At 33.9% G+C, this 72,089-nt stretch overlaps 3 protein-coding genes and 1 long non-coding RNA gene across 12 annotated transcripts; all 4 read right to left on the bottom strand.

Moving 5' to 3' along the window:
- Positions 1–7,023: 7,023 nt before the first annotated feature.
- LOC116139523 (ATPase 4, plasma membrane-type-like) lies at positions 7,024–14,119 on the bottom strand. Its single transcript, XM_031425187.1, has 21 exons — positions 13,821–14,119; positions 13,580–13,699; positions 13,300–13,398; positions 12,894–13,031; positions 12,622–12,756; positions 12,346–12,525; positions 11,760–11,966; positions 11,543–11,662; positions 11,328–11,447; positions 11,028–11,150; positions 10,840–10,944; positions 10,578–10,722; positions 10,164–10,328; positions 9,637–9,875; positions 9,192–9,224; positions 8,982–9,063; positions 8,715–8,875; positions 7,958–8,143; positions 7,693–7,875; positions 7,429–7,607; positions 7,024–7,262 (listed from the first exon to the last, which is right to left on the bottom strand). The coding sequence occupies exons 1-21, from the start codon at positions 13,872–13,874 to the stop codon at positions 7,166–7,168; spliced, it is 2,871 nt and encodes a 956-aa protein (XP_031281047.1). The 5' UTR covers positions 13,875–14,119; the 3' UTR covers positions 7,024–7,165.
- Positions 14,120–19,402: 5,283 nt separating this feature from the next.
- LOC116139519 (inositol hexakisphosphate and diphosphoinositol-pentakisphosphate kinase VIP2-like) lies at positions 19,403–26,931 on the bottom strand. Of its 3 annotated transcripts, none has more exons than XM_031425182.1 (17): positions 26,822–26,925; positions 26,311–26,392; positions 25,951–26,109; positions 25,716–25,758; positions 25,436–25,518; positions 25,241–25,303; positions 25,083–25,157; positions 24,462–24,587; positions 23,362–23,603; positions 23,094–23,138; positions 22,833–22,899; positions 22,383–22,454; positions 21,298–21,551; positions 21,159–21,216; positions 20,862–21,029; positions 20,395–20,469; positions 19,403–20,142 (listed from the first exon to the last, which is right to left on the bottom strand). In XM_031425182.1, exons 1-17 carry the CDS (start codon positions 26,887–26,889, stop codon positions 19,879–19,881), a joined length of 1,944 nt encoding a protein of 647 aa, XP_031281042.1. In that variant the 5' UTR covers positions 26,890–26,925; the 3' UTR covers positions 19,403–19,878. The 3 variants fall into 3 exon arrangements, with proteins under 3 accessions (XP_031281042.1, XP_031281043.1, XP_031281044.1); XM_031425183.1 differs by having other exon boundaries at positions 19,404–20,142; positions 26,311–26,387; positions 26,859–26,931; XM_031425184.1 differs by having other exon boundaries at positions 19,404–20,142; positions 26,311–26,387; positions 26,822–26,881.
- A 992-nt stretch (positions 26,932–27,923) lies between these two features.
- LOC116139477 (inositol hexakisphosphate and diphosphoinositol-pentakisphosphate kinase VIP2-like) lies at positions 27,924–43,378 on the bottom strand. The gene is made up of 30 exons (XM_031425142.1): positions 43,047–43,378; positions 42,858–42,917; positions 42,722–42,768; positions 41,663–41,746; positions 41,166–41,229; positions 40,609–40,762; positions 39,788–39,858; positions 39,192–39,296; positions 38,082–38,174; positions 37,235–37,309; positions 36,458–36,543; positions 35,499–35,702; positions 35,319–35,418; positions 35,123–35,193; positions 34,575–34,656; positions 34,215–34,373; positions 33,980–34,022; positions 33,700–33,782; positions 33,505–33,567; positions 33,347–33,421; positions 32,737–32,862; positions 31,637–31,878; positions 31,369–31,413; positions 31,108–31,174; positions 30,658–30,729; positions 29,573–29,826; positions 29,434–29,491; positions 29,137–29,304; positions 28,670–28,744; positions 27,924–27,986 (listed from the first exon to the last, which is right to left on the bottom strand). Exons 1-30 carry the CDS (start codon positions 43,110–43,112, stop codon positions 27,924–27,926), a joined length of 2,955 nt encoding a protein of 984 aa, XP_031281002.1. The 5' UTR covers positions 43,113–43,378.
- Positions 43,379–46,951: 3,573 nt separating this feature from the next.
- On the bottom strand, positions 46,952–51,516 carry LOC116139528. 7 transcript variants are annotated; one of them, XR_004129480.1, is made up of 8 exons: positions 49,917–51,514; positions 49,498–49,718; positions 48,881–49,046; positions 47,794–48,798; positions 47,658–47,716; positions 47,476–47,566; positions 47,226–47,303; positions 46,952–47,132 (listed from the first exon to the last, which is right to left on the bottom strand). It is a non-coding gene; the product is annotated as an uncharacterized LOC116139528 (long non-coding RNA). The 7 variants fall into 7 exon arrangements; XR_004129477.1 differs by having other exon boundaries at positions 47,226–47,566; positions 49,917–51,515; XR_004129479.1 differs by having other exon boundaries at positions 47,226–47,566; positions 47,635–48,798; positions 49,917–51,516.
- Positions 51,517–72,089: the final 20,573 nt, after the last annotated feature.

Here is a 72,089-nt window from a genome sequence, read left to right as displayed (position 1 = left end):
CAGGCCAAACCAGAGCTCCATCACTAGAAGAAGAGATCGAGCGTGCAATGCTTGAATGTCAAAAAGGAAGGATTAACACAACCATCGCAATCACCGGTCATTCTTCCTGATTTCAAGAACCGATTCACGTCTGAAATATGGGAACAAGAAAGAGAAAGGATGTCGTTTGAAGCCAAGGTAACATCAGCAAGAGATTTGCAAAAGATACTATCTTCTCTGCCTGATAGGTATTATAAAGTTGAGAATACAATGGATGATTTGATTGAGGTGAGAATTGAAGATGTTAAAAGACATGTTGTGTTATTAAGGGATGATTATTTTCTGTATCTTTTGGTGGAAGCTATTGATTTTGCAAAAGAGAAAAAAACATGGAACTTTTGGGAGTGCTGTGATAAAAAGTTTGCTGATTCAATGTCATACACCAGCCATTTAGTCGAAAAGCATGATTTTAACATTAAAAGGGATGATGACTTGAAACAATATCTGCCCGAAATTGTTGATGACGAGTCGGTCGAGATGATAATGAATGGCATTTGGAAGCCAGTTGATATAGCCATAGCAACTGAGATTGTTCAAAACAACATTAACGTGGAACCGCCACTTTGCAATGATCGTCAACGCACAGAATTGCTTGTGGCAATCCGTGACAGGTTTCAGGTTCTTCTCAAACATGGGTTTCTTACAAAATCACATATTTGGTGGGCGATTAGCATTACAGTTGAGGAGTTTCGTATGAATATTTCAGTGAAACAGTTTAGAAAACATGGCTTGTTAGCCCTTAAAGTCCTAGGCTATTCTAGAGCTCCACAGCTTGAAAAAATCCTGAATTTTTTAAAGTCGCTGGCAGGTACTTTCGGGTTGAGTGAAACCGGAAAACCTTCAGAGATTAACTACATTGATAATAGAGGTGATGAGGTGTATAGTGTCAATCAGAAGGTGATGTTTAGCGAAGACTTGTCATGTCTCCTTATGGAGAAGCAAGTATTGCTAAGAAAGCTCGACGTAAAGTCCTCATTAGAATCATGGAGAAGAATAAGACAGTCTCAGAAACGAAAAGCAAAGGAGGTTTTTGATATCTATGAAAAAGAAAGTTTACATGTGAGAAAATTGTTGATGAGTAAGAGTAAACTTATGTACAAAATTGCAGCCGTTCCAGAATTTAGGAAATTTTCATATTTGTCCGACCTTATGAAACGAAATAGAGAGTAAGAATATGTGAGTGCATACCGCAGGGAACAAAAAAGAGATTACGAAGATGTGAGTGCATGCATCACTCTTTTCATCAATCTATTTTATCTTATTTATTCTTAGAACATTCGAATTCTCTTTGGCAGATTCTTTATCATGATGCAATGATTATGCGGAGTGTTTCTGTCCTGAATAAATATAAACAGCAGCTCCGGAATGCAACCCCTTATGACTATCAGTCAATTACATTTCTCTTGTTGAAATCATTTATGGAGGTTTGTTTTTCATGTTTTCTTGTTGGTTGGCTTTTGTTTAGGCCTATAATCTTTTTCATACTGAGAAATTTTTTCTTTAATTATAGTCACGCCTGGAAGATCTGGAGAAGAAACAAGTTTTGGATCAGTAACAAGAATTGAGAAAAGGCTCAAGTTTTCAAGGTTACACTTCACAAATTAATTCAATGCTACAGTCCCAGTGGCACAGTCAAGATAGACTTCGAAGAAGTTGATGAATAGAGAACTTAGACATTGGTCTATGACAGTCAGTTTTGTTCCTTATTTCCAGGTTTTTAGATGAACTTTGGTCTATTTTCACTTGCCTTATGAATGGTACAATTTATGTTATGTTTGAAACGACTTTGAATTAGAATAAACGATGCACTAATATTGCATTAGTGATTTTGATGTCGCGAGAGATGACTGAATGTAGGAAAACAAGGATACGATAAACTACCATTAAATTGTATCAAAGATTCGGATATTGGATTGGATAAAATAACCACAAAATGTTGGATTATTTAAAACAACCACAAAAGGTTATCACTAATTCATTCAAATAATATATTCAACTCCACAAAGACTCTTATTATTTAAGGAGAACTCCATTTTATTTTTGTGATTTAATATGGTGGATCAGAGAGGGAGAAAATATAGCATCCACAACAATTACAATATAATACTGGTCATCTGTATCCCAATCACAGTCTTAACAATTATGGGATCCATAACCATTAGCGTAATTTGATTATTAACAGTCTCAAATTTCAGCTGATTAAGTTTGTATATAAAATTTATATATTTAATATTTTTGTAATTGATTAATTTTTTAGTAATATAGTATGTGATTTATTATATGGTCCAATATTGTTCCTATACACCCTTGATGAGTTGACATATTGAGTACTTAAATCTTTTTTCTTAAAAAAATACAAAATTAAAGAATATTTGTTTATTAACATGGGTTATTAATTAATTTTAATTACAAAATTAGTAGATTGAGGACAGTTGAGGAGAGTTATAATGTTAATAGGTAAAGAATTATGTATATAATATTCATAATTATTTTTTTATTGAGTAAATTTTTTTATATATTTTTCATAAAACAAAAGTATTTTTTTTTAAATATATTGTATTGTATAATCAACTTTTTATATTTCCATGTCTTGATATATTTTATTACTATATACATGAAGATCATCTATATATATCAATCTTATTTAATAATTAATAGAAATATAATTTTGTTACAGATATTGTATATATGTTCAATAATACTATAATATTACTAGTACAATGATTTATATACAAAGTGATATGGTAGAAAATGAATGGAAGATTGAATACAAAAAATCAAACTCATTATATTCACTCTTTTATCCATTTTCTGTCACATCACTTTCTATAAAAATTTATGCAAGGTTTCTTTGTACATGTAGTATTACTCATATATATGCATATTTTATTCAATTTTACAAACTCATATTTGGTTAAAATTACGTAAAATAAAAATATAACAATGAGAAAAAAATTGATACAAATGAATATTTTTCTTGAAAATTCTTGGACAAAAAGGGAATCATTTCTCTGCTTTAAGGAAAAAAAAAAAAATCTTTTCTGACAAGTCATTGCACATTTCAATTTGAATTTGGGATTCCGCATACAAATAGAAACAGAATACAACATGAAATACAACCCGAAAAAAAAAAAAAAAATTGTAAGATCTAAAAACATATCCTTTCGTGGCCTTGATACCATATATTCTATGGTTGGGGTGTTTATTGATAGAAATCAATTGTTTAATCCTCGATGGGTTAACATTTATTTTTTCTTTTCTCATGCAACAATTTTTTCTTATTAATCATAACAAATCATTTTTTTTTCTTATTTATTGATGCGACTAAATCAACTTTAATAAGTACACTACTCGTATTCAAGTAATAAAGAGATGAATTTGAGTATCGTTCCACAGAGATCAAAGTAATTATTCATAATTACCTAAAACTATCTATACATTAATTGAGAAAACAAAATTTTAAAGTGTAAAACTAACTGATTAAAAATAACTAAATTAAATAAATAAATAAAGTGAAGAACTTTACATTATTAATGAAGTTAGGGTACAGATTTCCCCTTAATTATGTTTGACAACTACTTTTAATACTCGTTTATGCTATGAATTAGTAGGATTCTTCTAAGATCAATTATCCTTATTCAGGCATAATATTCAACTTAATACAGATCCCTATTTGATTACTCTAAAATTAAGAAGTATAAAATCATCAACCCGTTACGACTAATTCACCTTATTTGGTTATGAATTAGGTGGACCACAAATTAATCCTAGAATTTCTATTTGATTACTTCTAGTTTTAATATATTGTGCAATGTTATTCCAATAAAACAATTATGAATATGAATTAAGCAATAAACCCTAACTTCTCTATTCGAAACATCATCAAGGTAATTGAATTAATCCAATATTCATAAAGCATTAAACCTAAACTCTTGTACAAACTCATCAACATAAATCTGGCATTAAGAATAAAAATTGTTCAAAACATAATTAGGATTTCATGCTCCCCTAACGAAAAAAATTTACTTCATCCTAAGAACAAAGAAATAAACAAAAAGAAAAAAAAAAAAAAAACATATTCAGACTTGAAAATAAACAAAAATAAAACTCTTAAATCTGATCTTCAGTATTCAAGCCCCAAGAAGGCGTCTTCTCCTCTCCAAAATATGCAAAATTCATATTTCTTTAGCTAATCTCAATCATACTTAAATATCCTAAAGAGTATTAAGTGAAAAATGAAATAAAAACGACCTAATAGTTTCCGCCACGGCCCTGGCTGTGGCCAAATTTAAGTTACACAGCCTAGGTCGTGGTACTTTTTGGTCTCTTTGTTTTATCTTAATTCCACCACCATGGTCATGGTGAACCATCAAGGCATGGTCGTGGCTTTTAAGAATGTTAAGTATTCTCAACTTCTTTAAGCTTTAAGTCTCAATTTCATCCCAATGCTAAAATCTACTCAATCAATGCCTAAAAAACACAAAGACTATCCAAATCAATAGTTAACCATTCATATCTCAAACTAAGAAAAACTAACATCGAAACAACCCTAAAAACATCAAATTATGGAACTTATCATTTATCATAACAAACCCATACCAATATTTTCTCTTATTCCTTTCCTAAACCATACAAACTATCTTGTACAAACTAATGTAACAACTATTTGTCATATAAATTCTTTTAATTATTTAATTTATAATCGCTCAATCATCTTTTATCACGTCGATTTGTATAAAATGTTTATAAATACAGTATTAATATAAATAAAGAAATCCTTTTTCACGTTCTTTGAGATTGGTGGATGTGGAAATATAAAATCTTTTCATTGACACATCAATTATCACCATATCAATTTTAAATTCACATTGATTTTTCATTTACATATTAAAGCCATTATTTATGGCATATACTCAATATCAGTTTTTCATTTACATATCAATATTATGGCATATACATCACTAGCTATAACAAGTCATATATAAGAGCATCTTCAATAGCTCTCTTTATTTTAAAGAGCATCTTTCATATAAATAAAAAGCATTTTATTAATTTCTAAATATAAATAACAAAATTTTTATTTAAATCCTATAGAATCTTTAAATTTAATGAAGATACTCTTTATTTTCAATAAAGTGACTTAATAAGAGAAAAATTTAATAAATAAAATGCATAGAAACTTGTAATTTATTTATTAAAATTATAATAGAGAGTGAAATTTGACTCTCTAGATGTGGAGAGTCAAACTCACTCTTTAATTTATATTTAAAGAATAAAGAGTTTATTGGACTCTTATTTTTATGGATAGACTCTTTATAATAAAGAGTTTAGGTCATATAAAGTAGGGGTGTCCGGTTCCGGGTACCTTGCACTTTTTGAAGGAACCGGAACTGGAACCGAAGGTTCCTTGAAATTTGGAACCAGAACCGGAATCGACGGTTCCGGTTCCTAGGTACCCAGAACCAGAACCTGTAACAACGGTTCCGGTTCCGGTTCTAGGTACCCTATAAAATTTATGACCCCCTAAAAGTTTTTAAAATAGCAAAAAAAACCCTTAAAAACTTACAAATACCCCCCCCCCGGCACTTGTTAACAAAGATAAAATTACAAATTATAAATTCAAAATTACAAACTCCATTACCTTGTAAAGTTAGATTCTCAAAAGTCAAACCAACTTACTTTAAATGTTATGAAATATAAATATAAATGTATTCACATTACTTTGTCTACAAAAGTTTTTATTAACCCCCCTAATATTTAATTTTATTTTATATTAGTCTCGGTTCCTGGTTCCTGGTTCCTGGTTCCTGGTTCCTGATTCCTGGTTCCTGGTTCCTATTCCTGGTTCCTGGTTTCGGTTCTGGTTCTTAACTATAGGAACCGGAATCGGAACTGCACAGTAACGGTTCCAAAAATTTGGAACCGGAACCTACCCATTAACGATTGGTTCTGGGTAAGAACCGTAACCAAACCTAAGGTACCCGCCGGTTTCGGTTTCAACCGGTTCTTTTGAACACCCCTAATATAAAGAGTCATTTGGAGATGCTCTAAGTGTAACTAGTAATAACGGGTCCGTTTGGTAGAATATTTTCTACCTTATTTCCGATCTTATTCTCAAAATAACTGTTTGTTTCATTATTTAGGAAATACTATTATATTTTATTCAATTCCTTTTAGACCCCTTAAGTTTATTAATTTAATTAAACATCTTTAGAAAAAAGTTTAAAAATTAACAAAAACACCCCCACTACCCACATTTGTCAGATTCTGATGGCCACCGCTGGAAGGTAGCCAGAATCTAGTATAGTGGCGCACTACAGACTGGATCTTGCCAGTAGTGTGTCGATCTATCATTTTCTGGCCAGATCCACAGCCAAAGAGCTTTGGCCGTAAATGGTTATCAACGACGGCCAAGATATGGCCGTCGTTGACGACCAAACATGATCAAATCAACGACGAGATCCACGATGAATCTGGTTGAAAAAAGTCGTCTCGACACACAACCAACCAGATCTAACCGATTATGCGCTGATACGACGACTCTGACCACCTTCTGATAGTGGTGGTCGGTTACCAGAATTTAATGGGTGAATGGAGGTATTTTTATAATTTTTAATGTTTTTATTACAAGGGTGTTTAGTTATTTAACAAACCTAAGGGGTGTTTTTGTTAATTTTCAAATTTCACCTCGTTGTTCCCACCCAACTCTAAAAATATCAAAAATCCTACTCAAAATACTAAAACAAATGCACCCAACAATTTTGTAATAGCAATTGAATGCATAACATTATTTACATAATAATTGAATCATTCTTGAAAGTAAGTTAATATTCAATGTATTATTTTTTGCCATGATTTTATATTCTGCTGCCTTTCAACACAACCTTTATACCCTTTTCCCTTTATTGTTTTCATTTTACCACTCTGATAATAGGGTCAAATGAAAAAAGAAAAAAAGAAAAAAAAAAGGATTTAGACGAAAAAGAAAGAAAGAAAATTACATCCCAAAGTAATAGATGCATCATAAATGAAAACATTTAAGTATAAATACAAGAAATCTAAGTTTTATACATAAGGATATATATATATAATTTGTTTGTAATTTCCTCATTTTCATGACCCTCTTTTAGACCGTGTAGGATTGCTGAATTGTGCCTATATCAAGCCCCTTTAGCCTAACTACTGACTCCACATGCCCTTTGAGTGTATTCAGTTCTCTCAGTCTGCAAGAATCAAGGATCAGAAAATACATTAGAGTGAACCTCCATTTGTATACTAGTCGATAGATCGCAACAATTGCGACAATCAGTTTGTTAGAAAACTTTGTTAGATGATCAAATGGTGCATTAAAAGTTGATAACTTTAATTTGTTTGCTGGTATTGTGTTACCTTGCAATCTCAGCTCGTCTTTTTGCCTCTTCAGCCATCTGGTTAAGTTCTGTGAAACTATTGCGGTCAGTGAACATCTTGGTGTCAGGTGCATGCAATCCGTGGAGGGTCCTCTGTGCATGCGCCCATTTAAGCTCACGTTCTTCTTTTCCGAAATCCTTCTTTTTTGTGAATGCAATCTGCGAGAGAGCAAATTCAAATTCAGAAAGAGAGCAAGGCGCATCACTACTCAAAATTATGCTGTTGAATTAAAGTCATACGTACCCTTTGCTCGATGACAAGATCCCAAGCCCTCCCACTCAGGGCGTATCTGACAAAGAACTTTATAAAATCTAGTGGGATATAGGTGATGATGCTATAAAGCCAGATCACACCAGCCCAACCCCATCCAATTCCTTCTATTGCAGCAAAGGTCCAGTTTGCATAGACAGCAATTATTGTAGCAATCTGCTCACAGTAAATACGATAAAACAGCAACACACAGAAAGAACATGCTCAGAAATGCAGGCAAAGATCAGCATTCACTTACCAGCTGAGCAACAATGAAAGCAAAAAGAAGTAACAGGCCAGGACGCTCAATGAAAGACCAACTCCTAGCTCGAGTCACAAAAATGAGGGCCTGACTGATTATGCTCACTTGCAGGTAGACAGCTGAGGCAAGCTTTCTCCAGTCATCAACATCCTTCTTCTCCAGGCTTGAAACTCCAAATGTACGCTGAAAATTGCATACTAAAGTTTCAATGCCAGCAATTGAACAGAAGATGTTGACAAGTATACATTCAGGAGCAAAGAAGTGCATCTGGAAATATAAAACTGAATTCTACCAAATTGACGCCAATTATTAATTTAAGAGCTCTAAAATGCAGTAGAGCAATATTACTCTCAGATATTATCAAAAATGATCACAAACATATCATTTATCAAGCATTCTGTCAATCATTAATCAATATCGTTCTCAAATATTATCGAATAGGATCATGAACATATCATGTAAGACTTCAAAAAGGCAATCCCTTGATAAGAGGATAATGGAAATAGAGAAAGATGTAAGAAAAATCAGAAAAGGGTTGAACTTTCACAATGTTATGGATGACAATGCTTGAGATAAAGTGGTATATATACAAGACATAATCCACAAGGACAATCTATCACTGGTGGAAAGAGAATGAGCAGACCCAAAAATCTTACAAGTATGGATGAAAAATGTAATGTCATATGATCAAAGCATGAACATCCAGTCCAGCACAACTTTAGTAAGATGATAGAATAAAGGTAAATTGCCTTACAGGAAAGAAATCTGTCCTGTATGCCGCCCAAAAGAAAATTACTGTCATCATTGCTAAGTAACCACCAAAAATGATGCCGGTAGTAAAAATCTCGGCCAACTTCCAGCTGTCTGGCTGAGGAGATGGTTTCACCCTATCCTTCGATATCGTCATAATGGTTCCTGGCTCACCAGAAACAATAGAAGTATCAATAGCAAAACTTACCAACCCTAGCCCCCTCCCCAAATAGGGTAGGAAAAAGAAAGAAAACGAAGAAGAAAGACAAACCATCATTAAGAATAGCAATTATCAGCACCATGAAGGGTGGAAAGTCAAACTGCCATATAAGAGCTAGTAGCATGAAACCAAGCTGTAACCAAAAAGAAAAGTTAGTATGCCAAATCCAAATGCACAAGCTATTTTGAGCAGCACTCCAGTATATTCACATAAATTGGGCTATAACTACTACTGCAAAGTTGCAATAACCAAACAACTTACCACAATACGAATAGTAATGGAGACTGCATATATCTGCAACACGAAAAAAATCAATAAAGGCACCAAAAAGAAGAAAAAGTAAATAAATAAATAAATAGAAAAGGAGAAGCAGAGGCAGAAAGAAATCAATTAAGTCAAGTAAATAATATTGTTGTCTTATAGTTTCTCAACGCCTTCACTCGAATGTGCCTTCACTTGTAATGAGCTACCACCAGTCCTATCAAACCCATCTTTGTTCTAGACTCAAATATAGCACCATGTGATCTGAAGAAGCCTAATTACCACAATCTAGACTCAACTAGTTGGGATTAAGCTTGATTAAAATGAACTACTTAATGTTTTTGTACGATAGGCATATGGATTAGTCAGGATGGCCACACACAAAAACAATCCTCTATTTGGAATGTAGAACAAACTCTTCTCAAGGATCAGAACCAACACTCACAGTGTAATTTTTCATCCTCTGGAAGATTGCCCGACTAGTTAAAACAGCACTAATAATAACACTAAGACCAGGTTCAGTCAGGACAATGTCAGAAGCGCTACGAGCAGCATCAGTTGCATCAGCAACAGCTATGCCAATGTCTGCTTTCTTAAGAGCAGGAGCATCATTGACTCCGTCACCAGTCATTCCACATATATGTTTCCTAGCTTGCAAACGTTTCACAATCTCATATTTGTGTTCTGCAAATAAAACAAGACCGATGTCAAAAGCAAGGAAAACAGAAGAAACATACTATGAGTTATATAAAAAATACAACTAATCTTGTTAACCAGGAATCAGTCACCACTAAAGCTACCAACCAATAGCATTGTGATCCAGCAATATGTAATTGACAATTGCAAATATACGGAACAAGTTTCTTGCCATTAGCAGATAAAGGGAGAGCTCTGGGCCTTGGGCTAAACTTAGGCTATCCACTACAATTTTAAATTGAAAAATGAAATAAATAAACAAAATTGATGAAATACCAGGGAAAACACCAGCAAAACCATCAGCTTTCTCTATGAGCTCATCAACAGGTAAAGCAATGATTGACTCATCTTTGTTCTGTCCTAATAAAGCTGATGAAGGATACATGTTGGTTCCCATGCCCAAACGACGTCCTGTTTCCTTTCCTATAGCAAGTTGGTCACCTGCAAAGAGGGAGAGGTCAAACAAGTGGAGCATTAATCAGTATGATAAAGAAAAAGTCAACCTAATACAACTTCCTCGATAGAGAAATTGCCACTGGAGTACTTAAATGTCATAAGGTACGATAAACAAAAGATGAATCTAAACATAGAATTTTGGAAATTAAGCAAAATGCTTTAGATACAAATGTACAAACATTGACCGAGAATTACAAAATAGTGAGAACATAATACGATGGAATGGAGAAACACCTGTGATCATTTTCACATTCACCCCAAGATTCAATGCTCTCCGAATTGTTTCTGCACTATCATGTCTAGGTGGATCAAACAGAGGCATGAGACCAATAAATTGCCAGGGGCCTCCTGGGCTCTCTTTCCTTCCGTCCGGAACTTCCTGAGAAGCAGTTGATAAATATAGGCTTTTAAAATATGAACCACTATAAATTCAATGCATAGCTGCAGTAACTTGAAAATATAACCTATAGATAATAACGTTAGGAGACACATATACCTGGTATGCCACTGCAAGAGATCGTAATCCACGTTCTGCAAACTTATCAATCACAGCATGAACTCTCCGTTCAATCTCTGATCTGTTGTGTGCAAGGTTCAAAATCTGAAAAATAAATAACAAGCATAAATTACTTCAAATGGAATTACAGAAACATTAAATAAACAATTAGTTGCTGACAGTCATACCTGTTCTGGCGCACCTTTGCTGACCCGATGCATTTTACCTTCACTGTCAATATATGTCAGAGCAGTTCGTTTATCGGTAGGGTTGAAGGGAAGGAAGTGAACTTCTTGAATATTAGCCCGTGCCTTTTTCATTGTCAAAATACAGAGAAACCAGTGTCAAAGAAAGATCAAAATATATAAAAGAATGATAAAAAGTGATATCAAACAGAACTCAAGTATCATTGTTGGCTTTGCCACTACTAGAGGGCAACCTCAACAATTGAGTGATATAAAACAGAACTCAACTATTAGTAAGTATACCTCTTTTGGATCAGCCAACATTCCCACAATAGCAGTGTCTATTGCATCCTGGTTTTCTAATCGGGAGGATCGAGCCGCCATCAGAACGACAGCATCTGCATCTACTCCTTTTACAAAGACCTATGAAAAGAATCCAGACTAAATGTTTGGGGAAAGAATTACAGTTGAGAAAGTCAAAAAGGGGACCAAAATTGCTGCTAAGACCTCTCACCAACCTCAATAAGATTCTTGTCAACTGTTAATTTGTTCAAAGTTAGAGTTCCAGTTTTGTCACTGCAAAGTACATCCATGCCTGCCATTTCTTCTATTGCTGTCATTCTTTTTGTGATAGCTCCCTGCAGCAATTAGGCAAAGAACATAAATAACAGTATTGGCAACCATCCACCCTTGAGCAGTTAAAATAACATTACTGCAATAGCAATTAAAACCAACCTGCTGAGACAACCGGTGGGAACCGATTGCCATTGTCACAGATAGAACTGTGGGCATCGCAATAGGGATTCCTCCAATAAGGAGTACAAGTAAATTGTCAATTCCAGGTCGGTATTTCCTGCGTTGAATTGGGTACATAACAATGATCTCTATTATCATCCCCACCGCAATGGAACAGATACAGAAATTTCCAATAGCAGTCAGGACCTGTTAAACAAGCACAAAAATCATTTTGTGAATACTAATATAAATTAACTAAAAAAGTTTGAAAGGCACGAGGAAAATCATGAAAAGAGGTATGCTTTTAACACAGTAATCAGTAAGTAATATCAGTAGAAGAAAATAAAAGAGAAAAAGATTGAAGCATAAATCACAAAATCAGAAATGCCATTAACTATTTAAGTCTGAAAGAACAATAAATATATATACAGGAAATAGCTGAGAGGAATAGCCACAAATGAAGATGGAAGACCCACAGCCATGGATGCTTCATCTTTCACCACAAATTCAGGTACCACACTGCTTTAATATTAAATTTCAAAAAATTTCTCTCTTTTGATTTCTGTGTCCCTTCTCTTTTTCTTACCTTTTGAAAGTGCCCCACTTGATTAGTGGAATCCACAAGGTGTGCAGCCTTTCCGAAGAAAGTATGAACACCAGTGGCAATAACCACAGCTTCAATCTCACCCTGTTTGCACGTAGAACCAGAATATACACTGTCACCAGGACCTTTTGTCACAGGAAGAGACTCACCCGTAAGAGCAGACTGCAATGTTCAAATAGACAAATGTAAATGGAATGCCTCAAGTTAACCAAATCAATCTGAATTCTGGGAACAAAATGGCAAAATTTGCAGAAGCACCTGATCAATTTTCAATGGATCACCTTCCAGGAGACGGGCATCTGCAGGAATAATGTCCCCAAGCTTAACACTGATTATATCACCAGGAACAAGAACGGCTGCATCCTCCTCAATCCACTTCCCATCTCGAAGAACCTGAAAATTCTCCAATCAAGACAAATATGAAATCACGGAACCATATACAACAATAAGTTCAACCTCTATATTAACTAACAACTCAGATTTACATCAAAACAACAGGACAACATGTTATGTTTCTCGAAACATTATACCTTTGCTTTAGGAGCAAGACGAGCCATGAGAGCTGCAGCAGCATTACCGGCATTGTTCTCCTCTATGAAACTTATGGTTGAATTGATAAAAAGCAGGGTTATAATTCCAACAAAATCTTGCCAGTCCGGGGGTTTACCCTGCAGGACCACGTTTCCAACAATGAGATTATTCAAGAATTCAAAAAATTTGTTGAAAAAAATATATCTTTTATTAGAAATACAAGAAAAAAAATTAAGAAAACTCTTTGCTTTCTATTTTTTTCATCAAAGTTAAGAAAACAGGGCCAAAGAAATATATAATAGTTTATTAAAGTTCCAATATTCCTCTATACCGGTTTTTTTTTTTTTTTCTTTCCCTATATCTCGGCAACCAAACAGAGAAAAAAATAAGGCAAAGAGCACTTACTCCTCCATTGGCAAGTGCGATAGCCATAATAGCAGCAGCTTCCATGACCCATGAGAGAGGGTTCCACATAAACCCCAAAAACTTGATAAACTTGCTCTCCTATAAAAACAAACTAACTCATTCACAAACTCAGTAAAATTCCAGAAAAATAGAAAAAAATAATAATTTCTTGTCAAGTTTCAATTGTTTTCAAATGTCAAAGAGCTCATCTAGGTGAACTCTTCAAACATGAAAAATTTTCCAATTTTCACAACAAAATCTCCAAAGAAAAAAGATGAACCTCTTTCTCTTCAAGCTTATTGTAACCACATATGGCAAGCCTTTGCTCAGCAGCCTCTGTTGAAAGACCCTGTCTGTTACAACTCAAGGTCTCAAAAACCTCTTCAATTGGCACGTTTTCCTGCAATCAAAATTCCATATTCATCTCAAAACAAAAACCCCCAGAAAGCAAAAACACACAATACAACCACCCAGAAAAAAAAAGAATGAGAAGGGTAGCTCTGTTTTCTTAGTTTCAGTACCAAATCCACAGCCTCCTTCAACACAGCCTCCATGGCTTCAGCCTTGCTATTCATCTCTCTCAGCAACCAAAAACCCTTCTCTTCTCTCCAAAATTCAACCTCTTTCAAACTCTAAAAAACCATACAAAAACAAAAAGAAACTGAAGACAACAAAAACAGAATACTCTGTTTTTGTTTCACCTCTTCACAGAATTATGAGAAAATTATAAAGACAGAAAGAGAGAGACAGAGGGAGACAGAGAGCTGAGAGTTGGTGGGTTGTTGTCTCTCTCTAGAATCTTAAAGTGGCAGCTTTTTAAGGGCACATTTGTCACTCAACTAGATCATGTACTTGGCAGTACATTCATTCTTTTCCTCTGCTTCTTCTTCTTATTATTCTATTATATTCCAGTTCTTCTTTTAATTCGTTTTAATATATAATGTGTTCTTAATTAAATCAAAATCTACTTCTAATTAATATAATTAATTTGGTTAATACGAGATTATTTCATACGAAATTCATGACGGTATTATTAGAAAGTATCAAGAACTCTATCAATAGGTTTTTGACAATTTAGGGACGTTTTATAATAAATCAATCTTACATGGGTATATGATATTTAATTTAATTTCATATTATCATATAATTTAATAATGTTTGTGAAAATTGAAAAAAGAAATACAATCATAGATGTTTTTGCTTTATATATTTCTTTTTTTTTTTTTTAATTATTGGGTTTAAAGTTGGATGACAAAGTCTTAACCATTTGAGCGATTATTCAAAAGTTTTGTATTTGAGTCTCTGTCGTGATCACTTATCACATTTATGATTTACCTAATGTATTGAGTTTATATAGTGTTTAGTGCGCCCCGAACCCTGTTATTCAAAAAAAAAAAAAAAAAAATCTGTTTTTGTTTGTCATTTTAGATGCATCCAAATTGAAGTGAATAGATTTCACACTAATGGCTAAATTTCCACCGACTTGATACTCTTTGCAATAATTTATTTAATGTCATTTCATGTTAATTTAAGGCCACCCCATTTTAGTTCTAAATTTAATTTAATTAATTTTTAATTTTGTCTAAGTCATAAGTATTTTTCCAAGACTTTGTGATTGCGTAAAAGCAACCTAGAGAAAAATCACTTTCATGTCTAAGCTATTATTAGTGATCATATTTATACTCACTCCAACAAATGTAGGTTGAATGTTACGTAATTAGCTATATTTTTTTACAAAAATATTAATTTATTGAATAATTTTTCTTTATTTTGTGTTGTTTAATCACATGGCTTTAAAATCAAGAAAGGTGTAAATTTCTCTTTTTAAAAACATGATATATTTCTTCAAAAATATTTTGTACACGTATATGAATATGAATGTGGGTTTTTTTTTTTTTTTTAATATGTTACAAGAGCTATTAAAAGCCATATATATTAAGGGTTTGTTTCATTTACCCGTATGAACTCGCTTAATACCAACGTATATATTGCTATTGAAAAGTATTATATTTCCTTAATAAGGCTACTTCATATATTTCAATGATGATAGATGTGATCATCAGTGGGTGGTTCAGATAGTTATGACGAATTGAAAATAATGTGGATATGTGTACGATCTCAATTCTCAAGTTTGGTTTGTTATCTGAATATCCCCAATTTTAAGTGGGGGCTTTGATAACCAGTTGTTGCACTATTCTCTTTCAAGAATTTAGTCAAGGTGTACATAAATTTGTCCAAACATATATTTTTAGGTTCAAATTAATCGAATGATGTAAGATTAAAATAATATTAAATAATTATGCGCGTAAGCTAACTGGACAATTTTCCTAGATTTAAATTAATTGAATGATGGAAGATTGAAATAACGTTAAAAATTATAATATAATGATATGAGAGGAGGTGGAAGAAAAGTCCCTATTAAAATGACACAAAAAAAGTCATAGAAGTCAGTTGGGTTGTTGTCATTTTATGTTTAATAGAATTGGTTTCTTTAACTTTCTTCTTATTGACCTTTGAAAATTGATTCTTCTCAGCTCATCATATCTTTAAATGTTGATTTTTTATTCATACACTTTTTGCATTTTCTTTGGATGTTGGGGACACGTATTGGGTTTGGGTCAAAGTGAAAACATTTTCATTGGAACAAAACAAGCAAATTTTTAGGGACAACAACCTCATCTTAGGGAATTTCTACACGGTTTTTCAAGGACAGTGAAAGTTCGATTTTGCCCCTCTTAATTTTTTTTTTTCCTTTTTTCCTTTTTATCAAATTACTTTGGACCATTTGTCTTTTCTTAGAACACTTACTACGAATCAATAATGTTATTAATTTTATAGTTATTGGATATTGTAGGTGATATTGGATATTTTTTGATGTTATTGATACATATTTTTGAGTCAATCTTTAAACCATGATTCAAAGGTCTAAGATATCACTTTGAATATTATATATTTACTCGTTGAATTGATGGGGTATTGTTATGTTAGTAATAATAACATTAATTCCCTCTTTCTAGATCTATAATCAGGTTGTTTAAACAATCTTTAGACCATAACCGAAAGAACGAAGATAATATTTTCGATACTTTGAATTTATATGAACATTTTTCCTTCATGGTACATAAAACCTACTGCATGCAATAATGATTTAGTGGGGTGGAATCAATTCCAAATTGTTGGAGGTAGAAAGTTATGGATTGAATTTTTATATAAGAAATGATTTACATTTCCATTCCAAAGAGCAAATGCTCCAAAGATACCTCACTGTTGTTGAGACATAGTGGGCATGTTTATAGTATTTTCAACGGAGAATATTTAGGAGATGTTCCACGCCTGTGGGAATGAAGCCATCTATTTGTAGGACCCAAGAATCCATTAACTCAATTATCGTATTCATATAAGTTCATTTTCACTCAATGAAAAAACCCTAATTTAGTAACATTCATTAAAATATCGAGAGTTATCTACCGTTTCGAGTCCTTTCTAACATAAAACATACAACTCCCGTTTGATTTGTTCCACTTGTATGGTAACGTTCTCGGGTAGATATGATAACATTAACTTTTATATAACTAAAAGGGTATTTAAGAAATTTCAACTTATTATATATTCTTTAAGATATGCCAGTCTCATCACATAGAATAAATAAAAGAGAAAAATCAAGAGTAGATTTCAATGTACCAAGTAAAGATTTGACTGTTGGCACCTAATACAAATAATAATATATCTTTGGATGCCATTTAGAGATCTAGAAAATGGCCAACAAAGACAAAGTTAAATGATTTTCAACGGAAGAGAAAGTTATTAAAGCATAATTTTATAAAAGAAGGGTAAAATAGTATTTATCTCCCCTGAAATTTAGGAAAAAAATCCATTACATCCCTTAAGTTTGAAAAATATCGACAAACTTCCATACTTTTAATTTACTTAAATAGTTAGAGGCCTAAATATATTTTTTCTCAAATTGAATGATTACTGTAATTAACCCTAAGCTAAATTTTCCAAGAAATCAATACACATGTACAACATGTTAATGAGAGCGTATAAAATCAACACGTGAATCCCAAGGGATTGACCTGCTGATCAAGGAAGTTTACTGCATTCCTTAAGTTCCTGGGTACAAACTTTGTGACTATCTACCACAATTATATTGTGGTTTACTTGGTTCTTTATGCTTGTAGAGTGTTTAATAGATCCTGAAAATTAGTTGAGGTGTGTGCAAGCTGTCCCATACACTCCGGTTATCAAAAAAAAAAAAAAAAATCAACACATACAACATTTACACGTCTTTATTTGTTGGTTATGTGTGCAATTCCTTGTATAGAGTCCTTTTTATTTTTATTTTTTTCCCTGTATTGTCAAACTCAAAATTAAATACCTAACGCTCTTCTATCGCTAAAAATCTTAATTTAGATAGATGAAAGGTAGGCAACCTACTAATAAAAACAAGAAAGAAGCAAATGGCTATGCCCCTTAACACAAAAATAGAGTAAACAACAAAATTCAAGTACCCATCATGTTACCCTCTTCACATATTAAAGATAAGCATGAAATGATGGTGATCATTGAAAGATTGCCACATGTCCCCAAATCGAAAATCCCTTAGTAGGAGGCCTCCCTTCAATTAATCAATTAAATTTGGGGCGGGAGGGGGTGGTTAATTAATTAAACATGTTCTCCACTCTACCTAGAGATGAATATCATGCCCACCACCTTTTGTTGATTTTGTAATAAAGGAATATATAGGTATATTAGAATAGTAGTATTATACTAACACAACAACTCAATCTTTGATAAAGCAAGATTATGAATTGATTTTGAGTTGTATAATTTAATTTTAATTCTTCTTCTACGACTTCTACAACACGTGTTGAGGGAATTAAGAATACACCCAATTCTTTAAAGAAAAAGGAAGAAACTACTTTAGGCTTAAAAGATTGGGACTTCCATTAATTAAAGTAGCTACTAGCTAGTGCATTTATTCTGTGACATATGCATGTAGGAATAGATTAGAATATTGCTACATTGTCACTATCAACAATCAAACAAATACAAGCATGCTCTAATTTCAAGATTGCCATTTTTTTTCTTATTTTAATTTCAAGATTTTTTTTTTTTTTTTTAATATGAAAGCTTTGAATTTTTTTTTTTTTTTTTCAGAGTTACATTAATATATTTAAATAAGATTAGAGTTGTATTGAAACCTTATATACATATATAAAAGGTATTGGCAATCATCTTTGCTTGCTAAAATTTCAATCACAATCGTAATGTTTTAAATCTTAGTTGTGAGTGTTCCAAATTATTGCATTTCCTTTACGAATGGAATTGACGTGTAAACAAATATAGGCCCATGAATATTTATCACTTTCGTTACTGCATAGATTTCTATATTCATGAACCTATCAATTTAATATTTTATACCCTCTCCACAAATTAAAATACTAAAGTATCTGTAAAATAAATATTGAATTTTTTTTTCTTTATCTATATTAAAAAGAACTGATTATATATATTATATAATACTTAAGCTGGATAGTTAGTCTCTAATAAGAACGTCTTGAAATTAATTCTATCGGAAACCATACTTAAATATCATTGAATTCAGACGTTAAATATAANAGTTGTGAGTGTTCCAAATTATTGCATTTCCTTTACGAATGGAATTGACGTGTAAACAAATATAGGCCCACGAATAATTATCGCTTTCGTTACTGCATAGACTTCTATATTCATAAATCATAAACCTATCAATTTAATATTTTATACCCTCTCCGCAAAGTGAAATACTAAAGTATCTGTAAAATAAATATTGATTTTTTTTTTTCTTTATCTATATTAAAAAGAACTGATTATATATATTATATAATACTTAAGCTGGATAGTTAGTCTCTAATAAGAACGTCTTGAAATTAATTCTATCAGAAACCATACTTAAATATCATTGAATTCAGACGTTAAATAGAATTAATATTTAAGAGGTATGATCTTGACAGAAATAATATCAGAAAATCCTAACAGAGAATTAGCATGGAATAAGAATAATGATTGCTGAAAAGCCCAGAAGCAGAAAGAGAGAAGGACAAAAAACAGAAAGATAAGCTTAGGCAAAAGACCACTATGCACAGATTACTTCATTCACTTTTGAACCAAAAAGCTACCCATTTTTTTTTATGAATGATTGCCACATAAATAAAAGCTTTTTGATGTACAATAATTATTTTACTTTATTAAAGTGGCCCTACGGCTATGGGACACTGAAATCAATTATTAACTGGATAGTGTCACTGGAACAGAAACTTCTTGACAAGTTCACCAGCTACCTTTCTTTTGTTAAAGTGCCCCTATATGTGCTATTGACATTGGCAAATGAAAAGATTAAAAGAATAATGCAAACAAAATTCAGTTTCAGGAATATGACTTCTCCCAACAACAAATTTTTCGTTGTTGGAAGTTAGTTTTGATCCAAAATTTTCCCAAGGAGAGCTAGACACACACCTTGGCTGATTTACAAATTCAATTGCTAAACATATTAGGCATATGAAACAAATTCAGAAGAGAATAAGATTGTGGGTTCAGTTACTTCCCGTTGGTATTAGCATGCTTATGGAAAGGCCAAAGATTTACCAGTCGCTCGAGAACCGCTGCACTTTTTGAGAAATAGCCTGAGAATCCTGCAGGGGTTGACGGTGGAGGGAAGTCCTCTGCTGGCATGGCAAATGGGCGAAACATTTTTTCCATTTTCTCTAAGGTAAGATACGCTCCCACTTCTTGCAGCCTCTCTGGACCCATAATTGGTAATGTGTGCTCCTGATGCAATGAAGCAGCTTCACTGTCATTCTTCTGCGAAGTGAAACAAAAAACGGAGGCAAGCTTGTTATACAAGTGAGATCCACTCGGTTAAGCAATTTCATGAGTAGTTTTAAAGTAGTAATCCATCTGATTGGGTTTTTTCACAATAAAAATTTTGATATAAATTGAAAATTCTAATAGGATTTAGATAAGTTTGTATAATGTTGTTCACATAGGTTTCCCAAAAAAAAAAAAAAAATTTAATTAATTGGATTTCTCTCTATTATAACTGAAATGCATTACCTCCAAAGGGGATAAATCAGCCCCACGGCTGAAGGTCAACTCGATGCGGAACCTTTTAGGGTCTTCTAATGGTACCTGCAATTCAAATTCAGAAACACAACAGCTTCAGAAAAATAATTTCATAAATTCTAGTTTTCCAAGACGGATCTGATGTATCATAATACCTTTACTATTTGTCCCTAAAAGTTGCTAAAAATCTAGATCGTCGTTAATTCACAGTATTTACTCAAAGACTGATTATAACAAAATGGCCAAGAGATTATATGGTGTCTTTGATTTTAAAAGCTGCAGTCCAACAAGACTCCAAATCAAACCAACCAAGGCCCAGTTCACCAGTCTGACTGAGCAGTCTAAACTGGCTCCATGAAGCCTGTTTTCACAATTGACCTTGCAGTATTTAAAAGGGCATGCTATTAATAAACTAGAAATACCTACCGAAGAAAGCTCTCTCAAAAGAGAATACTTACCGCTGTATTTTCAAACATCCTCAGCACAATATAGCTCATGTAGTCAAGCTCCTTAGTTTTACACAAACGCTCCAAAGCACTATGACATACAAGACTTTCCTCTCCCTGAAGAGATTCATCCAGATTACAGTAGCGAAGAACATTCATGAGAGAATGGATATGTGATTCCTGTCATTCAAATTTAGGCCAATTAAACATCATGAGAATGTTCGACATCAAATAATTGAAAAGACGAAACTGATCATCTCTAGAAATATAAAAGGTCAAATATGTAAATCTTCGGCATATTATACTCACTGATGTAAAGTAAAGACGTGTCCGAACATGGCGTTCAGGTGTTCTGACATTAGCATACCTGACAAACAGAAAGGAAAGCATAAGATGGCAAACTTTACAACAGGGAATGAAATATAATTTGAGAGGTTCAATTATTTACTTTGGATCCAAACGGTATTTGATCTCCTTATCATCATCGTCATCTTGATCCATTGACTTTTCACTAGTGGTACTAGTTCTTCTCGTGTCATCATTTTTGGTAAAATGCTTTGAAAGATAATCTGTATCTTCCTTTTCAGTCTTAGAAATCGTCACACCTTGCTCTTGATTACTCTTCAATTCAGCAACACCAATTGCTTCTTCACGAGTATTCCTCAGATCAATCAAAATTTTCCCCAACAAACGACGAGCAATCTGAATCACAGCAAAATAATAATTCATAATCTTCAGTTATTCAATAATATAATTTGGATCTACCGTCTACTGGCATATGAAGAGGCAAAAACAACATACTCAAAAAGATATGAAACAATAATAAGCAAAGTATGGAAGGGAAACAGAACCTATAAACACAAAAGTAGCTTCGAGTGCCAAGTCTTCCCTAAGTATCAAAGCATGACTTCTGTTATGCTTTTAGGTTTAAATTTGGTCTATGTTTTCTAAGAGCTTTATAGACTTCATAGAATTTTCGAGTCTATTTATGAAAAAACAATCACATGATCTTGACATGTTTCTAGAATAGTCCAGTACCAAATTGATTAACTTTTTGTTTGCCCAAGAATAAGATCGTATAAATCTTTGAAAGATCATCAATATATGTAATCTCCAGAGTATTAAACAAAATGGCATTATCAAAACTTTGAAAATCAGTTACATAATCTCCAATTTCACCTTGTCATATCCTTTATCCTACCACTGTAAAAGTATTACCGAATATACATCCAAATTGTTTGTAAATATTATTACCTACATGGATATAAACTAGCTAAAAGAAAACTAACACACAATTTCTTTTGTAGGAAAAACATCAATTGTGTTCAGCTCCTATAGTTTTTATTCTTAATATTCTTGGCTAATAAATTAAAGAACCCCATGCTAAGGAAAGATCAGTGATCAAATAATATGCCAGTTTCATCAAGAACCTTTTCAGTAAATAGGAATTTTGTAGGAAGCCAAATGAGGATATCAGATCAAACTAATTATTCTAAAAGTAGAGAGGGAGATATGCAACAGTTTAGAGTTCACCTTTGAACCAATCTTCAGTTTCTGCTTTGGATTAATTCCATACTCATTTGGGATGACCCCATCAGCAAGTAACTGCATTTACAATATCCAGATATTAAGACAAGTTCTGACAATGACCCCCTGTCCCAGTATGTGCAAAATACAAGAGGGGTTTAGCTTCTTAGAATTTGTACTTGAGAGAAATGGTTTCTCACTCCAGAGTAAAGAGACAATTTATTTTCTAGACTGTAAGGCACAGTCATGAAAAGTGATACAGGAAAGATTACACTTGCATAAAAGTACCCCCATAGAGTTATGGTTGTGGGTTCGACATACCTGCCTTACTATATCATAACAAATGGAAGTATCATGCAATACTATTTCGATAAAATTGATGATGCAAGAGAGATAAAGATGCAGATAATCTCCCCTTAAAGATCAATTTAAAAGAACAGTTAATTCTGTTTGTACCTGAGCAACTTTGAAGAGTTCATCCAATCCTTCTAGGTTAAGGTGAGCATTATGCAACAGATCATATCTGTCAAAGAAAAGTAAAAGAAAACACAAAGTCTAAGGGTTATGATAGAATTGGCGAAAGTTTTAAGGACCAAGGATCTTTTATACTATTGGCATGCAGTAAAAAAATTGTGGTCAGGTTAATCTTTTGTAGCAGACAAACTAAGTAGTATATTCTGCTAACTTACTGTCACAAAATGAGAAAGGATGACTTACTTGCAAGAGTCGTAAACATCTGGAATTTGTGTTATGTCAAACCGGCTGCATGTAAATCCAATGGTCAGTATTACTAAAAGAACACTGACCCTTAGAGCTAAGACTACACACTAACACAGCACAAGTGTCTAGAATGACAATTTTCAAACGGCTTTAAATCAAATAACACGATTCACACCATTGTGGGAAAGGAAATACAACATAAGCAACCAGCAGAAGACAAACAATCCTATCCAGGCATAATTGCAGTGAACAAATAAGAACTTACACTTTCCGTTCATTATACAAGTCCCTTTCAAGTTTTCTCCACCGAGCATACATCAAAAGGAATCCCTCACTACCACAAGGTAATCCGGCAGCAATACGATCAACATCAATATTTGTCTTACCAAGGGCCCTGGCTTGGTCATAAGGAGGAATGACATCATATGCACTTGTCTCAGCAAGATTCTCATCTTCATCCTTGGCAAGCAATCTTACTTGTTCCGTGACCTTCTTAGTCAATTTTACCTATTTATGACAAGAAAAGGGAGTATGATAAATTTGGACCGATCTTCCCCACTTGGAAAATGAAAAATACATTATGGAGATTTGATAACAAAAGTGAATTAGTTGCAGCAGAGTCAAGCAAACACAATGATAAAAAAAATTTCTTTCTTTTATATTTGCATATTTCTAACTGAATTATTCAACCCAAAAACAAATGCTAAAAGCACACTGCAGTGTCCATAAAAGACTCCAGTAGCAGCAACCCTTCAAAGCATCAAACTAAAAATCTAATTAGTCAACTGGCACACATAAGTTGGTCATCTCCTCCCAGCAAATCAATCTTGGGAATTCATATTTAATTGTGCAATTGCTCATTTAAGGCTATAGCAAACATAAAATGCTACATGAAAAAATGAGAATCAGATTACTCAATCTGCAATCACTGCATTGTGGATGTCTTCATCTTGATAGTTCAAGAATTATACATGCAAAAATCAGACACTCGATTTATCACATATAACTTAATTTTTAATGGAACCACTTTTTGCTTTTGGCATAGATTACATCAACCAACAAAAAAATCTGGTACAAATGTAAAATAAAAAAAAATCTGGTGAAACATTGAGACTCCATCAAAGATTAAGTCAAATCCACTGATAAAGCAAGCCAGCCAAGCAATGCAATAATGAACATAGCAATAGTAGAAATAAATAAAACAAAAATGTAAACAATAAAGCAATAAATGCCTTGGGGCCTTGGGCCTCATCTTATGTTGCTTAAAGAAAGTGCATTTGTTTACCTAATACAGGCGGCATATTTGAAGGTGGGAAGAATGAGCAATTAAGAGTATAATATTGAACTTAAAAAAAATGTAGTTACCAGTTTGGGTAACAGTTCAGAAGCATTATGGGGAAGTCCAACTCCATCGGCCATCCACGGGAATTCAGATGATCCATTGCTATGACTTTTCTTTGACCCATTAATAATAATATCATTCAACCTAGCCTGCAAAGAGCTTAAATTTTAGAAGGTAAAAACTAAAAACATTTATAAACAAATTAAATTAAATAAAAAAGATCTATCATCAGAACAGCATTCCAAAACTTCAGTAAATGCTTAAAAATAAAAAACTCGTGAGTACACATTCATGTCTCTCAGAAGCCAATAGTATCCTACAGCCCAAGCTCAAAGTTATCAAGTGATATGTGATATTTAACCTACTTTGCTACAATGAGAGTAGCATTGGTCTATTGTTCATGCTTAAATGTATCTTAAATGTATCCATACATAAATAAACATGTAATACTCAGCAACAGCATGCATGTATGTAGCTAACAGAACCATAAAATATGCCTCACTCTTTTGAATATATTCTTAAACCCAAAACAAAAGAAGAAATGACTGCACAGAGCACCCATTAAACCTAGAATTTCAATTTCTTGAGCATTGGCATATGATATATGAAATAATGCATAAATCAAGTCAAGGAGATAGATAGACCTTGGCTTCTTCCATCTCACTGCTAGCGTTATCAAGTCCATCCAACATAGAGGAGTCCTTGCTAACGAGGGAAACCTTGAAAAAGATGAAAAATTCAGTGATATACATAAAATGTCAAGCAACAGTAAAAAAATCTATCAAGAGGTAAGAGTACATACCAGGATTGGCGTCAACTGTCCTTCAAGGTCAAGGAGGCCTTTGGCGAATGCAGCTGCCGACATCTGTCAACAAATACCTTCTTTATGATGTAACTTATTAAAGATGTCAAAGACATATTTAGCAATTTAATACTTTAAACATGAAGGCACCAAAGACTAAATTCTATAATTTTATTTGCATTACTAAAGCATTACCTGTACACGACCCTCATCAGAGCTGTAAATTTTAAGATCATGTCTATATGTGCTGTGGAGGCGCAGGAGACCAGTACCTTCACCTGAAATCATATAACACCTCATCAAGAAAAGCACAGAAAGACATCAATACCTGATATTATATCAGAACTCACCAATGGTGGTTTATTCTTCAATTATAGCTAAACGTTGGAGAGAATAACTAAGTCAACTTAGGACATGATTATGTCTAAACAAATATGAATTTACAAATATTTACAACAGGATCCATTATTCTGACCTGGATACATATTATTTCGGAAAAATCTACCCAGCTCTTCTGCCTGCATCAAATGGTCGCATGAAAAAAAAAAATCAAAGAAAGCTTTTAGAAATCTACTGAAATGTAGGAGAACTAAATATGTCTTCCAGAAAATAATTTCTGCAAGAATATACTTCTCAGCAGTATCACCATCAAACTTTAATTATATATGCAAATACAAATTATATGTATCCATGAGACTAATAATCAACACCTGCTTTCTGCCAGCATGTGTAAGTACACCTCCATATTTAAGAACCATCAGAGCTTCCACTGGCCGCTCTTCCTCACCTTCACCATTAATTTTAGCAACTTTGACCCATTTTAGCGGCTTTAGTTGAACTTTCCTATAAATGCCAGAAAAATGCCCACCCTGCACAGCAAAATATTTTCAAAGTGACACATAGCAAACCATGGTTCAGGACAAATTAATTGTATCCTTATGATAATGACAGTATTATCTGGAATAAAATTCATTTAAAAAGTAATGAATTCACTTTACACACCTTGCAAACTAACCATTACTGCCCTAATTTTAAAATCAATCATATATAAAGCTCCAAGAGAAACTAACCTCTTCAAGCACTGCTTTAACTTGACGAAGCTTTTCAGCATGCTCTATGTCTTCTGCCTCACTGTCACTTTCACGACCTGGTCTACATGATACAAATAATCATTATTAAATCACCAACGCTGTTTCAGAATCAGTACACAAACTTTTAGAATCTAATTTATAGTATGACAATTACAAGTAAGAATGTATTTATATCAGTATAGATGCATGTCTCTCAAGTTAAAACCAACAAATTGAATCTTTTTATCATTAATCACCAAACTAATTGACAAGTACAGCTTGTTAGAACTAAACCATTTATCAGGATTCATTTGAACTCCTCAATAGTATGAATAGGGCCAACTTCAAATATTTATTTAAGCAAACCCAAGTTTGAGCGGCTTCATTCTTTAGTTAGCTTGGTTCTCTGACATCTCAAGCCATACATTAAAGCATCGCTAGGAAAATTTACTTTTAGACGGTGGTGGTGAAGGTAAATTGCATATAATGTGCCAGCATCAACTGTCTTTACACATTAAATGAGTAAATTATCACATATGAAATGAAACCTTGAACGAGGTACAAGCATTCTTGTGGCATCTAACAGATCTTGTAACTGGACAGCACTTTTAAGTTTTGTCTGCAAGAAAGATACCCATGAAATGTCAGAAATCATTGAATTTATAGATAACTGCATAAATGAATTTTTTTTTTTTTTTTTCAAAGCCTCTAGGGTAAGGTGAGCATTATGCAAGAGATCATATCTGTCAAAGAAAAGTAAAAGAAAACACAAAGTCTAAGGGTTATGATAGAATTGGCGAAAGTTTTAAGGACCAAGGATCTTTTATACTATTGGCATGCAGTAAAAAAATCTGTGGTCAGGTTAATCTTTTGTAGCAGACAAACTAAGTAGTATATTCGCTAACTTACTGTCAAAAATGAGAAAGGATGACTTACTTGCAAGAGGTCGTAAACATCTGGAATTTGTGTTATGTCAAACCGGCTGCATGTAAATCCAATGGTCAGTATTATAAAGAACACAACCCTTAGGCTAAGAATACACACTAACACAGCACAGGTGTCAGAATGACAATTTTCAAACGGCTTTAAATCAAATAACACGATTCACACCATTGTGGGAAAGGAATACAACATAAGCAATCAGCAGAAGACAAACAATCCTATCCAGGCATAATTGCAGTGAACAAATAAGAACTTACACTTTCCGTTCATTATACAAGTCCCTTTCAAGTTTTCTCCACCGAGCATACATCAAAAGGAATCCCTCACTACCACAAGGTAATCCGGCAGCAATACGATCAACATCAATATTTGTCTTACCAAGGGCCCTGGCTTGGTCATAAGGAGGAATGACATCATATGACTTGTCTCAGTAGATTCTCATCTTCATCCTTGGCAAGCAATCTTACTTGTTCCGTGACCTTCTTAGTCAATTTTACCTATTTATGACAAGAAAAGGGGTATGATAAATTTGGACCGATCTTCCCCACGTGAAAATGAAAAATACATTATGGAGATTTGATAACAAAAGTGAATTAGTTGCAGCAGAGTCAAGCAAACACAATGATAAAAAAAATTTCTTCTTTTTATTTGCATATTTCTAACTGAATTATTCAACCAAAAACAAATGCTAAAAGCACACTGCAGTGTCCATAAAAGAATCCAGTAGCAGCAACCTTCAAAGCATCAAACTAAAAATCTAATTAGTCAACTGACACATAAGTTGGTCATCTCTTCCAGAATCAATCTTGGGAATTCATATTTAATTGTGCAATTGCTCATTAAGGCTTAGCAAACATAAATGCTACATGAAAAAATGAGAATCAGATTACTCAATCTGCAATCACTGCCTTGTGGTGTCTTCATCTTGATAGTTCAAGAATTATACATGCAAAAATCAGACACTCATTTATCACATATAACTTAATTTTTAATGGAACCATTTTTGCTTTTTGCATAGATTACATCAACCAACAAAAAAATCTGGTACAAATGTAATATAAAAAAAAAATGGTGAAACATTGAGACTCCATCAAAGATTAAGTCAAATCCACTGATAAAGCCAGCCAGCCAAGCAATGCAATAATGAACATAGCAATAGTAGAAATAAATAAAACAAAAATGTAAACAATAAAGCAATAAATGCCTTGGGGCCTTGGGCCATCTTATGTAGTCATATGTTTAAAGAAAGTGCATGTTACCTAATACAGGCGGCATATTGAAGGTGGAAGAATGAGCAATTAAGAGTATATATTGAACTTAAAAAAAATGTAGTACAGTTTGGGTAACAGTTCAGAAGCATTATGGGGAAGTCCAACCCATCATTGGATTTCTCTCTATTATAACTGAAATGCATTACCTCCAAAGGGGATAAATCAGCCCCACGGCTGAAGGTCAACTCGATGCGGAACCTTTTAGGGTCTTCTAATGGTACCTGCAATTCAAATTCAGAAACACAACAGCTTCAGAAAAATAATTTCATAAATTCTAGTTTTCCAAGACGGATCTGATGTATCATAATACCTTTACTATTTGTCCCTAAAAGTTGCTAAAAATCTAGATCGTCGTTAATTCACAGTATTTACTCAAAGACTGATTATAACAAAATGGCCAAGAGATTATATGGTGTCTTTGATTTTAAAAGCTTCAGTCCAACAAGACTCCAAATCAAACCAACCAAGGCCCAGTTCACCAGTCTGACTGAGCAGTCTAAACTGGCTCCATGAAGACCGTTTTCACAATTGACCTTGCAGTATTTAAAAGGGCATGCTATTAATAAACTAGAAATACCTACCGAAGAAAGCTCTCTCAAAAGAGAATACTTACCGCTGTATTTTCAAACATCCTCAGCACAATATAGCTCATGTAGTCAAGCTCCTTAGTTTTACACAAACGCTCCAAAGCACTATGACATACAAGACTTTCCTCTCCCTGAAGAGATTCATCCAGATTACAGTAGCGAAGAACATTCATGAGAGAATGGATATGTGATTCCTGTCATTCAAATTTAGGCCAATTAAACATCATGAGAATGTTCGACATCAAATAATTGAAAAGACGAAACTGATCATCTCTAGAAATATAAAAGGTCAAATATGTAAATCTTCGGCATATTATACTCACTGATGTAAAGTAAAGACGTGTCCGAACATGGCGTTCAGGTGTTCTGACATTAGCATACCTGACAAACAGAAAGGAAAGCATAAGATGGCAAACTTTACAACAGGGAATGAAATATAATTTGAGAGGTTCAATTATTTACTTTGGATCCAAACGGTATTTGATCTCCTTATCATCATCGTCATCTTGATCCATTGACTTTTCACTAGTGGTACTAGTTCTTCTCGTGTCATCATTTTTGGTAAAATGCTTTGAAAGATAATCTGTATCTTCCTTTTCAGTCTTAGAAATCGTCACACCTTGCTCTTGATTACTCTTCAATTCAGCAACACCAATTGCTTCTTCACGAGTATTCCTCAGATCAATCAAAATTTTCCCCAACAAACGACGAGCAATCTGAATCACAGCAAAATAATAATTCATAATCTTCAGTTATTCAATAATATAATTTGGATCTACCGTCTACTGGCATATGAAGAGGCAAAAACAACATACTCAAAAAGATATGAAACAATAATAAGCAAAGTATGGAAGGGAAACAGAACCTATAAACACAAAAGTAGCTTCGAGTGCCAAGTCTTCCCTAAGTATCAAAGCATGACTTCTGTTATGCTTTTAGGTTTAAATTTGGTCTATGTTTTCTAAGAGCTTTATAGACTTCATAGAATTTTCGAGTCTATTTATGAAAAAACAATCACATGATCTTGACATGTTTCTAGAATAGTCCAGTACCAAATTGATTAACTTTTTGTTTGCCCAAGAATAAGATCGTATAAATCTTTGAAAGATCATCAATATATGTAATCTCCAGAGTATTAAACAAAATGGCATTATCAAAACTTTGAAAATCAGTTACATAATCTCCAATTTCACCTTGTCATATCCTTTATCCTACCACTGTAAAAGTATTACCGAATATACATCCAAATTGTTTGTAAATATTATTACCTACATGGATATAAACTAGCTAAAAGAAAACTAACACACAATTTCTTTTGTAGGAAAAACATCAATTGTGTTCAGCTCCTATAGTTTTTATTCTTAATATTCTTGGCTAATAAATTAAAGAACCCCATGCTAAGGAAAGATCAGTGATCAAATAATATGCCAGTTTCATCAAGAACCTTTTCAGTAAATAGGAATTTTGTAGGAAGCCAAATGAGGATATCAGATCAAACTAATTATTCTAAAAGTAGAGAGGGAGATATGCAACAGTTTAGAGTTCACCTTTGAACCAATCTTCAGTTTCTGCTTTGGATTAATTCCATACTCATTTGGGATGACCCCATCAGCAAGTAACTGCATTTACAATATCCAGATATTAAGACAAGTTCTGACAATGACCCCCTGTCCCAGTATGTGCAAAATACAAGAGGGGTTTAGCTTCTTAGAATTTGTACTTGAGAGAAATGGTTTCTCACTCCAGAGTAAAGAGACAATTTATTTTCTAGACTGTAAGGCACAGTCATGAAAAGTGATACAGGAAAGATTACACTTGCATAAAAGTACCCCCATAGAGTTATGGTTGTGGGTTCGACATACCTGCCTTACTATATCATAACAAATGGAAGTATCATGCAATACTATTTCGATAAAATTGATGATGCAAGAGAGATAAAGATGCAGATAATCTCCCCTTAAAGATCAATTTAAAAGAACAGTTAATTCTGTTTGTACCTGAGCAACTTTGAAGAGTTCATCCAATCCTTCTAGGTTAAGGTGAGCATTATGCAACAGATCATATCTGTCAAAGAAAAGTAAAAGAAAACACAAAGTCTAAGGGTTATGATAGAATTGGCGAAAGTTTTAAGGACCAAGGATCTTTTATACTATTGGCATGCAGTAAAAAAATTGTGGTCAGGTTAATCTTTTGTAGCAGACAAACTAAGTAGTATATTCTGCTAACTTACTGTCACAAAATGAGAAAGGATGACTTACTTGCAAGAGTCGTAAACATCTGGAATTTGTGTTATGTCAAACCGGCTGCATGTAAATCCAATGGTCAGTATTACTAAAAGAACACTGACCCTTAGAGCTAAGACTACACACTAACACAGCACAAGTGTCTAGAATGACAATTTTCAAACGGCTTTAAATCAAATAACACGATTCACACCATTGTGGGAAAGGAAATACAACATAAGCAACCAGCAGAAGACAAACAATCCTATCCAGGCATAATTGCAGTGAACAAATAAGAACTTACACTTTCCGTTCATTATACAAGTCCCTTTCAAGTTTTCTCCACCGAGCATACATCAAAAGGAATCCCTCACTACCACAAGGTAATCCGGCAGCAATACGATCAACATCAATATTTGTCTTACCAAGGGCCCTGGCTTGGTCATAAGGAGGAATGACATCATATGCACTTGTCTCAGCAAGATTCTCATCTTCATCCTTGGCAAGCAATCTTACTTGTTCCGTGACCTTCTTAGTCAATTTTACCTATTTATGACAAGAAAAGGGAGTATGATAAATTTGGACCGATCTTCCCCACTTGGAAAATGAAAAATACATTATGGAGATTTGATAACAAAAGTGAATTAGTTGCAGCAGAGTCAAGCAAACACAATGATAAAAAAAATTTCTTTCTTTTATATTTGCATATTTCTAACTGAATTATTCAACCCAAAAACAAATGCTAAAAGCACACTGCAGTGTCCATAAAAGACTCCAGTAGCAGCAACCCTTCAAAGCATCAAACTAAAAATCTAATTAGTCAACTGGCACACATAAGTTGGTCATCTCCTCCCAGCAAATCAATCTTGGGAATTCATATTTAATTGTGCAATTGCTCATTTAAGGCTATAGCAAACATAAAATGCTACATGAAAAAATGAGAATCAGATTACTCAATCTGCAATCACTGCATTGTGGATGTCTTCATCTTGATAGTTCAAGAATTATACATGCAAAAATCAGACACTCGATTTATCACATATAACTTAATTTTTAATGGAACCACTTTTTGCTTTTGGCATAGATTACATCAACCAACAAAAAAATCTGGTACAAATGTAAAATAAAAAAAAATCTGGTGAAACATTGAGACTCCATCAAAGATTAAGTCAAATCCACTGATAAAGCAAGCCAGCCAAGCAATGCAATAATGAACATAGCAATAGTAGAAATAAATAAAACAAAAATGTAAACAATAAAGCAATAAATGCATTGGGGCCTTGGGCCTCATCTTATGTTGCTTAAAGAAAGTGCATTTGTTTACCTAATACAGGCGGCATATTTGAAGGTGGGAAGAATGAGCAATTAAGAGTATAATATTGAACTTAAAAAAAATGTAGTTACCAGTTTGGGTAACAGTTCAGAAGCATTATGGGGAAGTCCAACTCCATCGGCCATCCACGGGAATTCAGATGATCCATTCCTATGACTTTTATTTGACCCATTAATAATAATATCATTCAACCTAGCCTGCAAAGAGCTTAAATTTTAGAAGGTAAAAACTAAAAACATTTATAAACAAATTAAATTAAATAAAAAAGATCTATCATCAGAACAGCATTCCAAAACTTCAGTAAATGCTTAAAAATAAAAAACTCGTGAGTACACATTCATGTCTCTCAGAAGCCAATAGTATCCTACAGCCCAAGCTCAAAGTTATCAAGTGATATGTGATATTTAACCTACTTTGCTACAATGAGAGTAGCATTGGTCTATTGTTCATGCTTAAATGTATCCATGCATAAATAAACATATAATACTCAGTAATAGCATGCATGTATGTAGCTAACAGAACCATAAAATATGCCTCACTCTTTTGAATATATTCTTAAACCCAAAACAAAAGAAGAAATGACTGCACAGAGCACCCATTAAACCTAGAATTTCAATTTCTTGAGCATTGGCATATGATATATGAAATAATGCATAAATCAAGTCAAGGAGATAGATAGACCTTGGCTTCTTCCATCTCACTGCTAGCGTTATCAAGTCCATCCAACATAGAGGAGTCCTTGCTAACGAGGGAAACCTTGAAAAAGATGAAAAATTCAGTGATATACATAAAATGTCAAGCAACAGTAAAAAAATCTATCAAGAGGTAAGAGTACATACCAGGATTGGCGTCAACTGTCCTTCAAGGTCAAGGAGGCCTTTGGCGAATGCAGCTGCCGACATCTGTCAACAAATACCTTCTTTATGATGTAACTTATTAAAGATGTCAAAGACATATTTAGCAATTTAATACTTTAAACATGAAGGCACCAAAGACTAAATTCTATAATTTTATTTGCATTACTAAAGCATTACCTGTACACGACCCTCATCAGAGCTGTAAATTTTAAGATCATGTCTATATGTGCTATGGAGGCGCAGGAGACCAGTACCTTCACCTGAAATCATATAACACCTCATCAAGAAAAGCACAGAAAGACATCAATACCTGATATTATATCAGAACTCACAAATGGTGGTTTATTCTTCAATTATAGCTAAACGTTGGAGGGAATAACTAAGTCAACTTAGGACATGATTATGTCTAAACAAATATGAATTTACAAATATTTACAACAGGATCCATTATTCTGACCTGGATACATATTATTTCGGAAAAATCTACCCAGCTCTTCTGCCTGCATCAAATGGTCGCATGAAAAAAAAAAATCAAAGAAAGCTTTTAGAAATCTACTGAAATGTAGGAGAACTAAATATGTCTTCCAGAAAATAATTTCTGCAAGAATATACTTCTCAGCAGTATCACCATCAAACTTTAATTATATATGCAAATACAAATTATATGTATCCATGAGACTAATAATCAACACCTGCTTTCTGCCAGCATGTGTAAGTACACCTCCATATTTAAGAACCATCAGAGCTTCCACTGGCCGCTCTTCCTCACCTTCACCATTAATTTTAGCAACTTTGACCCATTTTAGCGGCTTTAGTTGAACTTTCCTATAAATGCCAGAAAAATGCCCACCCTGCACAGCAAAATATTTTCAAAGTGACACATAGCAAACCATGGTTCAGGACAAATTAATTGTATCCTTATGATAATGACAGTATTATCTGGAATAAAATTCATTTAAAAAGTAATGAATTCACTTTACACACCTTGCAAACTAACCATTACTGCCCTAATTTTAAAATCAATCATATATAAAGCTCCAAGAGAAACTAACCTCTTCAAGCACTGCTTTAACTTGACGAAGCTTTTCAGCATGCTCTATGTCTTCTGCCTCACTGTCACTTTCACGACCTGGTCTACATGATACAAATAATCATTATTAAATCACCAACGCTGTTTCAGAATCAGTACACAAACTTTTAGAATCTAATTTATAGTATGACAATTACAAGTAAGAATGTATTTATATCAGTATAGATGCATGTCTCTCAAGTTAAAACCAACAAATTGAATCTTTTTATCATTAATCACCAAACTAATTGACAAGTACAGCTTGTTAGAACTAAACCATTTATCAGGATTCATTTGAACTCCTCAATAGTATGAATAGGGCTAACTTCAAATATTTATTTAAGCAAACCCACGTTTGAGTGGCTTCATTCTTTAGTTAGCTTGGTTCTCTGACATCTCAAGCCATACATTAAAGCATCGCTAGGAAAATTTACTTTTAGACGGTGGTGGTGAAGGTAAATTGCATATAATGTGCCAGCATCAACTGTCATTACACATTAAATGAGTAAATTATCACATATGAAATGAAACCTTGAACGAGGTACAAGCATTCTTGTGGCATCTAACAGATCTTGTAACTGGACAGCACTTTTAAGTTTTGTCTGCAAGAAAGATACCCATGAAATGTCAGAAATCATTGAATTTATAGATAACTGCATAAATGAATTTTTTTTTTTTTTTTTCCTTTTTTATTTAATTCTTCCAATACAAGTAACAAAATATTCACCTCGGATCTAGGACGCCCTCCATTGTACTTTAACATCAAGTTCAGCAGTCTTTCCTCTGTAACTTTCAACTTCACCTTCTGCTTGGGTGTTCTATCACCACTGCCCATATAAAATAGAACTAAGAAGTGGAGAAAGTTTTCTACTAGATCAGGTATACAAAAGGAAATACTATAACGTACTGGCGCATAACAACAATCACACAACGTAGTTCCTCAGACTGCCCAAATGTGCCGAGTCCACTTCCCTGACGAGTTAGTCCCTCAGAAGGCTGGACTGGTTCATTGACTTTCCATGGTAAGATAGGTGGAATTGCTGCAGAGAGATGAGGAGCTTTCGCATCTATAAACATCTTCCTTAGCACACAAGCAGCATCATCATAATACCTGTGTTCAGAAAGAGAAACCATATTTACTTGCTTATCAAAGAAACATGAGAAACTGTGCATGTGAGTACAAACACTTAGCTTAGCTGGTAAGGTCTCTCAAGATTGCACAAGAGATTTGGGGATCTAACAACTCACATTAGCTTAGCCATACTTTTACCTTTCAAGTCATCATGAAGATCAGTCAATTTCATGGGTTGACATTAGAAATATTTGCATGAAGAAGTTAGAAATCCCTATTTTCTTTTCTCTGCTTTTCTTTACGCCTTTTCTCTCTTTCTCTCTCTCTCCCCCCTCTACTTTATTTCTTGCCTTCTGCAACATCTATCTTTCTGATCAATCGGTCCCTAATCTCACTTCTTCTGTTCTTTTCCTTCTTATCCATGTATATATCTTCTATTATTATTCTCTTTTTCTTCTTCAATTTTATCATTCAGTTCTCTATTTTTTCTTTCAAATTTCAACTCTCTTTTCCTTCTCCTTACTATTTCAGTTGGTTTCTGCTATAGTCCCACATCATCAGACAAGGAAAGTCACGGATATATTTCTTTTTTCCCACTTAGGAAAGGGGATGATGTGAAAGGTATTAAATCTAAATGGACTAATGAGGATAATAAATATTGTATCTCCAAATGTGTGTATATGTACACATAAGGTTTAATTTTGCTACTCTACCTTAAAAACAAAAACAGTTAATAAAAGGACAAGTACCACCAAAAAGTAATTACACAACAAAATAAATTCACAAAGCATTACTTGTAAGAGTTCTTAACAAAGCTCCACCCATTTACATCACAAACATAAGAGCGCCCCTCACAACGCAAGAGATCAAACCCACAAACCTGTACACAACAAGAACTTAAAGAAACAGTTTGAAGAATAACTATTCTGTGTGTAATTATGAAATTCCTTACTACAGATTGTATGTAAAAGCATTCATATGTGTTATGTAGCCATATATTCCTTAACAGCCAGAAGGAATAGAATGATGCAATTATACAACAAATGCAACACCACTCTGAACAAAACCCATAATAATTTTATCAAATCTGCATTACCCACTTTCCCATTGGGCTCATTGAAAGTAAGTTTCTGGGGTTTAAAGACAATTAAAAAATAAAACCTCCAATGATATTACAAAAATTGTTAAAAAAACAAGTTAAAATGACAGAACCTCAAAAACCAGCATAGCAAAGCATATCCTAAACGAAAAGCTGCAGACAATAGCTCAAGAAGCTAACATTCAAATAAAAAGGATTGACAGAAGTCAAAAAGAAGAAGACATTGTGAAAGTAAACAATCTAATGATCTCTAGCTACGTTCATTAGCCAAAGAAGTATTATCCAATACAATTAATATAATGATAAATGAATAAAAACTCATTGATATACTATGCCTATCAATCATTTAAGAGAAATATTGGAAGTTAATCATACCACAAGCAAGAAAATAGAACCAGAGTCCAGTATTAAAAGAATAACACATTGAAATGTGGAGAAACAGAATTGTACACTTGTTAACATATTTACATACCACTTGCCTAAATGCCATGCAAACCTCTCTAGCCATCTGCTTCTCATTAGGTGTCAGTAATACAGGATACCTCACCTGCCAAAAGAAACAATAACAAAAATAAATTTCAAATACCATACTGTTCAACAATTACCTGTAGGAGAAAGAAAGCCTTGGTACTAATTGATACAGGACACAAAAAAGGGAAAAAAAATGACTGTAGGCAAGAGAGAGAAAAAGAGAGAAACACAAAATAAAGACTGATAAAAGGAGAAATGAACAGATATCACAGAGAATGCAAGCTAAGAAATAGAAATGAGAATTCCAAGAGGAGGCAGACATACTATGATACAAAGGACCAGTGTTTTTTATTCCAAAATCAATCATATGCTCTGCTAAGAAAAGTAGATCAAAACCTATTTATAGTGGCAAACAAAAAAAATTAATCTACTTCAAATAAGAAAACCAAATCTATTCAAATAGTTAAAGTCCCTAGACACACTAAAAGTTAAAAATGTTTCCTAAATTATAATCCTTAGTTTCTGGTTGAGCATCATTCCCTGCAACAGCGTGTATTAGTTTGCACGGCACCTTTCATGCTTGGTGCTTATTGTGTATGAATACTAGAAATTAATTATTTAAGTACACTGAAAACAAAAATATTTCTTGATTCTAAAGTGTGGACAAGGTACAAACTCACACAATGGTAAGTGCCCAGAAAACATGAAAAAATGACAAGAAGCTAAAGAACAGAGCATTCAAATTTTGGGTTTACACATGAGGAATAGAACGCAAGGATGAAGAAAAGACAAAAAAGAGAAGAGGATGCATAATCTCATAAGCCATTTATGTGGTGTGCAATACTTACTTCCTTGCCATCAGGATTTCTCATAACAACGCCATCAACAACAGGAGACTTCCTTGCCTCAGCATGAGCATATTCAGGGCCAACTGTGTACACCTATATTATTCGACAAAGACTCAAAAAAATCAATTGCAGAAAATCGAAGTAGAACAACTAAATTGATTACATAGATTAGAGTGCATGCAGTTATGACAGACATGAAATAATTTCAGATTTAATGGAATGAACACTAAGAACTGAAACAACATATTAGAACAACAAAGAATAAAGCTACAATTCACCAAGACCATTTACAGTGAGCAGAATATCCCAAAAATTTTACATAGCAAGAGCATCATAACAAGAACCAAATATCTAGTCGGCAAAGCAGTGGGAAACCTCCTTATAAGAAGGCATTACACCATACACATGTTAGATTTTGTCCTTCTTCATTTTCTTCTTTTTTTTTTTTTTTTTTTTTTTTTTTTTTTGGGTGTGTGGGGCCTTGCTCTTCTTAGTTATCTATACCTTTACTAAAAATTAAGCATGGTTCAGCTGCCATCCAGAGTAAAATTAATTACGATCAAAATCAGCACCACTAACAAAAACACTACTGAAAATGCCATTGCGATCTGAATTTAGTATTGATTTTATGTCAAGTTAAAAAGATTTTGATATAATAATTCTAACTTGCATTTCCATTTCATGATTTATTTCCAACAAACTAACTTCTATTTGTTTTAATAATTTTTTATCCAAAATGTAAAAGTCATTAGCAAGGGAAATTTTTCTTCGTTTAACAGGATATACAAATCCTTAATATTCTGTTCCCTAAATTCTCAATATGAATATCTGAGTTCTGACCATTACTTGACGCCTCACCATCATTATCTAGATGATAATCTCAATAAACCTACTTTATTCAGTTTCATGCAATATTCAAGTCAATAGCCTAGAAAGATGAAGTAACAAGTTAGAAAAAGATGAAAACTTTTCAGGGCACATGCAATATCCTCAATTGTCAGAAATAACTATCAGTTCAGCAATGACCTAGCTTTCAATAAGCTTTAAAAGAACCAAAACATAAGCTGCCTAGAGTAATAACAAACCCATCCATTGAACATTATATACAACCTTGACATCTGTTCCTCCTGTTGGCATAAATTCCTCATATATATATGAGCCTTCACGCCTCACCCTTCTGACCTCTGGATGGAACTCACTAGACCGGTTTCCAACCTACAATCAGAAAATGATTGCATACAAGAGAAATCATGGACAATAATATAAAATTCATCAGTACATACATAGGAACCATCACAAAAAGCATTGACAAGCTGCTAGGCATGTTAATATGTGATAACTAAATCACAATATAGATGACAGTGTTTCAAAGCATTATCAGAAAAAAGTGGCAAAAGCTAAGCAGGATCCACAAAACAACTCACACCTGCTCAACAGACAGGATTGGGTTAGCTATTTTTATGAGCAGAAGAAGAACTCAAGTCTGGCCTAACTAAAAACAGGTTGCATTCTTAGGCAGCTAGAGCCGATAAGACATCCAAATCATTATTCTTACATAATTTTAATCTATCAAAAATGCCTATATCTTTTGCGTAGAAGAATAACCTAGGCATCAATGATATTAGAATTAGTGCTACAGATGAAATCAAAGCAAGAGCATTTTAAGTACAAACATTACAAACAAATAGCCAATAATTGATGCTCACCTTCCTAAATAATTCCTTCATACCTCCACCAGCTGAGCTTGGATAGTATATCATAATACTATGATCATCCCCTTAACAAAAGCACAAAATGAGTCATTGCCACATATCCACGCTGGAACAGCAAATTTTGAAAAATGAGGCATAAGTTACAAATAGAACAGCTAAATACCTGAATTCATAGCAAATATCATATATTAGGCTCTCTAGTAGCATTTACTAATCAAATTAAGATGTTAAAAGAACCTTTAATACAGAATGAAAAATTAAATTTTGAAATTCCAATGTGAACAGTACATTAATTTGTAACTGCCTGTGTTTATGACTTCACAGTTCTTTAACAATTATTCAATTGCTGCTGTTGAAACTCAAAAACAAGCAAATCCCAAGCTGCATTTGAGTTTTTTAATTTCTTTTTTAATCAAATACGTTTTTCTTACAAGCAATTGAGCAACAAATTTGCAAATAGATAAAATCAAATTCAGAAAAAAGTAAGAATAATAATGGTGTCACCAACATATACATGTATGCTGTGAGGCATTACATACAGTAATGAACAGTTCCATTATCTACCATATAGATACACAATTATTCTTACTCCTCAAGTACCTAGAATGATGCAAATGATGAAGCTGCAAACTAAATCTCACTACCATGACAACTCCAACAAGCCAAATTTTAAATTAATGCATTTTATACAATTCTGAGAGCACAACTCAAGGATCTGTAGATACAAGACGCGTCTGATAGAGGAATCTATCCCAGTTATCAGTCAGAATATTAAGGAGAAGCAACATATAGGCAAAAAGCAAGGGCAAGCTCACCATGAATAGGCTTCTCTACAAACGGCTTCCAGAAGCGATTCCCATGAACCTCAACAAAATCTTCTTCCTCAACAAAAAAATCCAGCTCCTGATATGGTACTTCCCTATTTACAAGGGCGTATCTTGGAACTGGGATTCCAAACATTTCAAGCCGCTGAGATCCCAAAAAAATTACTAGCATATATCATTGGATTGTTCGCACAATGGATACATTACAAAAGTATACTTAACATAGTAAAGTTGTTTTTCTATTTGTAATAAAAGAGGATCTTTGACTAAGAATGGTCAAGGGCTTAACCTCATTCCTCCCCCCACAAAATAAAAAAAAAAAAAAAAAAGGAAAAGAAATTCAGAGACATGCATCTTCAAAGTTTGAACATCATTCTATATATATATATATATATTCCCACAGCATATGGACAAAGACCAATACAAAAAGCTTGATCACCTTAGCATTCAGGTGAAGATAAAAGTTACATTGGACTTGCTTCAATAGGATGCATGATCAGAGAAAAGACACAACCCCTTCAAAAAAGATAGAAAATTGGAATGCATACCTCGTATACCTTCCTTCGGTCATGGAGAAGATGCTGAGGCTCCAATTCATTTACCAAAAAAGGCCTAATATAAGCGTATCACAAGTTTCAAGATAAGTACAAAAGAGAAGTATTCATTACATAACAATCAAATCTTAAGTGAAAATTTAGCTAGAAGGCCATAAAACCAGCGACTTCCATTTAATTATAATAAACGATGCTGAAACAGATTTAAAAGATTGATGCAGCTAAAATGGTAACATTGGAGGATAGGTCATACAAGATTATATATTGATGTGTGTAAGATGGGACAATAAATGCTTCTTTTAATCAAAGAAATTATTTCAGTTAAAGAAAACCAAAGAAACATATCTCAAGTACGCAAAAAATAAAAAAAATAAAAATAAAAGCTAACAACATGCATTATAAGGAAAAAAATAATTTAAAATCAAATCAAAAAGGAAATTCAAAAATGCAGAAAACCATTAAGTTTGGACGTAACCAGAATTAGAACTTACTTTCTTAATGCAGCATATGCCTCGGCCTTTTCAAGGGGATAACCAGATGAATAGAAAGCAATCAAGCAATCACAGATAGGCCAGCTGAAATAAGCAAATATCACAATTTGGTCATCTCCTAGAAGCTAACTATATTCTTAAAATTCTGAAGACTTGCCAGCTAAAACAAATATGTATATGATCAAAATAATACAGTCACCAAGTTAATACCCAGGTTATGTCAACATGTGTATAAGCATGTGTCATAACTTTACCTTTCCTTAATTTATCCCCTCTAACTTGTGCGAATCGCTTTAAAACTATTTATTTTATCGCTTTGACTGTTAGATTTAGACCCAATTCATGCATCAAACAGAGAATTCTTATTCAATAAGAAACTAGAAACCTTTTATTAAAAACGATATAGCTGTCAACCAGGTTTCCATAAAGAAACAAAAAGACTAAGAACTGAGAAACAATTCCATTCAAAACACAATATGAATGCTTATCATCCAAAAAAATAAAAGAAAGCAAGAAATACAAGGAAAAGGAAATTGCTTTTAAACAGTTGCATTTTCTTCGAATATTCATAATACATTATTAAACATAGCAATACAGAGTAACTCTGTTCTTTAGAATGAAAATAGATGTCCAACAATAAGATAAAGCGCTGAAAAATTATAATATTAATAATAGTTACACCAAACAATAAAGCCCAAAAACTTTCATTTGCACAAAAATAAAAATAGTCTTTGACAGCTTTCAGCTAAAAGTATCCATATCTAGCATACACTTTGAATTCATCTTCACAAGCCTCTGTTTCTCAAGCCACATGGTTAAAACTTACAACTTGTCTTAACATATTCCTTCAAAGCTCCAAATCTAGTTTTCCCGCTATAAACAAATTCAAGAACAGATAACCAATAGTTGCTTTCATTAATTCATTAATAATTATTAGTTAAATTCACAAACTCGAAATTCAAAAAATTCAATAAAACAAAGCGACCACCTGAAATCATCATCATTAAACTTAGCGTTTCAGCTAATCATGGGAAATGCATTTACGTTACAAGTTCGTACCTCTCGATCGGATCTTCAAGGATAACCTTATCCCCAAAATGTATGATCTACAACAATAATACAAACGAAAACAAGAGATCAATACGACTACGTATATAAACAAAAACAAGAGAAACCGAAACAGAAAATAACAAACCTCAAATTCACCAAATGCTTGTAATCGTTCGAAAATCTGTCCCATCGGAGCTGAAAACACCTATAAATTCACATCAGATATAACTTGCATCAAATATAAATATATATAAAAACTTTTCTTCGTGTTTGAATTTAATAAACAAAATTTTAAAAAATAAAAAGAGAAAAAGACCTCGCGTCCACATTTCACCTTCTTTTCCATAACACACACACCAATGGTTATTTTCTTATCAACACCTGCGCGTTGAACTCCCATCTTTCTGTCTTGTGTGTGTGTTGTGGTGAAAAAGCGACAGGAGCAGAGTGTCGTTGAAAGCGAATATAAAGAGGATAGGCGAGGCGAGGCGAGGTGAGGAGAGGAGAGGCCGAGAAAAATGGGAAGAACGGAGAAACGGAAATCACGTGCTGGAGTGAGAAGGCAGAAACGGTGAGTTTTGGTGGAGTTGCACTTGCACGAGATTCAGATAAAAGCTGAAAGGAAGACGCATGGCAGCGAAATTTAAAAAACAAAGGAAGAGTGAAAAGAAATAAATTTGTTATTTAAAAGGAGTGTTTGGGGATAAAGATTTTGGATTCGAGAATATGCAAACTGCTGCTGCAAATAGACAAGGACGATGACGTCGAAAGGTCATCATAGTGTTGGGGTTTATTTAGAAAAATATCCATAAGACCCCTTATATTTGTTATCATATCTAAGGTACCGATTTTTATAATTATTGCCAAATTTAGGGATAGAAAGTTAGAAACCGATTATATGGGAATGGAATTGTCCTAAACAAAGGCAGTAACCCAATTGTCATAACTAATGGATTATATAATTTTTTGACTTTAGGTTAAAAAATTTATTTGATGAAAATTTAAACTTTTACATGAATTTAAAACTAATATAAGTGAATCTAAATCTATCAACAATGAAGAAACGAGATACAAAAACTTATTTTATTGATTACGGGCTTGACTTGCAAAAATGACTATTAAAGGGGAAAAGTTAAAACATACCAAGCGATAAACCATATCCTTTGCAAATGACAAAACTAGTGTTATCAAAAAACTTCTAACTTTTACTTAAAGAGTTACTTTCTTTCTAACAAGGAAGACTATAAACATTGTACAACACTCCTCTAATTGCATTTGTCATCTGTATTAGTATAAATAATAAAACTCATCGCATTTTCAAACTCGTTTATATCTTAATTTTGTTTCATTACAATTTGATATACTTCAATCTATAAGATTGATTATTGCATCATCATCCCTACTGATGAATTAATTTTTTGTTGAAAATTTGTACGAGGATTGTTTAAAATGTCAAAATTTAAAGGGTTGTTTATGATATTTATAAAACTTTAGGAAATGAAAGGACATGAAGACAAATTTAAGTGTTTCGGTGCACAGAAATAGAATAAGGTAGTTTGAAAATTCGGTGCCGTTGGTGTCACTTTCAAGAGTTTAGGTTTGAATGAAATGTCGCCATAACAATAGTACCTAATAGATAAGTCACTTAAAATAATGGGACAGTTGATGATTTTTTTATGTTTCGTTAATTATCGGTCCAACATCCTGATTTTTCATCGGAGATGTTTGTAAACTACATTGACTTATAACTTTGACTAGGTCTCCGTTTCATATTACAATTAAAAAAATATATTAAAAATATAATATAGATTGTTTGTATACATTTTAATTAATCATCAAGGTTTATTAAACACTTTACAAAACCTAATGAATCAAGTAAAATATAAATATAATAAATGATTAATTTTGTGAGACTTGAACACAAGACCTCAGAATAACTATTCTAGATGAATAAAGTTTTGTCATCTGAACACAACACTAGTGGTTAAAATATAATCTATTACCTCTATGAATATCTTTACTTTTTAAAAATGGTTGAAATTTTAGATTCTTATATCGAAAAAAAATTATTAGTGTTTTTATGCTTTGGCGCAAAACCGATGTCACGACTTTGCATAGATGAATTTTCAATGCTAATTTTCGAGTCAAATCTATTTTGGTCTTTAAGGGTATGACATAATTAACAAAAAGTCCAATAAAATACCTTTAATTTGTTAATTTTTCATTCTTTTATAATTAATGAAATTATTCTAAATTTTTATCGGAGTTGTCAGTTGGCAACCCTTTATTTATTTTTTTACATAATAAAATATTAGTGTATTTTATACTTTTAAAAAAGTGTAATTTTTTTTTTTTTTTTTTATGTTTGATAATCATTTTATATGACTCGAAAATAAGAGTTATGAGTAAATCAAAATCTTGTTATCCGGTCTAGTTAGAAAACTGCTATTTTGCAAGAAGGGATTATCAACTTACTTTATCTTATCCCTTAGGCCATGCCTAAAAATAACGATAATGATGATGATAATTGAAATGGAGTTTTAAAATCAAAAGATGGGTCAATGTTCAATTATGGCATTGATTTGGACGAAAAGATAATTGGTCCACGTTTACTTTAGAGGGATTAGGAAGTAATTAATTTAAGATTAAATTAAGATTCAAAGTTAAAGGGCGGGTCAAGGGGACAAGGGGTTGAAAATTGGAAAAGTAAAAGAGTGACTCCGGTGGTGGGGACAACGTTAGTGGCGGCTATAGCCTATAAGCATGTTTGTCTGTCATCTTCTTACACTTTTTAAAAGTTGGTGGCATATATTAGGTATCAATTTGATTAAGTTATCATACATCTTGTACTACAGTATCAAGGTAACGTTACCTAATGTTCGCAAGATTTAAGAATGAATTCAAACCTTTATAAGATTTAAATTGGCATATATATATATATATATATATATATATCACATTATAAGATTTTTATGAATCTCAATATTCTATTATTTTTTTCTTTTATTTGTTAACCGAAGTGTTCAGACCAATTTACGAATATCTCGACTGATCATCAAGAGAAGTTATCCTACAACGACCTACCATCCTAGCCTGTCTAAGTAAATCATAGAACTACCTTTGCCAATTTACCTCATAGGAGTATAGATTAAAGTCATACATAGTCCCCTTGGTTCAACCTTATAGCTAGACTATACATGGATAAGTAATATTGTAGTATTTTATAAATTATTATTCCAAGAATAATGTTATACATCTTAGTTATACATCCTAAAGCTTAGAATGACAGATCATTCAAAATGAATGTATTCTTTTGAATGAGAGTAACAATTTGAATGTCTTTTTCATCCATCAGCATTCATAATTTTTGTGATTGTATTATTCCTTTATTGCTTAGATCAGAAATGGTAATCCAGCTAGGTTTCTTGTAGTTTTGTGTCTTATCTTTTTTGGGTTGGGATAACGGATTAATGGCCACTGAGGTTTGGGCATCAGTATCATGTCTGCCTCATTTTCATTTCTTTACCAAAAGTATAGTTCCACTTTAAGGTGACAAAAGGCTAACAAATAACAATTGTGATGCTGGTTGATTCATCAATAATTAACAAAAATCTTACAGGATAGGGTAACGTTACCTCCTCCGACAACCCTTAAATCAAAGTAGGATCGACTGATTTTCATCCACAGATTATGTCGAGAGGATAACGTTACCCTCAGTAAGATAGAAAAGAGAACTAGCCCGACACAAGAGAAACCAATTTAGCAATTTTTTTTTTTTTTTTTTTTAAATTTATAAATTTATCGTTCTACAAGAGGTTTTGAGATTGAATATTACTCGCATTAAATCTATTGTCTCTCCTTTAGAGTAGCGTTACTTGCTAGTTTACCTATACTTGTTCCCGCGACGCCTCCTCCAGACCAAGCATTCTGTACAAACAAAAACTGAGATTGGAGAGCAGTGGCTACAATGTGTTTGTATCTTCACACAAAATTTCCTCACCTGGAAATTGAAACCGCCAGTTACACCATCAACATTTAGTACCTGCATGAAAAGTTCAAATTCATTTAGACACATACAAACACGCTCCCTTATTTATCTAAGCTCTAGGGTCATGAATTCAATCCTACAAGGTGGAATCATCATGTTATTATGTTAATAAACGAGAAGTTAACAAATGGTAATTGGTATGGAACTACACCTCTCCTTAGATTATGAAAGAAATGGAACCCCTCAGACAATGGAACACCACCAGCAGTGACGAACTCATCCTTAGATTGGCCCCTTATCAGAAATAAATTTTCAATAAGTAACGGCTCCTACCTTCCCAGTCACTTCAAATGTACAATGCTTTAGAAGATGAGCAATGGAAATTAAAGAGTTGTTTGAAATGGAAGCCCACAAGGTATCTCCACATAAACCCTGTATATAAACAAGAAAAAATAACATCCATAAGGCAAATTTTGCAAGCAGATGCTAAATATATGATCTTTCAATTTGGAATGGCGTTGATACCTCACGGTCCAATATATATTTCCAGAATCTTTTCACAAGGCTAAATTCACAAGGACATGAATTGATCACTTTTTGCTTCTGTAGAGAGTGATTAAAAGCAAGAAATTATCAATTCAAAAACAACTAAGCAGAATGCTATTATGTAGTAGTAAGCATATTGATGTCACCGCATTACTGTCCCAGAGAGATCAATTCAAACACCAAAACTATCCTTGTATGACTATAAGGTTACTTAAATGACCAAACTTACTTGTTTATATGAAAATCCATATATAAAATGGGATTTTTCTTTAACCATCATAAATCTCAGCAGCAAGGCAGCAACAATAATACACCATTGCCTGATTAAGAAAATAATGGTACTGTTATCTATTTCTGGAATAAGAATTAAACGAGGACAAAGAATTACCACAAACTGTTTCTTGTGCTTACGAAGAATTGACTTCATATCTTTTATATGTAATTCAGGTACAAAATCCACTATAAGTATCCTGCATCCAAATACCAGTAAGTTCAAAAGCTAAAGAATATAAATGTTATAGTCACCGAAAAAAATAGTTATCTTTACCTTTGTAACCTCATCTGAACAGATCACGGGCGCCCCAAGCAGATAGTCGAAGAATTATCGGTCCACTAAGTCCCCGAGCAGATCACAGGAATTTTATTATTTTATCTAGTTACTTAACGATAGTCTGTAGTTGGCCTTAACTGGAAGTAAAAATCAGGAGAGGATTTTTTTCTCTGACCTGCCGGACTGGTACATTACACACCAACACTACAAAGAATATTTGTTATATCATTTCTGATTTAATTTCAGAAATTATTTTATTATTCTCTGGGAAATCGTAATCAAATTATACCTCAAAATCTAAATTGTAGCATAACTTATAAGCATATCATCACTTTGGAGCAGTTATGAATTATGTGAAGTATAAAATATTCTAAAAACTGATAAGTCACTCCCACAGGTTCAACAAAAAATGGGTGAGACTCTACAATGTGAGTAAACACTAATCAAAAAGCAGAACTGTCTCTCATTTGTTGTGCCTTGCATCAAAATTTTCTTAAAGTAATTCAAGCGTACAAGTAGAAAAACATATCCTGAGTATAAGATCTTCAAAGGTTTGAAGAATAATAAAAGTAACCCTCCAAGTTCTCACTTGAAGCAAATGAAGCCCTGCCTCAATGTCCTGCTTTTCGTTCCATCTTGCACATTAAATGCCTCTCGCTCAGGAAAATTCCGTTGCCATACACAAGAAAACATTAATTGTGTACAAAGTAAAACTCTTCTGGTCGGAGATCGAAAATAAAAACCAGCAACCATCAAATTAATGCAGGAGGTGCACTGGAGATCAGTATAAATCATCTAAGTAGCCTGAATGAAGGAAAATTATTCTTCGAACTTTTTTGATGAAATATTTACAAGCTTTGCACGCCGTCTTTTCTTATCCACCTCCACAAATCGGTCAAACTGATTTCCCGCAAAAATAGAAAATCTGCATTGACTGACCTGCCCCAAATCGAAGGAGGGCCCAAAATACAGGGACCTTTCCAAAGGATTGAATCCAGCAAACTGTTAAAGAGAGTGGAAAATCCACAAAAAAAAAATTAAAATCATATTAATGAATAAAGAGAAATAACAACCAAAAAATTACCTCGACAACATTGAAATGAGAATAAGAGTTCTCTGATTTTTTTTACTGCACTCTTCCATCTTTGGTACTTTGATGCAACACCAACACCAAGTTCAGACTTAGTGTATGAAGACTAATTAATTCCAACAGTATCTTCCGTGACTACCCTTACTGGTTAATCTGTAGCCTGAAAACAAACACCTATATCAATAAATATCATGAACATCAATCAACGATCCTAATTTTGTGCCAAAATTGCTTCCTGTAGAGGACAGCCGGCGGTTCAGACTAAACAATGTATATCTGCAATGAACACTAAACAATTTACATCTACTAACAAAAATTATTGTGATGTCTCTGACAAGTGTATGCCAAAGACACTAAACAATGTATATCTACCAACATAAATGGACAACAATATGAAAAGAGGAAACAACGAATAAAAACTATCTGTAAACCGCTGCTCCATACTTCATCATGTTCTTTCTGAATTGTTCGGCAATAACAGTATTACCAATTACCTCAAATAACACGCATACTAAGTAAACAAATAAAGTTCCACAAACCCAGAAAGCTTGCAGAGAATGTCTAAAGTATAAAACTAATTCCAAATCATAAATGACACAAGAGTACCCCACCTGCCCATCGGATAGGAACCCAGCCACATCAATTGCAGGAGTGAATACTTCAGGAAGCAATTCTGGCTTGTTAACCCCAACTTTTGTCTTCAGGGTAGAGTCTCATTGTCCAATATAACAATAACAAAAGCGTGCTTATTTAACAGAAAAGCCTAAGGGAAGTAGACAGGCCAGTTGTAATAATAAGCATCACGGAGCTCTTTGTCCATGTACTGGTTCCACTGGAAGCCACAAAAGAAGAAAACAAAAAGAAAACAAAACAAAAAAGGTATTATGAGAAGATAGATTTCCCACTTGACAAAGTAATAAAAATGTTATCTGTACTTAGCATATAAAATTCAAGAAATTTTAGCTTCAGAGATGTAATATGACATAAGCTGATACTTTCAAATCCCGCCCGATAGTCATCAAAGTCTCACCTGGTGTTGGAAGAGGACAGCCGGCGGTGGTGGTGGTAGCGGTAGCGGACAGATGGCGCTGGTGGGGGTCGAAGCCCGAAACGTGTGGGTTTTGTACAGGATTGAACGGTAGTGGAAGAGGAAGAGAGAATGACGGTGGTGAGTGGTGGTGGAAGACGATAGCCCTTAACATGTGGATTTGAATTTTAGGGTATGAATTTTTTTTTTTTTTTTTAATTTTGGGAAGTGACGTGGCAATTGAAGTGGCAGCACGTGGGATTGTGAGAGAAGGTAGTAGTATTATTGACCCACCCTTCCAAAAACATCCTACCCACCACAACTGCAAATCGTAGCCTCCCACCGCACAGCCACCACAAAACACCGCCGTTCATCAAGAAACTAAACCCCACCCATCACAAACCACTATGTACAGCCGCCACCCACAGGCAAATCACCACCACCACCACTCTAAAGATAAAACAAAAAAGAAATTGCGATCCATGTCGCTCACTGAAATTGAGAATGGCAGAGGTGGCTTTAGCGAAAGTACAGGAAAATCTTGACCCAGCAGAGCTCTCCTCTGACTTGGAAACCATAAGCAATGAGGAGAGGTTTTTCGTAAAATGGGTCTGAGCATGAAACTATTGTCAGAGGGAAAAGTTTTGCACCAGTCAAGCAGATTGCAATTTCGTTAGAGACTGAGAGTGGTGGAGACATCAAATTTCTGTCATTTGGGTTGTGGTTCCTCCTCCACGTTTAAACTGAAATCTCCTTCGTATTGTTTCACTTGTCCATCAATACCATCGTGGAAATATATCTTAAGGCCACACTTCTTTACATTGTAATTTTCTCCACTGAAATCAGAAGGAACATACCGGATTTCTTTTCTGACCAACTGAGGTTCATCGATATGTGTCAGTAATACATTATCTGACATAACACTGTAGCATTGAAACATATCCAAGTCGGCACTCTCGTCCCTCACCTCTGTCTTACCATATTGGTCGAAGACAATAAATTGTTGGCGATCAGACAAAAAATTGTGCCAACACAGTCGCGAAACCTCGTGATTGGAATAGGTTCACCTAAGGGTAACCTCTGAAGACCGTTCAAAGATGATATGGCATGTGGTAGTTCTCTTGTGCCAGTATAATTAGATTGGGTGCCTCCAAATCTTCTAATTGTCCTAAGTTGTTGAGGAATCTATGGAGGTTTGAGGAAGGTGTGAGATCAAGGTACATAAGAGTCTTCAACTCACAAATGTCGCGGGGGAGACTTTCAAGCCTTGGACAGAATGCAAGATCCAAGAGGAATAGGCTTGATGGACGTTCGATGCGAGGCAATTTTGTTATAGATGTTCCATCTAAATAGACTTCAATCATGTTACACGTGATGGTTGGAGCAATCTCGAGACTTGAGCAACCAGAGAGCATAAGTTCTGTAAGAAATTTTGATTGAATGTCCATGGAAAGAATTCTAAGGCTTTTGCAACCTTTAAGATTCAACTTATTCAACTTTTTTAGATATTGAATTGACGGATCAACTTCAATCAAACTTATACAACCTTCTAGAATCAAACTCTCAAGGTTTGGGATCATTGAGAGATTTGGAATTCTGATTAGGTGCTTGGAGTGGATAAGGTTAATATGCTTTAACTTCTCTAAATGCTGCAAACAATAAATTAAGGAGACGAGGAAGTAACATAAATTATATGATTAGCTTTATGATTTTCTACAAAAAAAGAGAATATCAAGATAAATATTTATCCCTGGAGACCATTCCAGAGTTGTTTAATTTTGCTACTAGGCATGATAAGCGCAACAAGATTTTGCAACTCAAAATTTGATGGCAATGAATCCAAAGGATATCCAAACCAGCGAAAGTACCTTATGTCATATGAACTGAATTCTAGGCCCTGCAAAGCACGAACCTTATTCTCATTCTCTTCGTTCGGTGAGCAATATTGACAACTAAAACCGCCACGACACTCGTATTTATCTAAGCAGCATCTACAATAAAAGTACGAGAAGTCTCCAGAGTAATCCTCTTCAAAGGCCAAGTAAAAGTCCGAGTAAAAGTTCGAGTAAAAGTCCAAGAATCTGAGGTTTTGCATCTTCAAGAAAGCATCGTACTTCAAGTTTATCTCTTTTATTTTAGAAATATCCAAGGAGATGCATTCAATTGCTTCAGTTCCCTAACAATCAAATGACAATAAATTAGTATCTTAAATAAATGTCAAAGCCTACTATTACAACATGTAGTTATAAAATTATAATCTATTTTATTTTTTTCTCGGATTCTTTTTTGTAAAATTCAAATGTAGGCATGCCCCAAATCTAACTTAACCCTTACCTGTAGGAACTAATAAATTAGCAAGTATAGAATGTGGACGTACATGATGCATGACGATTAAAAATTAATAATAATAAATGGATGATGTTATCCAATTTATAATAATATAAAAAATTAATCAGTTAGTCTCTCACCGTGTTTCTTCTTAACACTTGATAGATATCATCATGACGCTATAATCTGCTGTGTTTACCTGGATCTTTAGATTCTTGCTCAACTACTGTTTACCCCATTTGTTGTAACAAATCATGCATACCTATCTCATTGTATTCTATAGTTATGAGAGACTTGTCAATGAGATTACTTACTCTCAAGTCAGAGACAAATTGAATGACATCAAGAATTTCTATTGGAAGACGTTTAAATTTGTTTTTAGTTTTTTCCAAAAAGCATGCAATATCTAGAAATAAATTTTTCTCTTGACAATCAAGTCCATCGTAACTTATTTTCAACACATCTTGGATTGTTGGATTTAGATTTCCCTGTAAGTCACATAAGGCACTTTCCCATACTAACTTTGGCTTGCCAAAAAGTAAGCCACCCAAAACTTTAAGAGCTAATGGAACACCATCAGCGAATGTTGCTACCCTTATTGATAGCTCCTCGTAACCTGTTGGAGGATACTCCTGCTTAAAGGCATGTCGACTGAAAAGTTCAAGAGCTTCATTATCCATTAATCCCTTAAGCTCATATATATTATCATGACTCACTCCACAAACTTTAAGTGCTTGTCTATCCCTTGATGTTATTATTATGCGACTTCCAAGACTAAACAATGAGGATCTCCGATTAAATTTTCCATTTGCTCTACACATGTCACATCATCAAAAATATTAAAACCTTCTTACTACGAAGCTCTTTAGTGAAGGTGGACTCAAATGGATATGGTCCTCTAATAATGCAGAAAGAATTTTCACTCAAATAATTTGATGTAGTTTTTTCACCTCTTCCCTACATTTCCTCGAAGTGGCACTTTCAAACTGACTTGCAAGTTTGGCAAATACTGCACGAGCGAGAGTTGTCTTACATACCTCCCATTCTCCAAATTCCTACCAATTTGACAATATCTTTTGACTCAATACATAGTAGTGATCAATGTCCTTGATTCTCGATTTTACTCCAACGAGGCCTTTGTAATCAATTTCGGATTATGATTCAGTATTTTGAAAATAAATTGATAGTATTTTCTATCAAGTCAGCTTCAACCTAACAAAATATAAAACACAATAGTAAGTTTAATTAATCAAAGAGAAAAGTAATTCTATTTAAATTAAAATAAAATTTCTATAACTTTTAGTTAAAATGCCAAGTGCTTTACAAATTAAGTCAATAATATATATTCATAATTAAATATAGTAGTACAAATATTTTTTTCATTAATAATACACCTTAAAATATCTAAAAATTTATTATAGCTTAAGTGTAAACAAAATAACTCCTAGAAAATTTTAAAGTGAAAATTTTAAAATCTTAATCATTCTGAGGTCTCTAAATCATGCAAAGGTCTTAAAAATTCCATCTTCTTAACAAAAACCAACCAAACTGCTTGATATACAATACAAGTAAATAACTGTTTCACGTTTGGGGTTCAACGCAAAAGCAGAAAACTTTCTTTTTCGGAGTGGGACGTTAAAAGAAGGTAGCTGCCATAGTTCTCCCGATACTTGCAGTTTTTGAAAAGACTTCAAGGTTGAGTACTAAGCGCGCTAAAGTGAAGTTCATGATTGCCCAACTGGATTTCCTTGTAGCGGGTAGATAGTTTTAAGGGAACCCACCCTGACTGACGAGACGACTAGACAACTTATTCAGAAACACACAAACGACGAGGCGTATCTCAACCTTAACAAATATCATAAGCCGAGTTGCAATATTTTAATTTTGCAAAATCGTCCTTAAAATTTATAAATTATATTAATAAACTCAAGTTTCCTTTTCTAGAATAATGTCATTATATCTAGGGCTGAGCAGGTCTGGGCACTTGGCCACAAATGAGGAATCGGAATCGAAACTACACAGTACTACTTCCTGAGTTTGAGGAACCAAAACCGGAAATGGTATTGTGTGGTTCCTAAACATTGGAACGGAACTAGAACCAAAACCAGAACCTATCGGTTCGGGTATCCTGTACTTTTCACATAAATTACAAATATATCATCTACTGTTCATATAAATTACAACGATACCTATACCGTTGGGTGAGGACTTTCGTAAGCAGGTGGGGGGCAGTAAAAATAAACCAACCTCAACCAACTCCAACAAAAAACCAAATAACTCCACAAACACAAACAATTCCACAACTCAACTAACAACAATCAATCGACTCCACAAAGCACATTTTGGGCATGGAGGTGACAAACAAAAGCAAACAACATGCAAGGCAGTCAAGGCACATTGGCTCGCGGTGTGGTAGGGTAGGTCGCGCTCAGAGCCCATCAAGTAGCACACAATCATGCGTTGGGGCAAGCGATTGTGGAGAATTGGGCGTGTTGGTTCACTAAAACATAGTCAGCACAAAGTGGGTTGTGTGAGCGGTTGGCTAGATAAGGCAATTGCATGACTTTGAAGCCTGACGTGCAACAAATAGGTAGGTAAAGGTGGCTAAGCTGACAAGAAAATTTGGGAAAGTTGTTTGGCGCCAAAAAATGGTGAAAAACAACTAGCGGCGGCGTTGACATCTATCCCAAAGTTGAGAGAAATTTTTTCTCCCTCATTTAAATTCCCTCTTCCTGTATAGAAATAGCCGAATGAAAACGATAACAGTGAGGATGGTACAAAATCAAGAGAAAATTTGCTCATAGCTTGTGGTTTGCAAACATGAACATTGTTTTAAAACCTAGCCTGGGAGGGTGACCAGTCAGTTGATTGGGTCCTGGGTTGACCAGTCTAACCAGTTGGACGGTGACGTCACAATAAAAATTTTAGAAAAATTAAAATAGTCTTTTAAATTTTAGTATATTGAAAATACCCCTACAAAATACAAATTAGTTCCTGAAATTTTAATTTATTGCAAATACACAAAAAAAATGAGACGAGTACCTAAAGTTTTAAAATATTGCAAAAAAACCCTTAGAAAATTACAATTTAGTCCCTAAGGTTTGAAATGTATAAACCCCTTGAAACCGAAATGGACCGAAGAGGCTACCGATTCCCAATCCAATGGTTGGCTGGTCTGGGTTTTAAACAATGAACAGAGGGAAGTGAGGCTGTGCGAGGAAGACAAAGAACAGAAGACTCGAATTACTAATATATGTGAACCATAAATTATACAACCCCTATTTTTGCTAAAATTAGAATTTTCCCCTATTCTTGGATTGGTTCCTAGTGATGGAACTGTTACCAAAACCGCATAATACAAGTATCTAAATTTTAGAACTAAAACCTACAGCTTATTCCGATTCCAATTAGGAACCAAAACTAGAACGTTGAGTGCTTGACGGTTCCGGTTCCACCTGGCATTTTTGCTCAATCCTAATTAATCATAAATTACATTGTAAGTGATATCAAATTTCCTATTTTGCCCTCATTCCATTTCCCGCCCATTTCAATTCTGTTATCTCCTAACTAGAAAACCCACCCTAAAATAACTAACTCATCATAATTTTGTTTTCTCTCAAGAAACCAACAAAAAATATGGCAAGAAAAAGAGACATTCTTTCCAATCTAACCCCACCTCATCTACCATCGTTGCTTCTACCTCAAAGCCACCACACCATCGACTAAATCACTACACCCTGTGATTTTTCATGAAGCTTGCAAGTTCAAGAGGCAATCAACAGGAAACTACTTCAAGGCCTGACAGATGGTTAGGAAATCAATTTCTTGTCACCAAGAATCCCTCACATTCTATACCTTGAAGTTGTAGCTCTCCAGTTTATTGGCAAAACAATGACCAAATATTTTGAGGAAATGATCGAATACTTTGAAAAGGCATATGAGTCGGCTTATTTGTCGTGATGTCATTGCATGTTTGATCCATTTTGCTTCTTGTGCAATTGTTTTGCTATATCAAAAGGCTTTGCCAATGCCAAAGATTAGGACAAAGTGATAAATGTATGCAAGAACTGGTGAACTTAAAGATTGAGAATTTAATTTATCTGGGCTAGTTAGTTTGTTATAAGAATGAAATGTGAACCGATCAGTAAAGTCTCAAGAATTGAATATGAGAAGGAAATGGTTGAGCAGTATTTAAATCTGTAAGGATGAGTAGAAGCTTTGTTTTTTGAAGGTTTTGTCAAAAAGGCTAGTGAAAAGAGTGTAGAAAAGGCATGTGGTTTATACAGGAATGGTTAAAGAACTAGAGAAGATAAGAAGGAATTTAAAGCAAAATCGACAGCTGGCATGGTGTAAGTAGGTAAAGACTCATTATGGTATAGAGAAGTAATATGAGGTTAGGGATGAAAAGAAAGAAAACTTAAGTCCTTATAGGGTACATTGAGTGGTGAGAAGAAAATGAATTTCTATAAAGTGAGTATCAAAGAGCTTGAAAGGCATTGGAAGTCAATAAGTTGTCATTTGAAATGGAGTATTTTTAGGGAAGCTATTGATTTCGCTAAGGAACGCAAAATTTGGAAGTGTTAGGAGTGTTGTGGTTGTCACAAGCAGTTCGGTGATTTGGAGTTGTATATGAAGCATTCTAAGGAGTTGCATTGGAAGAATCATTGAGAGTTGACTCGGTAGACACAAAAGAAGAGGTGGAGGAAGGAGAAGATAAAGAGGAGTTCTTGATGTTGTTGTTAGAGATATCTATATTTGATGAGAAGAGGTTGAAGTAGTAGAGAAGGACGATAAGGAGGAGAAGGAGGAGGAGAATAGAGTGACGGAAGTCAGCTTGGAGCTAGAGGTAAAAGGAGGTTATAGAGGTTTAAGGTTGACAGTGTAGGAAAAATTGGCTATATATATGGAAGGTTTTTTCTTTTTTGTAATTATATAAATATGTAAAGGTTAATTTTGTAATTTTATCAGATTTAAGTGGGATGGGGAGGGGAGACGTCTATCCTTGTCCCTATCTCCTTCCCATTTTTTGGGATTTTTTTGTCTATGTCTTTGCTTATTTTGAGGAATCCTTACCCCAAATGAGGCAAGTGGGGTTGATCCCCGGATTTGTGGGTACCATTGCCCATCCTTACACCCCTTAACACATTATCGCTATTTTCACTTTCTATATCTTGAAGTTGTAGCTCTCCAATTTCTTGCGAAAACAAAATCCAAATATTCCAAAGAAATGATTTGATACGTAAAAGATGCAAATGACTCGGTTGAGTTTGTCATGAAGTCATTGCCTTGTTCGATCCATTTTGCTTCGTGTACAATCACTATTCTCTATCAAAAGGATTTGCTTAATGATAAAGATTGGAGCGAAGTGATTCAAGAATGCAAAAGCGATTTAAACTTAAAGAATGAGAATTCAACTGATTCGAGAGTGGATATGTTTCTTGAAGAGAATGAAAAGGTCAATTCAGAGCAAAGAATCAAGAATTGAGTATGAGAAGCAATCATTATGCAGTATTTACAACTTTATAAAAAAAAAAGTAGAAGCAAGTTGAAAAGGCTAATAAAAATAGCATAGAAAAGGCAAGTGGTACATTACAGGAGATCAATGAGAAATTTGAGACAGAAATCATGAACTAGCATGCGATTAAGCATGTAAAGACTCATTATGGTAAGTAGAAGTACTATAAGGTTCATGATGTAAAGAAAAAGGAATATAAAAACTTCTGGTGTACATTTAGTGATGAGAAGAAAATGGATTTCTGTAAAGTAAGTATTGAAAAGCTTCAAAGGCATTGGAAATCAATAAATTTTCATTTGGCAGACAAAGAAGCCATTGATTTCGCTAAAGAACACAAAACTTGGAAGTGTTATGAGTGTTGGGATTGTCACAAGAAGTTTGGCGATTTGAAGTTGTATAGGAAGCATTCCACGAAGTTACATTGGAAGAATCTTGATTAGGTGTAATTAGAGTTTTGGATTCCTACTAGGTTGACTGAGTTTATTGAGAATTGTGAGTGAAAGTCTTTTGATGCTGAGTATTGGGTAACAAAAATTGCCAATAAAATGAATTCAATGTCTTTTAGTGCCTCTATTGGTGACCTGTTTGATGAGCAAATCTTAAATGAGAGTGTGCAGGATTGGATTAACAATAACAGTGATAAGAATGAATCATCTGAGCATGCAATGATTCTCAAGAGTATTCGTGGGGTGTTTCGCTTGTTTCAACTGCATAATTGTCTTGTAAAAACATATCTTCATTAGCCAATACAACTTACAATTGAACAATTTGTGGATCTCATTTCATTTTCACAGTGTCTTGGGTTAGAAGCTATTCAGATCATATACCTTTTGGCAATTACAGAGCTGAGACAAATCCATGAATCCCTCCAGAATTTGACAGATTTTTTTTTTTTTTTTGGGAATAAGGTAAGAATTAAATAAATGAGACAAAATCAATGTAAAAAAATATGAGAGGCATACCCCAAGCAAAGATAAAAAGTCTTAAACAAAATAAGGAAAAACCCACAAAACCCATAAACGGCACAAAAAGAGCACGTATGCTGCCTAGAAAAACTATCAAGTAAATGTCATATCAAACAGAGTTGGATTGAGATCTCATATTTGGACGCTAAACCCAAGACATTGGCCTGAATTAAATCATAGATCGCCCTATAGATGAAAATCTTACTTGCGTTCAAGTGTTTGATATCAAAGAGAAGGTTGAAATAAGTAAAGTATTAACAAATCACCTTTTGAACGAGAGATAAAATTAGTTTAACTAATAATTTTAAAGCTGTTGAAGATGAGATTCTTCCTCACAGTGACGTTTTACTATCATGGTTATGTGAAGGCACAACCATCCCGATATTTTTAAAGGCATGGTTCGGTCTAAAAGATTCTCAAAGACAAAAATCAAAAGAGATCTTTCAAATATTCATCAAAGAAGATTTACAAGATGAAGAGTTATATGATTTTAAATTAAGCATTATGAGTATAATCATGCTGAAAGCAATTGAGGTAATTGAGAACATACTTTTTGAAGAGATTGAGAAAGGAGATAAAAGTACAACATAGTCTTATTTTAAGACTTTTGAAGGAGAGGCAAAAAAACTTCAAGAGAATGGTGACACTCCTTGTATGATGGAGAAATCTTTAATTTCAAATATTATTAAAAATGTTCTCAGTCAAGCACAAAAACTAGCGGGATTATCTAATAAAATGATTGAATCTGAAAGTTTAAGTGAAGAAGATGAATTGAAAATACTTGAAGATTTGGAATTTGGAGAAAAATTGGTAAGATCAACATTATAGAGGAAGAGAATAAAGTCACTAGAAGATTTAAGTTTGCAAATTATATTAATTATGCTCCACATGTTCTAAGTTATGATGCCTATTTTTTTTTCTGTTGCTTTACCTGCATAGCTTTATCATAAATTCCAAACAACTTGTTAAGCCAACTTGATTCTAATAAAAATGAGGAAATTATATTTGTTTGCTTTCTGTCTCACTGTGTTTATTATTGCAGTTGGCCTTTCTGAGTGAAAGCCTTTAGATGCTTAATATTGGGTAACAAAAATTGTCAATAAGATGAATTCAACGTCTTTTAGTGCCTCTAATGGTGACCTGTTTGAAGAGTAGAGTTTAAATGAGAATGTGCAGGATTTGATTGACAATAAAATTGATAAGAATGAATTATTTGAGCATGCAATAATTCTCAAGAGTATTCGTGGGATGTTTCGCTTGTTTCTGCTGCATAATTGTCTTGTAAAAACATATCTTTATTAGCCAATACAACTTATAATTAAACAATTTGAGGATCTCATTTCATTTTCACAGTGTCTTGGGTTGGAAGTCATTCAGAACATATGTCTTTTGACAGTTGCAAAGCTGAGACAAATCCATGAATCCTTCCAAAATTTGACGGATTTTTTTTTAATAGGATAAGAATTAAATAAATAAGACAAAATCAATGTAAAAAAATATGAGGGGCATACGCCAAGCAAAGACAAAAAGCCTCAAACAAAATAAGGAAAAACCCACAAAACCCATAAACGACACAAAAAGAGCACGTATGCTGCCCAAAAAAACTATCAAGTAAATGTCATATCAAATAGAGTTGGATTGAGATCTTATATTTGGACGCTAAACCCAAAACATTGGCCTGAACTAAATCATAGATCGCCCTATAAATGAAAATCTTACTTGCGTTCAAGTGTTTAATATCAAAGAGAATGTTGAAATAAGTAAAGTATTAACAAATCACCTTTTGAATGAGAGATTCTTAATGAGAGATGAAATTAGTTTAACTAATGATTTTAAAACTGTTGAAGATGAGATTCTTCCTCACAGTGACGTTTTACTATCATGGTTATGTGAAGGCACAATTATCCCGGTATTTTTAAAGGCATGGTTTGGTCTAAAGGATTCTCAAAGACAAAAATCAAAAGAGATCTTTCAGATATTCATCAAAGAAGATTTATAAGATGGAAAGTTATATGATTTTAAATTAAGCATTATGAGTATAATCACGTTGAAAGCAATTGAGGTAATTGAGAGCATACTTTTTGAAGAGATTGAGAAATGAGGGAAGTACAACAAAGTCTTATTTTAAGACTTCTTAAAGGGAGGCAAAAAAAAAAACTTCAAGAGAATGGTGACACTCCTTGTATGATGGAGAATCTTAATTTCAAATGTTATTAAAATGTTCTAAGTCAAGCACAAAAACTAGCGGGATTATCTAATAAATATTGAATCTGAAAGTTTGAGTGAAGAAGATGAATTGAAAATACTTGAGACTTGGAATTGGAGAAAAATTGGTAAGATACATTATAGAGGAAGAGAATAAAGTCCTAGAAGATTTAAGTTTGTAAATTATATTAATTATGGTCCATATGTTCTAATTAGATGCCTATTTTTTTTTCTGTTGCTTTACCTGCATAGCTTCTCATAAATTCCAAACGATTTGTTAAGCCACTTGATTTTAATAAAAATGAGGAAATTGTATTTGTTTGCTTTTTGTCTTACGGTGTTCATTATTCCAATTGGCCTTTGTCAAGGCAAAAATATAGTCGATATCTGTACCATAATGCAGTATAATTGAAACTTGAGAAGATGTTCTTTGTATGACTATAGGTCAATCATTGCGCTTTTTATGAAATCATTCTAGCAGGTTTGCTTCTGAATTTTTTTTATCACAACTCGATTATTCCTTGTTAAATCATGCGGCCTTAGGTGCCACTCTTCCATCAACGGCCCTAAGTCAACGTTGCTCACTCACTTGTTAGCTTTGGAAAAGAGAAAACACTACTCAAACTCACATGTTATGCTAAAAAAAGAATCATTTTTTTTATTCAACAGAAGCTTACAATTCTTGGTGGTTTGGCCAAATGTCTCCTGCTATTTATAGCGTCTAGTTTCAATAAATGATCTAGATTACAAAGTTTTCTACATTCAGGTAAAGATTTAAGGCCAAGAATCTTTCTCAACTACCACAATTCAAGAGATATTTATAAGGTGTGAGAACTCAAAAGAGTTCTAGAATTGTGGGAGGGTGCTAGATTCATTCTAGTTTGAGAGGCCCACCAAGTGCTTGATAAAATGCTTGAGGTGTCACACTGTCCCCTACCTAATTCGGAGACATCCTCGTCGGTTCATCATGGAATTCTCTAATCTTTTCTTGGAATTGCCACAAGACATTCTTGAGTTCCTAACTTGCTTCACACTTTGACAATCCTTTGCACTTAACAAAGTATTTCTGACTGGAAAATGACCTTTGATCAAACGATGTAGTCCGCATACATACACTCCACCTCCTTGTCATAAGACTCGGTGATGCCAATTGGTGCTCGTTTTGATTTCTTCCACTTTGGATCTTCTATATCTTCGTGATATAGCTTCAAGCAACTTACGCAGAAGATCACATGGAATCCTAGCCAAGAGGGCAGTTCGAGGTTGTAAGTACATTGCCCTCTTAATGATGGGGAAAACCCCATTTTTGCTAAATCACTATACTCTTTGATTTTTTATGAAAGCTTGCAAGTTCAAGAGGCAATCAAACATGGAAACTAATTCAAGGCTTGACAGATGGTCAGGAAATCAATTTCTTGTCACCAAGACTCCCCTCACATTCTATACCTTGAAGTTGTAGCTCTCCAGTTTATTGGCAAAACAACGACTAAAGATTTTGAGGAAACGATCGAATACTTCGAAAGAATTATGAGTCAACCCATTTTGTCGTGATTTTAATGCACTGTTTGATCCATTTTGCTTCTTATGCAATTGTTTTGCTATATCAAAAGGCTTTGCTCAATGCCGAAGATTAGGACAAAGTGATAAATGTATGCAAGAATTGTTGAACTTAAAGATTGAGAATTTAATTTATCTGGGACTAGATGTGTTTCTTTATAAGAATGAAATGGTGAACTTGATCAGTAAAGTCTCAAGAATAGAATATGAGAAGGAAATGATTGAGTAGTATTTAAATCTTTGCAAGGATGAGCAGAAGCTTTGTTTTTCGAAGGTTTTTTCAAAAATGCTAGTGAAAAGAGTGTAGAAAAGGCATGTGGTTTATTACAAGAGATGGTGAAAGAACTAGAGAAGATATAGAAGGAATTTAAAGCAAAAATCGACAGTTGGCATGTGTTGAAGTAGGTAAAGACTCATTATGGTATAGAGAAGTAATATGAGGTTAGAGATGAAAAGAAAGAGAAACTTAAGTCCTTATAGGGTACATTGAGTGGTGAGAAGAAAATGGATTTCTGTAAAGTGAGTATCAAAGAACTTGAAAGGCATTGGAAGTCAATAAATTGTCATTTGAAATGGAGTATTTTTAGGGAAGCTATTGATTTTGCTAAGGAACGCAAAACTTGGAAGTGTTAGGAGTGTTGTGGTTGTCACAAGCAGTTCGGTGATTTGGAGTTGTAAATGAAGCATTCTAGGGAGTTGCAGGGTTGACTCGGTAGACACAGAAGAAGGGGTGGAGGAAGGAGAAGATAAAGATGAGTTCTTGACATTGTTGTTGAAGATATCTATATTTGATGAGAAGAGGCTGAAGTAGTAGAGAAGGACGATAAGAAGGAGGAGGAGAATTGAGTGACGGAAGTTGGTTTAGAGCTAGAGGTGAGAGGAGGTTGTAGAGGTTTAAGGTTGGCAATGTAGGAAAAATTGGCTATATATATGGAGGGTTTTTTCATTTTTTTGTAATTATATAAATATGTAAATGTTAATTTTGTAATTTTTTCAGGATTTTAGTGGGATGGGGCAGGGAGACATCTATCCTCGTCCCCATCCCTTCCCCATTTTTTGGGATTTTTTTGTCTATGTCCCTGCTTATTTTGAGGAATCCTTACCACAAATGAGGCAAGTGGGGTTGATCCTCGAATTTGTGGGTACAAGTGCTAATCCCTACACCCCTTAACACATTATCACTATTCTCACTTTCTATACCTTGAAGTTATAGCTCTCGAATTTCTTATGAAAACAAAAGTCAAATATTTCAAAGAAATGATTTGATACTTAAAAGATGCAAATGACTCGGTTGAGTTTGTCATGAAGTCATTGTCTGTTCGATCCATTTTGCTTCTTATACAATCACTATTCTCTATCAAAAGGATTTGCTCAATAAGATGAATTCTTGATTGTGTGTAATTAGAGTTTCAGATTCCTAGTAAGTTGATTGAGTTTATTGAGAATGGTTAGTGAAAGTCTTTTGATGCTAAGTATTGGATAACAAAAATTGTTAATAAGATGAATTCAACGTCTTTTAGTGCCTCTAATGGTGACCTGTTTGATGAGCAAAGCTTAAATGAGAGTGTGCAGGATTGGATTGACAATAAAAAGCGATAAGAATGAAATCATCTAAGCATGCAATGATTCTCAAGAGTATTCGTGAGATGTTTTGCTTGTTTCTACAACATTATTGACTTGTAAAAATATATCTTCATTAGACAATACAACTAACAATTGAACAATTTGAGGATCTAATTCCATTTTTGTAGTGTCTTGGGCCGAAAGCCATTCAGATCATATGTCTCTTGGGAGTTGCAGAGCTGAGACAGGTTCGTGAATTCCTCCAAAATTTGACATATTTTTTTTTTTTTTTTTTTGGATAAGGTAAGAATTAAATAAATGAGACAAAATTAATGTAAAAAAAAAAAAAATGAGGGGCATATCCCAAGGAAAAACAAAAAGTCTTAATCAAAGCATAGAACAACCCACAAACGACACAAAAAGAGCACGCAGGCTGCCCAAAAAAACTAATCAAGTAAATGTCATATCAAACAGAGTTGGATCGAGATCTCATACTTGGACGCTAAACCCAAGACCTTAGCCTGAACTAAATCATAGATCGCCCTATTAATGAAAATCTTACTTGTGTTCAAGTGTTTGATATTAAAGAGAAGATTGTAATAAGTGAAGTATTAACAAGTCGCCTTTGAATGAGAGATTCTTAATGGGAGATGAAATTAGTTTAACTAATAATTTTGAAGCTGTTGAAGGTGAGATTCTTCCTCACAGTGATGTTTTATTATCATGGTTATATGAAGGCATAATATTCTGATATTTTTAAAGACATTGTTCGGTCTAAAAGATTCTCAAAGACAAAAATCAAAAGAGATCTTTCAGATATTTCTCAAAGAAGATTTACAAGATGAAGAGTTATGTGATTCTAAATTAAGCATGATGATAATAATCACGTTAAAAGCAATTGAGGCAGTTGAGAGCATACTTCTTGAAGAAATTGGGAAAATGGATAAAAATATAGTAAAATCTTATTTTCAGACTTTTGAAGAAGAGGCAAAAAAACTTTAAGAGAATGGTGACACTCCTTGTATGATGGAGAAATCTTTAATTTCCAATGTTATAAATGGTATTCTAAGTCAAGCACAAAACTAGCAAGATTACCTAATAAAATGACTGAATCTGAAAGTTTGAGTGAAGAAGATCAATTGAAAATGCTTGGAGACTTGGAATTTGTTGAAAAATTGGTAAGATCAACATGATAAAGGAAGAGACTAAAGTCACAAGTAGACATAAGTTTGCAAATTATATTAATTATATTCCACATTTTCTAATTTATGATGTCAATTTTTTTTTTTTCTGTTGCTTTCCCGACATAGCTTCATCATAAATTCCAAACTTTTGAAGTAATGAATTCCAATCAATTTGTTAAGCCAACTTGATTCTAATAAAAATGAGGATTGTATTTGTTTGCTTTTTGTCTCACTGTGTTCATTATTGCAGTTGACCTTTGTGAGTAAAAGCCTTTAGATGCTAAATATTGGGTAACAAAAATTGTCAGTAAGATGAATTCAACGTCTTTTAGTGCCTCTAATGGTGACATGTTTGATAAACATAACTTAAATGAGAGTGTGTAGAATTTGATTGGTAATAAAAGTGATAAGAATGAATATCTGAGCATGCAATGATTCTCAAGAGTATTCATGAGATGCTTTGCTTGTTTCTACTGTATAATTGTCTTATAAAAACATATCTTCATTAAGTAATACAACTTACAATTGAACAATTTAAGGATCTAATTCCATTTTGGGCCGGAAGCCATTCGGATCATATGCCTTTTGGGAGTTGTACAACTGAGACAAGTTTGTGAATTCCTCCAGAGTTTGACATATTTTTTTTGGATAATGTAAGAATTAAATAAATGAGACAAAATTAATGTAAAAAAATAAGGGGCATACCTCAAGCGAAGACAAAAAAATCCTAATCAAAACAAAAACCCACAAACGGCATAAAAAGAGCACGCAGGCTGCCCAGAAAAACTAATCAAGTAAATGCCATATCAAATAAAGCTAGATCGAGATCTCATACTTGGACGCTAAACCCAAGACTTTGACCTGAACTAAATCGTAGATCGCCCTATCGATGAAAATCTTAGTTGTGTTCAAGTGTTTGATATCAAAGAGAATGTCGGAATAAGTGAAGTATTAACAAGTTGCCTTTGGGTGAGAGATTCTTAATGGGAGATAAATTTAGTTCAACTAATGATTTTGAAGCTGTTGAAGATAAGATTCTTTCTCACAGTGATGTTTTACTATCATGGTTACGTGAAGACGCAACCATCCCAGTTATTTTAAAGGCATGGTTCGGTCTACTCAGACAAAAATCAAAAGAGATCTTTCAGATATTTCTCAAAAAAGATTTACAAGATAAAGAGTTATGTGATTCTAAATTAAGGATTATGAGTATAATCACATTAAAAGCAATTGAGGCAGTTGAGATCATACTTCCTAAAGAGATTGAGAAATATGATAAAAGTACAACAAAGTCTTATTTCAGACTTCTGAAGGAGAGGCAAAAAAAAATTTAAGAGAATGGTGACACTCTTTGTATGACAGAGAAATCTTTAATTTCCAATGTTATAAAGAGTATTCTAAGTCAAGAACAAAAACTAACAGGATTATCTAATAAAAAGATTAAATCTAAAAGTTTTAGTGAAGAAGATAAATTGAAAATGCTTGAAGACTTGGAATTTGGTGAAAAACTGGTAAGATCAATATTATAAAGGAAGAAACTAAAGTCACTAGAAAATGTAAGTTTGCAAATTATATTGATTATCCTCCACTTGTTCTAATTTATGATGCCTATTTTTTTCTGTTGCTTTACTTGCATGGCTTTTCATCATAAATTCCAAAATTTTGAAGTAATGAATTCCAAATAATTTGCTAAGCTAACTTGATTCTAATAAAAATGAGAAAATTATATTTGTTTGCTTTCTGTCTCACTATGTTCATTATTGTGTTAGCCTTTGTGAGTAAAAGCCTTTAGATGTTGAATATTAGGTAACAAAAATTGTCAGTAAGATGAATTCAACGTCTTTTAGTGCATGGTGACATGTTTGAAGAGTAGAGCTTAAATAAGAATGTGCAGGATTTGATTTGCAATAAAATTGATAAGAAAGAATCATTTGAGCATGCAATGATTCTCAAGAGTATTCGTGGGATGTTTCGCTTGTTTCTACAGCATAATTGTCTTGTAAAAACATATCTTCATTAGACAATACAACTTACAATTAAACAATTTGAGGATCTAATTTCATTTTCACGTGTCTTGGGTTGGAAGCCATTCAAATCATACGTCTTTTGGGATTTTTTTTTTTAATAGAGTAAGAATTAAATAAATGAGACAAAATCATTGTAAAAAGATATGAGGGGCATATCCCAAGCAAAGGCAAAAAGTCTCAAACAAAATATAGAAAAACCTACAAAACCTATAAACGGCACAAAAAGAGCACATATGCTGCCCAAAAAAACTATCAATTAAATGTCATATCAAACAGAGTTAGATTGAGATCTCATATTTGGACGCTAAACCCAAGACCATTGGCTTGAACTAAATCATAGATCGCCCTATAGATGAAAATCTTATTTGCGTTCAAGTGTTTGATATCAAAGAAAAGATTGGAATAAGTAAAGTATTAACAAATCACCTTTTGACTGAGAGATTCTTAATGGGAGATGAAATTAGTTTAACTAATGATTTTAAAGCTGTTGAAGATGATATTCTTCCTCACAATGATATTTTACTATCATGGTTATGTGAAGGCACAACCATCCCAGTATTTTTAAAGACATGGTTCGGTCGAAAAGATTCTTAAAGACAAAAATCAAAAGAGATCTTTCAGATATTCATCAAAGAAGATTTACAAGATGAAGAGTTGTGTGATTTTAAATTAAGCATTATGAGTATAATCACCTTGAAAGCAACTGAGGTAATTGAGAGCATACTTTTTGAAGAGATTGAGAAATGGGATAAAAATACAACAGAGTCTTATTTTAAGACTTATGAAGGAGAGGCAAAAAAAACTTTAAGAGAATGGTGACACTCCTTGTATGATGGAGAAGTTTAATTTCCAATGTTATAAAAGATATTTTAAGTCAAGCACAAAAACTAGCAAGATTATCTAATAAAATGATTGAATTTGAAAGTTTGAGTGAAGAAGATGAATTGAAAATGCTTGAAGACTTGGAATTTGGCGAAAAATTGGTAAGATCAACATTACAGAGGAAGAGACTAAAGTTACTAGAAGATTTAAGTTTGCAAATTATATTAATTATGCTCCACATGTTCCAATTTATGAAGCTTTTTTTTTTGTTTGGCTTTACCTGCATAGCTTCATCATAAATTCTAAACGATTTGTTAAGTCAACTTGATTCTAATAAAAATGAGGACATTGTATTTGTTTGCTTTTTGTTTCACTGTGTTCATTATTGCAGTTAGCCTTTGTCAAGGCAAAAATGCTGCTGATATTTGTACCATAATGCAACATGAATTGAAACTTAAGAAGATGTCTTTGTATGACTATAGATTTGCACCTTTATTGAAATCATTCTTGCAAGTTTGCTTCTGGATTTTTTTTTTTTTTTTTATAACTCGATTATTTCCTTGTTAGATCATGCGGCTTTAGGTGCCAACTCTTCTATCAATGGCCTTAAGTCAACATTGCTCACTCAAGCTTGCTAGCTTTGAGAATAAGAGAAAACACTCACTAAAACTCACATGATTATGCTAAAAAAGAAATCATTTTTTATTATTCAACAGAAGCTTACAATTCTTGGATGGTTTGGCCAAATGAGTCTCCCCCTATTTATAGTAGTCATAGTTTACAATGAACGATCTAGGTTTGCAAGAGTTTTTCTACATTCAATGGTAGAGATTTAAGGCCAAGAATCTTCTATCAACTACCACAAATTCAAAAGATATTTATAAGGTTGTAAAGAACTCAAAAGAGTTCTAGAATTGTGGGGAGGGTGCTAGATTCATTCTAGTTTGAGAGGCCCACCAAGTGCTTGATGAAATGCTTGAGGTGTCACACTCTCCCCCACCTAATTTGGAGACATCTTCATCGGTTCATCATGGAATTCTCTAATCTTTTCTTGGAATTGCCACAAGACATTCTTGAGTTCCTAACTTGCTTCACACTTTGACAATCCTTTGCACTTAACAAAGTATTTCTAACTTGGAAGATGACCTTTTTATCGAACGATGCAGTCCGCTAACATACACTCCACCTCCTTGTCATAAGACTCGGTGTTGCCAAGTGGTGCCCGTTTTGATTCCTTCCACTTTGGATCTTCTATATCTTCGTGATATGGCTTCAAGCAACTTACGCTGAAGATCACATGGAATCCTAGCCAAGAGGGCAGTTCGAGCTTGTAAGTACATTGCCCTCTTAATGATGGGAAAAGACTCTCATATCTTTGAATGAGGCCTTGTTTGGTGAACGAGTGGACTTGGTTGGCTACAAAATACCACAAATACATCTCTAATAAAGCATTTACCTTTTCACTTTGTCCATCGATTTAAAGGTGAAAGCTTGTAGAAAAGTATGGTGCCAACCCTATAAGGTTGAACAACTTGATCCAAAATCTCCCCATGAATTGGCTGTCTCGGTCACTAACAGTGGATATTAGATGATCCCAATACTTTACCACATGCTTGAAAAAGAGTTTGGCGGTGTCTTGAGATGCTTTCCCATAGTTTATTTGGTGTGGGTAGTGGCTTTAGTAAACTTGCGAGGCTTCGATGTTTCACCTTATCTTGTTAGCACATAAGACAAGTCCTTACGAATTGTTTTACATTGTCCCGCATTTGTGGCCAATAATATGTTGCCTCCAATAATGCTCGAGTGTGCTTTTGTCTAGGATGCTTGACCTATTTGGTGTCGTGACACTCCTTGATCAAGTTCCTCCATAGACTCCCCTATTTCAAAACATACACCCTTCTCCCTTTTGTGTAAAGGAGACCATCTTTTATTCAAGATCGCTTGGTCTTCCCACTTTGGGCTGGGAGATAAGTTGCTTAACCAATGTGTTGTGCTCAAGACTTTCTTTTATGAGCTTGAGGAGGTCGCCTTTTATGTTGATCATGGCTTTAGCATGCATGAGGGACTTGTCTTGCACCTTGGTTGGTGCAAGCTTGACCTTCAATGCTTTGAACAGTTGGAGGTACATGTGTTTCAGATTTCTCTTCTCCATATTACTGAACACGGCTTTAAAGGCCTCGCATTTTGGACAATCACTTATCCAATGATCCCCATCACAAAGATGACAATTTTCCCAATGCTTATACTCCTTCTTATCATATTTCTGTCATTCCGTCTTTTGGGGTGGCTTATCTCCCCTCTCTTGGTGTTGTGGCTATTTATCTCATTTCCCTCCCTCACTTTTGCCATAAGTGGTTTGTCATCTTTCTTTGGCTTGGGCGGCTTGCCCTTGTGGATTTCTACAAGGATGTTAACTTCGATAAGGGCTATGGAGATATTAGTAACTTATCGCCTTTGAAGTTCTCATTATGCCCATGGTTGAAACCCTTCCATGAAGTTGAAAAGCAAGTCCTCCGAGTTCATATTGTCAACTTGAAGCATGAGCTTGAAGATTTCATCAACATAAATGGAAATGGGCTTTGTGTGTTTGAGCTCATGCATCTTCTTCCGAGCTTCATATGCCACATTACCTGGATATAATTGTTTCTTGAGTTTGCACTTCAGTAAGTCCAAAGTGTTGATGATGCATGTCTCTTGCACGATTTTTGCATGCTTATATTGCCACCATGTGATCGCATGATCTTTGAGGTAACTACTTGAAATGTTTACCTTTCTTGTTCATTTTGAACATTGGTAGTTGAAGCACCTTTCCATGGACCATAGGAAGTTCTTTAGCTCTTGGGCATCCCACATTCCCCTGTACTTTCGTGGTCTTGGAACTTTGACTTTTACGGGAGGTGCAACATTGGTGGTAGCGACCTTGTTTGCCACCACCTTCTTACAAAGTGCCCAATCCCCTTTGGTTTCCTCTAGGCCTAACCGAAGCTCTTCTATTTGAGCTTGTAGCTCTTTAAGGGAGTTTAGCATCATTGCTTGAAACTCCACAAAGGCTTGGTGTCTTTCTACAACATCATGGAGAATTTCACCAATGGTTTCGACCATGCCTTCAACATTGTCCATCTTTTGGTTGAGGATGTTGAGCCGTTCCATCGCTTCAGCTACAAACATCTCGTTGCGTATCAATTGCGCTTCCATGGAATTCATCATATCCACGGATTTGTCTTTTGCCACTCCGTGAACTCTTCTTTGGAGCGTTGGGGTTAGGATTGTTTTCCCTCCTCTTTGGCTCTTTGTGAGTGACTTTTGACGACATATTCTCAAAAGAGATTTTTCCCGAAAGTGTTGATTTAGAGTATTTGCTTGAGGTTAGGATTGTTTTCCCTCCCACGTGCAGCTCAAAGACTAGCAGCTTTATGGAATGAACAAAGCGGATTTGAAAGTTTCACTGAAGAAGATGAATTGAAAATGCTTGAAGACTTTGAGTTTGTCAAAAATTTTGCAAGAACAACATTATAGAGGATGAGACTACAACCACTAAAAGAAGTAAGTTTGCCTATTTTGACATTCCACATTATTCTTTTCAGTTGTTGAGTGCCATATCATGCTTATTGCCTCTTCTCATTTACCAATATAGCTTCATACAATTGCTTAGTTGTCGAGTGTCAAAATGATTTCTCTTCAGCCAAACTGATTCTAGATGTAATGAGGCAATTGTATTTGTTTGTTTTTGGTCTCACTTTATTCATTCTTGCAGCAAGCCTTTGTTGATCCAATGATCTTACAAGCAATTGGTGCCATAAAACAACATGAATCGAAACTTGAGATGATGTCTTCTCATGACTATAGGTCAATGATTTTTCCTTTGTTGAAGTCATTCTTGCTGGTATGTTTCTGGATCCTTTGGCTATTGTCTTAGTAATTTAACACATGATGGTTTTAACCTAAATTTCTTTACTAGGCACATCTGGAAGATCTGTTTACCAAGGACGCGACAACGAAGTATGATGCCA

Source organism: Pistacia vera, unplaced genomic scaffold (genome assembly GCF_008641045.1).
Source record: "Pistacia vera cultivar Batoury unplaced genomic scaffold, PisVer_v2 Contig351, whole genome shotgun sequence".
Lineage (NCBI taxonomy): Eukaryota > Viridiplantae > Streptophyta > Magnoliopsida > Sapindales > Anacardiaceae > Pistacia > Pistacia vera.
The sequence above is the reverse complement of the archived record's forward strand: the minus strand, read 5'-3'. Positions and strand labels throughout refer to the sequence as shown.

Coding starts and splice junctions, on each gene's coding strand:
- LOC116139519 (XM_031425182.1), bottom strand. CDS start 26,889: ATGCCACAAGAATGCTTGTACCTCGTTCAAGGTTTCATTTCATATGTG. Junction 25,519..25,715: donor CCGAAATAATATGTATCCAG/GTCAGAATAATG, acceptor ATATGATTTCAG/GTGAAGGTACTGGTCTCCTG. Junction 25,158..25,240: donor GACAGTTGACGCCAATCCTG/GTATGTACTCTT, acceptor ATCTTTTTCAAG/GTTTCCCTCGTTAGCAAGGA.
- LOC116139477 (XM_031425142.1), bottom strand. CDS start 43,112: ATGGGAGTTCAACGCGCAGGTGTTGATAAGAAAATAACCATTGGTGTG. Junction 34,657..35,122: donor ATGCTTGTACCTCGTTCAAG/GTTTCATTTCAT, acceptor TGTATCATGTAG/ACCAGGTCGTGAAAGTGACA. Junction 29,827..30,657: donor AACTGAAGATTGGTTCAAAG/GTGAACTCTAAA, acceptor GCTGTGATTCAG/ATTGCTCGTCGTTTGTTGGG.
- LOC116139523 (XM_031425187.1), bottom strand. CDS start 13,874: ATGAATAGCAAGGCTGAAGCCATGGAGGCTGTGTTGAAGGAGGCTGTG. Junction 13,032..13,299: donor TCGCACTTGCCAATGGAGGA/GTAAGTGCTCTT, acceptor GTGGTCCTGCAG/GGTAAACCCCCGGACTGGCA. Junction 11,663..11,759: donor CCCACCGGTTGTCTCAGCAG/GTTGGTTTTAAT, acceptor TAATTGCTGCAG/GGAGCTATCACAAAAAGAAT.